This window comes from Trichomycterus rosablanca, chromosome 5 (genome assembly GCF_030014385.1).
Source record: "Trichomycterus rosablanca isolate fTriRos1 chromosome 5, fTriRos1.hap1, whole genome shotgun sequence".
Classification (NCBI taxonomy): domain Eukaryota; kingdom Metazoa; phylum Chordata; class Actinopteri; order Siluriformes; family Trichomycteridae; genus Trichomycterus; species Trichomycterus rosablanca.
In genome coordinates this window covers 18,951,170-19,023,258 of record NC_085992.1, presented here as the reverse complement: position 1 = coordinate 19,023,258, position 72,089 = coordinate 18,951,170, and the positions used below count along the sequence as shown (strand labels likewise).

At 40.2% G+C, this 72,089-nt stretch overlaps 2 protein-coding genes, 1 long non-coding RNA gene and 1 pseudogene across 4 annotated transcripts; 1 reads left to right on the top strand and 3 right to left on the bottom strand.

Annotated features, from left to right (window-relative positions):
* Nucleotides 1-8,008: 8,008 nt before the first annotated feature.
* LOC134314375 (cystatin-like) lies at nt 8,009-9,086 on the bottom strand (annotated as a pseudogene).
* A 14,882-nt stretch (nt 9,087-23,968) lies between these two features.
* Nucleotides 23,969-26,879, bottom strand: LOC134314374 (uncharacterized). 2 transcript variants are annotated; one of them, XR_010012376.1, is made up of 4 exons: nt 26,652-26,879; nt 25,225-25,419; nt 25,068-25,136; nt 23,969-24,905 (listed from the first exon to the last, which is right to left on the bottom strand). It is a non-coding gene; the product is annotated as an uncharacterized LOC134314374 (long non-coding RNA). The 2 variants fall into 2 exon arrangements; XR_010012375.1 differs by lacking the exon at nt 26,652-26,879 and having other exon boundaries at nt 25,225-26,184.
* Nucleotides 26,880-28,092: 1,213 nt separating this feature from the next.
* ephx5 (epoxide hydrolase 5) lies at nt 28,093-45,980 on the top strand. Its single transcript, XM_062995785.1, has 9 exons — nt 28,093-28,194; nt 34,514-34,724; nt 35,604-35,784; nt 37,129-37,338; nt 39,311-39,440; nt 39,561-39,775; nt 41,815-41,923; nt 42,911-43,036; nt 45,707-45,980. The coding sequence occupies exons 1-9, from the start codon at nt 28,172-28,174 to the stop codon at nt 45,915-45,917; spliced, it is 1,416 nt and encodes a 471-aa protein (XP_062851855.1). The 5' UTR covers nt 28,093-28,171; the 3' UTR covers nt 45,918-45,980.
* Nucleotides 45,981-47,652: 1,672 nt separating this feature from the next.
* On the bottom strand, nt 47,653-56,751 carry mad2l1bp (MAD2L1 binding protein). Its single transcript, XM_062994959.1, has 3 exons — nt 56,403-56,751; nt 50,338-50,597; nt 47,653-48,567 (listed from the first exon to the last, which is right to left on the bottom strand). Exons 1-3 carry the CDS (start codon nt 56,746-56,748, stop codon nt 48,037-48,039), a joined length of 1,137 nt encoding a protein of 378 aa, XP_062851029.1. The 5' UTR covers nt 56,749-56,751; the 3' UTR covers nt 47,653-48,036.
* Between the last annotated feature and the right edge of the window lie 15,338 nt (nt 56,752-72,089).

Here is a 72,089-nt window from a genome sequence, read left to right as displayed (position 1 = left end):
GTTCCTAGCCTTAAATTCATCTGGGACCCCCCTTGGGACCCCTATACCATCAATCCACACGGTCTTGTCGAAGGATCCGCCAGGTTTGACCTCTCGGGTGTCTCTTCGATGGCTGTGGTGATTGGTCAGGACGTCCGCGGTATCCTCCACTCCGTGCTGCTTGTAAATTCTGAAAGGCATAATCAGAAAGACCAACGCACACTCCCCAGACCAATTCCCATGCAACCTTCGCCGGATTCTCATATCTCCACACAACCATACTAAATCCGCCCTACTGAATTTTTGTGCATTCAGCTGGCTGCCTGTATAATTCCCATCACTATCCAGGATAATGGTTTCCTTACACCATCCTTCTGAAAAATGTCCCCTGTTTATCGGTCCTGGTTTGTTGCTCCTGAAACAGGTGTAATTGCCTTTATAGGCTTTGATGTTAGTTGGGGTTGGTTCCTGAGTTAATGGGTGGGACATGGATAAGTTCTCACACCCTACTGGCTCAATCTCATTGAACAATGAGAGTAGGCATGTCCAATTTCCTGAAATTACTGGATGAGTGGCCAAATTAGGTTTTGCAGCTGCGCATACAAAACAATCTTTAACATCTATGCTCTTTACTGTAAATCTGACCCATTCTAACCACATATTAGGCTCCTCATACCCAGTTTACACCGCTAACTGATCGCGCCAGGCCATTATTTCCGTTGTCGCTATGGCAACCGGCTGTGACTTCTGACTACTTTCCCCTAATTCCTCTATCTTGCCAGTTATGTTGTTCGTAACTATGGTTGTCTTTGGTTTTACACACACTATGCCCAATGGGTCCTCGCCTTGTACATCTACTCCTAAGGTAAAATAGTAATTAAGTTGGGGACCCCACCCATAGCTTGACAGCTTGGGTAGGGTTAGAAGAACTGTCTTTCCTCGCAACTGAAGTTTTGTGTCGAGATAGGCTTGGGGCTTGTCGTCCAAACCTAATGCATGCCCCCTTGATGAACGGACCGTCGGGTCATAATGAAATTTATAATTTGGGTTCGAATGAGTGAACACTGATCCCCAAGTGGGACAGTAGGGTTCTGGTGAGGGATAGGAGGCGCAGCCATAAATATGATGACCCCTCCACCTATTTTCTTCACCACAATCCACTACTCTGCACACATCAAACAACACATTGGTGGATCGGTTGTAATCTATCTCAATCTCGAAGCACTTGGTGGGGATTCTATGGTTTTGCTCAAGGGATCTTTTTGATCTCGACCCTGGAGCAGTTATATTCGCAAAGTCGCACAATTCGAAAAGTCCCAGCAGGTGACACAGTTCTCTGAAAGTTAACCACCTCATGGTTATTACTGGGCCACTCCCGTACCTAAGGCCAAATCTCAATTTGCGTTATACTCACCACCTTTGTTTGCCTACCACTTTTCCCCTTTCTCTTACTAGTCTGACCCGCCTTAAGCAGAATTAAGAATTACCCTCAAGGATGGGTGCCTGCAGATCCTGTCCAGTCCTTGCGAGGGTTCTGGTCGGAGGTTCAGCACAGACGCAGTGGCTCAGAACCCTTTTACCAGCTGACAGCTTCAGTGCCTTAGTTACAGCAGTGATTTCTGCCAGCTGGGCGGAAGCTGGTTGTGGTATGATTCCATCCTCTAAGGTCTCAAACTGTCCCTGTTTTTCACTTACCACAGCATATGAGGCTACCAACCCCTCGTTGCTCTTGTAGCAGCATCCATCACAGTACAGGTCCATGTCTCTTTCTTCTAGAGGTTCGGTGCTCAATTCCTCCCTAACCCTTAGCGCTTTGCTAGCTACTAATTCACAGATGTGTAACTCATCTTTGTCTACTCTACCAGGAAGTGTGCTGGTCATATTAACAGTTTTTGCAGGTGCAAAGGTGATGCTTGGCTGAAGCAGGGTGTCACTAATCTTTGAACGCCTAGCATTAGATAGTGTAAACGCAGCTGAGATCAAGAATGCTACCACTCCATGCGATGTGTTGATTACCAAAGGATGACACATAACAATGTGGGCTGTTTTATCCACTGCTGTGGCTAATGCTGCCAAATGTTTAGTACATTGTGGTTGTCCCTGTACTACAGGATCCAATTTTGAGCTATGGTATTGGAGAATTTGTCTTTCCCCATTCCTCCCCCCTCTCTGAAAAAGAACAGCATTTACAATGCCCTCTTTTTTAGAGACATCCAGATAAAAAGGTTTAGTGTAGTCAGGGGACTGCAAATGCTCTGCGAGTGCGAGTGCTTGTTTTACTTCTACAAAACTGGCTTCCAGGTTGGTATTCCACTCAATTAGAGCAGTGAGGTTACGTTGACCCAATCTGGTCACTTCAGACCTCAGTGGTGAGGTTAGGCCTGTGTAATTTGGGATGTAATTTCTACTATAGTCTGTCAGACCTAAAAAAGATAACATCTGGCTGACTGTTTTAGGTTTAGGGAAGGCTCGGATAGTTTGTACAGCTTTCAAAGTCAATGTGTGTCCCTTTGGAGAAATGCAACGACCTAAGAAGGTAACAACGGGTCGGCAAACCTGTAATTTGGATTTGTTGACTTTATATCCTGATTGTGCTAGCCTACAAAGGACCGTCTGTGTGTCTGTCAGGCAGGTGCGTGAGTCAGTGCAGGCAATGAGTAGGTCGTCTACATACTGGATTAGTGCTGTGTCAGTGTCCAGCAATTGGTCAGTCAGCAGCTGGGAAAGATCTTGTTTCAGACACTTGTTAAAAATACCGGGACTATCCTTATAACCTTGTAATAATCTAGTATAGGTGTATTATTGTCCCTGATATGAGAAAGCAAAAATATTTGCCAAATGCGATAGTACTAATATACAGAAAAAAGCATTAGCTAAGTCAATAACTGTTAAGAACTTGTGCTTAAAAATCAAGGTCTGTAGTGATCTGTAGAAATCCTAAACGAGTATATTTTCAGTGACAGTCACCTGATTAATCAGTCTCAAGTCATGCACCATCCTGTATTCATCCTTGTCCGACTTTTTAACTAAAAGTATAAATATATTTCAATTTAATTGAATTGGGACTAAAACCCCGATATCCAATAGGCCCTGTATTATAGAGGCAATACCAGTCTCGGCCTCAGCAAAGAGTGAGTATTATCTTCTATACACGACCTCCGCATCAGGTTTCAGAGAAATAGGGGCGACATGATATTTTACATGCCCCACGTCTATCTTGAAGATAGTCCATAAAGAAGTAGAAACAGTCCTTAGCATCTGATCAACCAAATAGTAATCTGTGTGTTCTCGTCCATAATAACGTGGAAGGGAAACCTGCTCATAATGTACATTGTCCACACACTTACAGTCAATTTTCCAATACTTGCTGTTCTAAGTTCGTGACAGATATGGAAAGTCCGTCGATGCATATATCAGGATCTGTGCAAGACATACCATAGGACCAAGGGATCTAGCTTCAAAACCTTTAGCCAACAGCAAGGAGACATGTAATGCCTGCGAGGTGTCTGGATCCATTCTGAAATACTCTATCTGCTCCTGATTTAGCTGCACCGCTGCCTCTACTCCCTCTGGTCCTAAGAAAATAGTTGCACTACATAATCGATTATTTAATCCCTCCATATTTTGTTTCCATAGATCATCGTAAAGATCATCCGGGTCTCTGATATAGTACAAGGTACAATAATATAAATCCTGGGGCGAAATCAAGCAGACTTGTGCCATCAACCAAGATTTCCACATATTAAATACATATATTAAATTAGATGGGGTACCTTGTTTGTCAGGTGCGATCAGTCTAGCCCAATAGATATCGCAGAACTGAGATTTTAGCTCAGTAATAGGCTGCATTACACAAATTCTGGCCTCTAAAAGAGGCTCCTGGCCTAATAAAACTAACTTTGTACCTTATAAGGTACAATAGACAGTGGCCGATAACTTGCACAATACATCTCTACTCAACAGACAAATAGAACAATTTAAAGAATATTAAAAAAATAAGTTAGTCGTAGCTTTCCAATTTCCAGAACCATTAGAGTAGTAAAATATTAGGTTTACGCTGTTCCCGAGTATCCAACAGTGGTGATTGTGTTTGAGGTAAGCGAAGAAATCCAATTAAGCTTACCAGTGATGACCGAAGCTATAGCTCCAGTGTCAATCAAAAAATCAAACTGCTCACCACCTATACCACAGGTTACAATTAATTTAAAAAAAAAATATCACGACCTGTGGAGGACACTGGACAGCATCAGTAAGGGCCTCCGGAATTTCCAGGGCCCTAAGACTGATAGACAGATACTAAAGTTTAATTTAGAACTTCGAGTTGTGTTTATAGTGCGGGTCCCTATGTAAACTACAGTTACGATATCCCCGCAGACTGACTAAAGTAGAGACAATATTTTGCCCAGTGGTTTAATTCACCACAGTTAAAGCATCCTGCCCTATCTAATCGTCTAAGCTAAAGGTGTGGCCTACATAGACCTCCCTTTCGTCTATTATATAAAGTTACCCACTGCTATACAGAAAAGTTAAAATAATATTATAGCTGATACTAATACTAATATTAAACAGGGACAGGTTGTTATATATACTGCTGTGGCATCTACAATATCAACAGCTGGACGAAAGTTACGATTTAAACCAGTTATTCATTATTATTAATAAATACCTCACTTACTACCAATTACTTCTTTTTACCCTTAGTATCCTTTTCTGCCAGTTCTAACTTAACCAGGCGTTGTTACATATATTATAAAAAATCCGCCTGGTCTGACTCCTTTTTATTATATTTGATGATGCAATGAACCACAATGACTGTCCACTCGTCCTCTAGTTTATTCAGCAGTCCCACTACATCATCTAGTTTGTCCTATATAGCAGTTAAAAATACTTTGACAACTTGCGTCTTAAATAATAACGAGTTTACTGAATTATGATCATGTCGCTCTCCCGTGCACTGTCTCCAGGTCTTCTGAGCTCACCTCAAAAATTCACCTCCCTCTTCACCCTTATTCATAGTCATACCATCTAACGCCTGTAGGTTCTGTTGTGTGGGATACATGCTGCGTAACGCATCCCAAACATCTCCTCTATGGCGTGAAAAAGGGGTACGAGAAGACAATGCGGTAGTTCCTAGCTGCGTTTCTATTCGCCCAAAGGGTTCCTTGTAATCCATTATCAGCATTATGGCTCTAAGATCACCCATACATAAATTGTACTCAGAGATGGGGAGTCGCAGATAATGTCAGTCACTCGTGATGTCACTTTAGCTCCGCCCCTTGAGGGTCGTCCAGGGCCCCCAGTGGGATTCCTCCAATTCACTACCAACTACAGAGGGGAGCACATACAGTATTTCTAAAGTTTATCATCAACACTACAATGGAGGCCTTAAACTTTTGGATCACGTAGACATGTGTTCCTAACTTCACAACCCCCACACATACACACATCTCAACAATACATGCACCAACACACCCAGCAAATCTCTTATCACAATCAACAAGCACTGTGTTACTCTCAAATAATTTTAATCTTATTCACTATAACAACCCTGATTAAGGAGATTTTCCTTAATTACTTGTGAAAATGTTTTACTCTTTTCAGTTGTGAGGGATAATACTTTTCACAAATGGATGAATTCTACTCTAAGTGCCCCCCTTCCTAGTTTAAGAATTAAAACCTATTGTTCAAATACAATTCACCAGGGCTTGTAAGTCAATGGATTCTTTCAGACGCTACCCACATTAAAACACACTTAATAAGGTACCATAACAAATACTTCATCTTAACTCACAGTTTGCGCAAAATTATCTGCAACAACTTACACACCCCAGGCACACACAAAGACAAGATGGCCGACAAACCAAAGATAACAAAGCACACTGCACACACAAAGACAAGATGGCCGACAAACCAAAGATAATAAAGCACACTGCACACACAAAGACAAGATGGCCGACAAACCAAAGATAATAAAGCACACTGCACACACATAGACAAGATGGCCGACAAACCAAAGATAATAAAGCACACTGCACACACAAAGACAAGATGGCCGACAAACCAAAGATAATAAAGCACACTGCACACACAAAGACAAGATGGCTGACAAACCAAAGATAACAAAGCACACTGCACACACACGGTTTCACCCGCGGTTCGCAGACAAATATACACAGAAATTTACTGACAAACAAAACTCCTGATGTACTATTTTCGAACCGAATTTAGAATTTAGAATAATCAAATTACTCGAGCCCCGCTACCAAAACAGACAGGCTCGTTAAAATTTAGAACAATCAAATTAATCAAACCCCGCTACCAAAACAGACAGGCTCGTTAAAATTTTAAACAATCAAATTAATCGAGCCCCGCTACCAAAACAGACAGGCTCGTTAAAATTTAGAACAATCAAATTACTCGAGCCCCGCTACCAAAACAGACAGGCTCGTTAAAATTTAGAACAATCAAATTAATCGAGCCCCGCTACCAAAACAGACAGGCTCGTTAAAATTTAGAACAATCAAATTACTCGAGCCCCGCTACCAAAACAGACAGGCTCGTCTTTCGCTCCAATGGTGTCCGCGAGCTCCGACCCAGCTGAACACAATGGCGCCCTGTACAGTTTATTTAGACCGGTCTGGTTCAAACTCAGCAATCAGGAAACATACATTTTAGCTCCAGCATATATTCACAGTTTTAAACTATCTAATGATACTTTAGTAATTTAATCAGACACTTACGGATTCTGAGATTCAATTTCACACTCACTACGCTAAATAATAAGTGCAGCTAATCTATACAGAGAACGTCTGTTTACCTTGTGTAGGCGCGCCTTGTACTGAGTACAAAAGATTCCCAGAATCCAGGTCTTAGCTCAGTCAGCTGAATCAATTTGATGCTATTTCAGGCCTCTTCGAACCATCCTCTGCTACCATCTGTTACGACGAATCTTTTTGTCGAGAAGCCTTGAAGAAGCAGTCGGAGAATCCAGGAAGTACTCTTCAAAAACACTTTATTAAATGTAAGAAATGATCTGTGAATATATGTCAGAGCTAAGCCGATCGGCGCTCCTTTTCTCCTGCAATCCAGATGATCGCCAGCCAAAAAAGAACAGAGCCCCTTGCGTCTGAGCGCGCGGTTTTTTAAACTAAGCTAGGCTCCTCCTCCTTTACTGCTGGTGGAGCCAATGAAATGTGCTAAAAAAGCCCAGGGCTCCGCCCCTCCCCCCCTACGGCAGACATCTGGAGGGTCCCTAACAAGGGATCATGGTAGGCGCCATTTTGAGTGCACCTACCAGACAAAGAGCCACGTGGGGAAATGCCGTACAACTTCTCACATTGAATTTATGTTTAATAATGATGTTATGTTCCAAAAATCCTAACACTACTTACTTTACTTCTGTGCTACTTTGGATAAAAGTGATTCCAAATTTAAAAAATGCAATTGCAAAAGAACAGGCTACATTTTATTTAGCTAATGTGCTTCTTTAGTTCAATGATAATGGTTGACAAATTAGTATAACTGAGATCGTTTGGTGTGTGCACTAAACTCTTTTGGACATTCTACCAGTCTGTTGTTGCTAGTGCTATATTCTATGCTGTTGTGTGCTGGACAAACTGATTAAGAAGGCTGGCTCTGTTGTAGGAGTGAAGCTGGGTACTCTGGAGGAAGTTGCAAAAAAACAGACTGTCAACAAGCTGCTTGACATTATGGACAATGATACAGCAGTGCTGTGCTAAACAGCGCCGGGTGAGATCTTTTCTTCCCACTACAGTAAGACTTTACAATTATTGCAGGAACACTGCTGATCTCCTGCCGTCTAAACGGTGTTGAGGTGTTTTTTTTTGTGCTATATCTTTTTTCCCTTTTAGTGCAATAATACCTATGCTGCTGCCGTCTTGTCTTTTGCATATGTCTTAATATGTTTACCATTGTTGATAATGTCGGTCTTCTCTTGTGTAATATGTAAAGCCCTGTCTTATCTTACAGATAATTCTAGTTTAAATATTGAACAAATGCAAACACTCAGTTTTAACAATTTTAATAGTTTATTAAACTGTCATTTAAAATACAGCTGCTAGAAACACTCACATCACATTCATGCAGATTAAAAAAATAGGTAAAAAGGTAAAGGTAAAAAGGCGTTTATTTATTCCCTGGAACGGACCATTAAATCTGTGCTTCTCAAAATCTAGCAGGAATTCTCAACCAGCTGCATGTTGTGTAACCAAGGCTGACTCCATACGGCAAGTGTGCATTCATGGGGCTGGTGAAAAATCACACAAAGGCAATATAATTAATTAACATTAAAAAACATATATGTACATTTATATCATGTAAATCAGTGTTTCACCTAGTAGGTCATTACAGAATGTATAAGATAATTGTGTTGTCTTGAGTTAAGAACCACTGATGTAAATAATAAATAAACTAAATAAGAAACATGGGACTTTGTGTAACTCACTTGAGCTTTAGCTGCATCCACATTGCTGGCACATGAGTCCTCAGTTTCACCTTTTTTGCAGGAAGTTCTAACCATCTCAACAGTAAAGATGTACTTCATACCAGAAACAACCTGTGCCAGAGAACAGTTTAAAACATTGTAACATTAGGTCACAAATTTTTCAGAACGGCAACAAGTTTGTGTGTTAGAGGAGGCTATAAGAATTACTAACACATTGTTTAGAAACTCAGAACATGCCATTGTGTTCTTGAACACATTTACAGTGATATGATGGAAACATATAAAACACGTTAGTTGAAAACAGTTCAAGCTATGCTGTTGTTGTGATCATGTGTTTAAGTTGACTATGCTAAACTGCTTACCTGCTCTTGGGCCTTGATCACTTTCAATACACGACTCAGGTACTCATCTTGGTTGACTTTGTTGTACTGCAAATTTCAAGGCATCCTGACATCTTGACTGTTGATGTCTGCATTTTGTGGAGCGCCGACGAGACCAGCGGATGACATGGCCACAGAGACCACCAAGAGAGCAGCAACAACCCTACAAAACATGATTTTAAGCTTTGTTTTTAGATTTTAGCTACAGGAAACACACTGGACCATGGAAAAGGCAGGTAAACTGCAGATATATATACACTGGTCAGACTGTGGAGGGCAGTGCCTCTATTGTGAAACAAAGATTAAAGATTAGGATTAATGGACTGAGGACAAAAAGGAAGAAAAGAACTGCAGATTAAGCATTACTGTTAAGTGCTTATGATAAGCTGTAATATATTGCAGGATCTGGATATGTGAACACTTGTTTAGTGATGCAATTACAGCCCCACTTTATAAAACTGTTGATGCAAATAAAGTACATTTTTAAACTCATTCAGTTACTGTAGCATAAGAATTTAGTGAATGTAGAATGTAGTGAACACTGAGTGTAGAATATTCACATTGTTCACACCATGCTCTATATTTAAAAGCACTGTAAGCTGATTTTCTGTGGTGCAATACTCACAGATTAGAAGTTGCAAAGGATATACTGCTTACTGTTACATGCTGTACCTTCCCCACCCTACTAAATATTTAATATGGTAAGAGGTATAATATCTGTCATATTCTTGAGAAAGTGTTGATGTGGTATTCTTTACAATAGACAGAAAAAAACAGAACATTTATCAATCATGATTAAAAAACCTTACATTAAGATTTTACCAAATACAGCAGTTATGTTGATTACGTAATACATATTTGAGTAATTTTACCAGTGACCAAATAAAAGTGGTACACACTGACAATAACTTTCTCAGCTTTTACTTCAACAGTGGTTGATGGCACTACTGTAACCTGAATCAGGGTGATGGGATTAATACACTGCTGCTATCTTTTAATAGATCTGACAAAAACCAAGCTTAACAAGCCTTAACAAACAAATATACAAATCTTATTCAAATGTGACACTAGTAACATTAAAAACTTAAATGCTAAATAAAAGTTTTTGAACAATGCAAAATTTGTCTCAGCTTACAGTGATCTGGTTATTGCATGTGTTACTGCATGTGTCCACTGAATTACTCTGAGGAAACATACTGTATATGGACACAGGAAAAACATGCAAACTCCACAAAGAAAGGATCCTGGCTGGGAAATCAAACTCAGTTCATTTTTCTTTAACATGTAATCTTAATTTATTTTTAAAAACAAAGTTATTCTGCACTCATTTTACCCTGCACAATTGCTCCCAAAGTTAGTGTTATTTGATGAGTTCAACAAATTTAATTGTTAAGCAAAATTAGTCAAGTGAACACAGCTAGTCTTGGTTTCAAACAGTTTTGTAGAATATTGATGTTATCCTAATAAAAAAAATCCTAATGCCCAAAAGAACTGATCTGTAGACCGCTAGGATTGGTCAGTGGATACTTTCCAACCCCTTAAGATAATGTTATTGTAGCAACAGTCAAACAGAAGCAGAGATAATGGGGTGGTGTGGAAGAATTAGTTGCATTAGGGCATAAACCATTGGCTACTGCTGAGGAAATGCAGAATTTCATCTATGGAAATTATTGAGAAAAAGCAAGGTTATCTGTTTATGAGTTGAAGCCTAAGAGTAACTGGGTTGTCCAGGACAGGCGTGTGTATGGGGTGATGCATCGCAATTCAAATAAACACTTTCATATCTTTTTGGTTTTGCTCCAGTGCAAAGCAAGGACACACTTATTAAAATAATACAATATTTAAACACTTTTGGGAGCAAATGCTGAGTTATTTTGATGTCAAATCCTTAAATATTTTTTTGCCATAGCTGTACATGTATGTCCCTAGTCCCTTATAAGTCACTTGAACTGTATGCAGTCACTATAAACGCGCGGGTCCCAGTTTATCATGTGGTGGCCTACAGTGACACCCAGTGGTTATAAAGTACATTAACTACACATTAATGTATTTTTACATGCATATTTTTAGACAGGTTTGTGTGCATATTTTGGAAGTCTTGAGGCACAGATAGTAAAAAAGTTAACTACACTACCAACTCGCAATAATGCTGGAGCCCAACATGTTTGCATTTGTGAGTAGTTAAAATATGACAGGTTTCTAGTAAAGTTTCTAACGTGACTAGCTGGAGAAATGAATAAGCCGTGGTTATGTGGTTTTGAGGGTGTTTTCTCAGACTTGTGATAAACTGTAGTATCGTTTTCTTCAGATATTTCCACCTACTGGTGTTAGGAACAAGTAAACATTAACAGGTAACCAGAGGCAATTTAACCTGCCTGTGGGCCCAGGGGCTACGGCTGGTTGTGGGCCCCCACGTATAGTTTTCATTATATCAGTACACAACGCAAGACAACAGAGTTCAGTGTCGTAACTAGGAGCTCATGGGCCCCAGTGCAAAAAATATATATATATACAATATACATATATATACAATATACAGTATATACAGTGCCTTGCAAAAGTATTCAGCCCCCTTGAACTTTTCAACCTTTTGCCACATTTCAGGCTTCAAACATAACGATATGAAATTGTAATTTTTTGTGAAGAATCAACAACAAGTGGGACACAATCGTGAAGTGGAACGAAATTTATTGGATATTTTAAACTTTTTTTAGAAATAAAAACTGAAAAGTGGGGCGTGCAATATTATTCAGCCCCCTTGCGTTAATACTTTGTAGCGCCACCTTTTGCTGCGATTACAGCTGCAAGTCACTTGGGGTATGTCTCTATCAGTTTTGCACATCGAGAGACAGAAATTTTTGCCCATTCTTCCTTGCAAAACAGCTCGAGCTCAGTGAGGTTGGATGGAGAGCGTTTGTGAACAGCAGTTTTCAGCTCTTTCCACAGATTCTCGATGGGATTCAGGTCTGGACTTTGACTTGGCCATTCTAACACCTGGATACGTTTATTTGTGAACCATTCCATTGTAGATTTTGCTTTATGTTTTGGATCATTGTCTTGTTGGAAGATAAATCTCCGTCCCAGTCTCAGGTCTTTTGCAGACTGCAACAGGTTTTCTTCCAGAATGGTCCTGTATTTGGCTCCATCCATCTTCCCATCAATTTTAACCATCTTCCCTGTCCCTGCTGAAGAAAAGCAGGCCCAAACCATGATGCTGCCACCACCATGTTTGACAGTGGGGATGGTGTGTTCAGGGTGATGAGCTGTGTTGCTTTTACGCCAAACATAACGTTTTGCATTGTGGCCAAAAAGTTCGATTTTGGTTTCATCTGACCAGAGCACCTTCTTCCACATGTTTGGTGTGTCTCCCAGGTGACTTTTTATAGATATCTTTGAGAAATGGCTTTCTTCTTGCCACTCTTCCATAAAGGCCAGATTTGTGCAGTGTACGACTGATTGTTGTCCTATGGACAGAGTCTCCCACCTCAGCTGTAGATCTCTGCAGTTCATTCAGAGTGATCATGGGCCTCTTGGCTGCATCTCTGATCAGTCTTCTCCTTGTTTGAGCTGAAAGTTTAGAGGGACGGCCGGGTCTTGGTAGATTTGCAGTGGTCTGATACTCCTTCCATTTCAATATGATCGCTTGCACAGTGCTCCTTGAGATGTTTAAAGCTTGGAAAATCTTTCTGTATCCAAATCCGGCTTTAAACTTCTCCACAACAGTATCTCGGACCTGCCTGGTGTGTTCCTTGGTCTTCATGATGCTCTCTGCGCTTTAAACAGAACTCTGAGACTGTCACAGAGCAGGTGCATTTATACGGAGACTTGATTACACACAGGTGGATTCTATTTATCACCATCAGTCATTTAGGTCAACATTGGATCATTCAGAGATCCTCACTGAACTTCTGGAGTGAGTTTGCTGCACTGAAAGTAAAGGGGCTGAATAATATTGCACGCCCCACTTTTTAGTTTTTTATTTCTAAAAAAAGTTTAAAATATCCAATACATTTCGTTCTACTTCACGATTGTGTCCCACTTGTTGTTGATTCTTCACAAAAAATTACAATTTCATATCGTTATGTTTGAAGCCTGAAATGTGGCAAAAGGTTGAAAAGTTCAAGGGGGCTGAATACTTTTGCAAGGCACTGTATATATACATACATTCCTTGCTGTGCACCAGGGCTGCAACTAACGATTATTTTAGTAGTCGACTAATCTGACGATTATTTTTTCGATTAGTCGACTAGTCAGCGATTATTTATGTCATACCCTCCATCTCTGGCTTAACATAAAACCCTGTTATGTTATTTAAGTTCCAATATCAAATTAAAATAATGACCCATGAAACATGAATATGAAACTTAAGCTTGATAGTTTAATTAAATATATTTGAAACATTAATACACAATCACAATAAAAAAAATTCAATGAAATAAGAAAGCTTTGGACAGCATTAGAAACTGTTATGTTTCAGAAGTTATCACTCTGGAAGTCAAAAACATATATAACATGTGTTAGGGTACCTGCGGCGTCTGGTGAACGCACCACCAGCTCCCAGCGTCGCAGGTGTTACAGAGCACAGAACAGCAAAGCTTTAAATAGGAGGCTGCCTAATTAGTGCAACGACCTGCAGCTGCACTCGCGCTATTTAAGTGAGCCTCGCATAGCTGTAGGCGTCGCACCTTCTCTCTTGTTTTCACACGCATGGCTGTGCAGTCGCACCCCTTTTTTCAGGGTCAGTTCGGTATCCCCGGGCATTACTAGAATGGTCGGGTGTGTATGTTGAAAGACAGAGGTAAATAGGGTTTTCTTTTCCAGGTAGGGAAAGATCGGTGCGACCCCGCGCAGTCCTCGCGCTGCTGTTCTGTTCCTCGCTTTTGCCAGATCTCCTCTGTATCCGTTAGCTGGTGGCTAACGTTAGCCTAGCCGCCGGTACAGCGAAGAGATCTTATCCGCTAAATTAGGCGGACCCTTCAGTGCCAGCTTAGCCTAGTGGGCTAAGCGTTTGTTGGTGGCGCTGTCAGCGTCGGTTCGGATCCGTGCAGTAACCTTTTTGTGTTCTCTATTTTTCCCCTTAGCAGATCGGTTTCCTCCCAGCTCAGCGGTGCGAAGCTGGTGACAGCGCTGGTCCGAGAAACTCCGAAACTCTTGCCGGTTTCGGTTTTGGTTTCTCTTCTCCGTGTTTTGGGACCGTTTGTTCTCTGCGCCTTTTAAGCGCGAGACTTCCCCCTTTTCTCCAGCTAGTAGATAGCTCTGTGAGTACACGAACGCCTTGCACGCCGGGGATCCGGGTTCGTGACTCGCGGTATTGTGTTTATTTATATATTTTTCATTTTTGTCTTTTTCAGTTGCCTGCGGCGCCTGCGGCTTCAATCGGGGTTCTCCCGATTTGTTTTTTGTTATCCTTTTCCAATTTTGTGTTTTATAAAATATATATTGTTTATAACAAATAAATATATATATTTCTCTGCATTCTTGGGTCCTCCGCTTCTCCTTATAACAGTAAGGTGCGACCAATCATGGACCCAGCAGAGATCCCCCCTGTATCCGACGTCCTACGTCACCAGGGGATAACGTTAGGGAGACACGAGCTGGCTCTCAATGAGCTGGCTCAGCGTTTGTCTGAGATCGCCCAGCTGCTGCCTACGCTGGGCGCCAGTTCAAACAGCCAGACCCAGGCCCCTGTTCATTCTGGGGCATCAGCCGGGGTAGAGACCCCCATCCCACCCCCTGAACATTTTTCAGGGGAGGCAAAGAAATGCCGGGGGTTTCCTCCTGCAATGTTCCCTGACATTCGAATTGCAACCCTCTAGATTTCCATCTGAGCGCTCCAAAGTTGCGTTCATAATCTCACTCCTCACAGGTAAAGCCCTAGAGTGGGCCACTGCCCTCTGGGAGCAGAGTGCACCCGAGTGTTCTTCAGAGCGCGCCTTCACGGAGGCTCTTAAGGACACTTTTTTCCACCCTACGGGTGGAAGAGAGGCGGGCCCTCGGTTACTCGAGCTGTCCCAAGGGGGGCGCTCGGTAGCTGACTTTGTAATAGAGTTTCGCACTCTAGCGGCTGAATGTGGGTGGGATGAGGGCGCATTAATTGCAATTTTCCATCACGGGCTGGGGGAAAAAATTAAGGACGAGTTGGCCACTCGTGAGCTCCCCACTTCGCTTAAGGCCTTTTACCTCCTTGCAACCACCATTGACACCAGGCTCCGACAGCGGGCTCGGGAGCGAGGGTTGCATCCACCCTTTGGTCGGTTCCAGGGCGCACCCCGACCGCCGTTGCGGGACCAGGACCCTGAACCCATGCAATTGGGATCAGCTAGGGCGGCCACACCACCATCTCCCGACTCCGCCCTGAGGGCCCGTGCTCGGTTAAACGAGTAGGCCACTCTCAAGGCAGGGAGTCGAGGGTGAGCCGATCCAACATCCCTGATCATGGTTTGTTTCTTACCGTGTCATTGCATTGGGGTTCGGGGAACGTGGAGCTCAAGGTTTGTATTGATTCGGGCGCGGTCGAAAGTTTCATCGATCGCTGCCTGGTGCGCAGTTTGGGGATTGAGCTCCGACGGCTACGAGTACCCATCACGGTTCACGCTGTGGACGACCGAGCGGTGGCCGGTAGTCCCATCACCCACCAGACGCCTCCTCTTACAATGCGTCTGGGGAACCACGAGGAGCGGATCACCTTCTTGGTGACTCAGGTCCCTCAGCTCCAGGTGGTTCTAGGGCACTCGTGGCTTAGGAGGCACAATCCCCAAATTGACTGGGTAACTGGGTCAATCTTTGCCTGGGGAACGCGGTGCCAGGATGCATGCTTGTTGCCAGCTAGCCTCTCGCCGGCATCGCCATCGCCTGACGCGATAGCCCCTGATCTGGCCCGGGTACCACCTGTTTACCATGATCTTCATGAGGTTTTTAGCAAGTCCCGGGCGTGGGACTTGCCCCCCCACAGACCCTTTGATTGTGCTATAAATCTGCTCCCCGGTACATCTTCTCCTAGGGGGCGTCTTTTCTCCCTGTCGGGACCCGAGAAGACCGCCATGGAGGAGTACGTTAGGGAAGCGCTCCAACAGGGCTTCATTCGTCCTTCGTCCTCCCCAGCTGGGGCTGGGTTCTTCTTTGTTGGGAAGAAGGACGGGACCTTGCGCCCTTGCATTGACTATCGGGGTCTGAACGCCATAACGATCAAGGATCGGTATCCGCTGCCGCTGATGGCCACGGCTTTCGAAGCCCTTCAGCGAGCTTCCATTTTTTCGAAGCTTGATTTACGCAGCGCGTATAACCTGATTCGGATCAGGCGAGGGGATGAATGGAAGACTGCGTTCATTACGCCCACGGGACACTATGAATATCTAGTGATGCCCTTTGGGTTAATGAATGCCCCTGCAGTCTTCCAACGCTTCATCAATGAGGCTCTGCGAGAGGCCCTTGATAGATACGTCTACGTTTATCTAGACGATATCCTAATTTTTAGCCGGTCCATCGAGGAACACGTGAGGCACGTCCGCCGGATTCTCCAGCTTCTGCTCGACCACCATTTGTTTGTCAAGCTGGAGAAGTCCGTTTTCCATGCCCCAACTATTTCATTTTTGGGGTTTATTGTTTCTCAGGGCGCCCTCCGAATGGATCCGGCTAAAATCAAATCAGTGGAGGATTGGCCAACTCCCTGTTCCGTACGCCAGGTGCAAAGGTTTTTGGGCTTTGCAAACTTTTTCAGGCGTTTCGTACGGAACTTTAGTACGGTCGCCGCTCCTTTAACGGTCCTTACTGGGAAGGGTCCGTTTAAATGGACGGTGCAAGCCCAACAAGCCTTCAAAAGGCTGAAAGCTCTCCTTACCACTGCTCCCGTGTTGCAGTTGCCCGATCCAGAGGAACCTTTCATTGTAGAAGTGGACGCCTCTGATGTCGGGGTTGGGGCAGTGCTTTCCCAGAGAGTGGGCCCAGAAAAGAAGCTCCACCCTTGCGCCTTCTTTTCGCACCGTTTAACTCCTGCCGAGCGTAACTACCCGGTAGGAGACAAGGAGCTTCTGGCCATCAAGCTAGCGCTGGATGAGTGGCGACATTGGCTTGAGGGGGCGAAACATCCCTTCCTTGTCTGGACAGACCATAAAAATCTGTCGTTTATCCAGCAAGCGAAGAGGATGAATTCTCGTCAGGCTCACTGGTCCCTTTTTTTTGGTCGTTTCCAGTTCACTCTGTCTTATAGACCAGGGTCGAAAAACGGTAAGCCGGATGCCTTATCCAGGCAGTGGGAGCCGACCAGACCTGAAACCGAGCCTGATCCCATCATCCCTGCGAGTCAGATTGCTGCCCCGGTCACATGGGGCATATTCAAGGTTGTCCGGGACGCTCAGGTTGTGGAGCCCGACCCAGGTGGAGGTCCGCCTGACCGACTGTTTGTTCCAACAACAGTTCGCCGGCAGGTGTTTGAATGGGCCCATGCGTCCCCATTTGCGGCTCACCCAGGAGTCTTTAAGACCCTGGTGTTGCTACGCCGAAGGTTTTGGTGGCCGGGGATGGAGAGTCAGGTGAAGGACTTTGTCCGCACCTGCGCTGTCTGTGCTACAAATAAAAGCACTAGAGAGCGTCCACGGGGACTACTCCATCCATTGCCAGTGCCCTCCAGACCATGGTCCCATCTGGCACTGGATTTTGTGACAGGTTTGCCAAGATCCAGGGGATTCACGGTAGTACTGGTGATTGTTGACCGGTTCACCAAGTCTTGCCTCTTTGTTCCGCTGCCCAAGCTCCCGTCTGCCATGACTACCGCTCAGGCGATACTGCAACATGTGGTGAGAGCACATGGGGTCCCATCCGACATTGTGTCGGATCGGGGCCCGCAGTTTGTGAGTCAGTGCTGGCGAGCCTTCTGTCAACTCCTCGGGGCGACGGCTAGTTTATCCTCAGGATACCATCCTGAGTCCAACGGGCAGTCAGAGCGGGTCATTCAAGACCTAGGCAAGATGCTTCGGTGCTTAACTGCAGGGAATCCAGCCACTTGGGCGGATAAACTGTTGTGGGCTGAATTTGCCCACAATACCCTGCACCACGCCGCACTTGGTATGTCACCGTTTGAGGCACAGTTTGGATACCCGCCTCCGCTGTTTCCTGATCAGGAACAAGAGGTTGCGGTCCCAACTGTGCAGCAACATATCCATCGCTGCCGTGCCGCCTGGCGGAAAGCAAGAGAGGCTCTTCTGGCCTCCCAGCGCACCATGAAGCGCAATGCTGACCGCAGACGGCAGCCGGCTCTTACGTTCCGGCCGGGCCAACGAGTCCTCCTGTCGACGAGGGATCTCCCCGTCAAAGGTACCCCTCATAAGCTGGCGCCGAGGTATATTGGCCCGTTCAAGGTGGTAAGACGGATAAACCCGGTGACATATGGGTTGGAGCTACCTCCCAGGATGAAGGCGCATCCAACCTTCCACGTCTCCCAACTTCGCCCATTTGCGTGCGAGGGAGCTATACTTCCTCCCCAACCTCCCGCCCCTCGTATCATCCAGGGTGCCCCTGCATTCACGGTGCGCCGCCTCCTGGATAGCAGGAGAGTGCAGGGTAGCACCCAATACCTGGTGGATTGGGAGGGTTTTGGCCCCGAGGAACGTTCGTGGGTACCGGCTCGTCATATCCTGGACCCGGAACTGATCCGCGAGTTCCGACGGAACCAGGCAGCGGATCTTGGGACCTCAGGAGCTGTCCCTAGAGGAGGGGGTTCTGTTAGGGTACCTGCGGCGTCTGGTGAACGCACCACCAGCTCCCAGCGTCGCAGGTGTTACAGAGCACAGAACAGCAAAGCTTTAAATAGGAGGCTGCCTAATTAGTGCAACGACCTGCAGCTGCACTCGCGCTATTTAAGTGAGCCTCGCATAGCTGTAGGCGTCGCACCTTCTCTCTTGTTTTCACACGCATGGCTGTGCAGTCGCACCCCTTTTTTCAGGGTCAGTTCGGTATCCCCGGGCATAACTAGAATGGTCGGGTGTGTATGTTGAAAGACAGAGGTAAATAGGGTTTTCTTTTCCAGGTAGGGAAAGATCGGTGCGACCCCGCGCAGTCCTCGCGCTGCTGTTCTGTTCCTCGCTTTTGCCAGATCTCCTCTGTATCCGTTAGCTGGTGGCTAACGTTAGCCTAGCCGCGGGTACAGCGAAGAGATCTTATCCGCTAAATTAGGCGGACCCTTCAGTGCCAGCTTAGCCTAGTGGGCTAAGCGTTTGTTGGTGGCGCTGTCAGCGTCGGTTCGGATCCGCGCAGTAACCTTTTTGTGTTCTCTATTTTTCCCCTTAGCAGATCGGTTTCCTCCCAGCTCAGCGGTGCGAAGCTGGTGACAGCGCTGGTCCGAGAAACTCCGAAACTCTTGCCGGTTTCGGTTTTGGTTTCTCTTCTCCGTGTTTTGGGACCGTTTGTTCTCTGCGCCTTTTAAGCGCGAGACTTCCCCCGTTTCTCCAGCTAGTAGATAGCTCTGTGAGTACACGAACGCCTCGCACGCCGGCGATCCGGGTTCGTGACTCGCGGTATTGTGTTTATTTATATATTTTTCATTTTTGTCTTTTTCAGTTGCCTGCGGCGCCTGCGGCTTCAATCGGGGTTCTCCCGATTTGTTTTTTGTTATCCTTTTCCAATTTTGTGTTTTATAAAATATATATTGTTTATAACAAATAAATATATATATTTCTCTGCATTCTTGGGTCCTCCGCTTCTCCTTATAACATGTGGTTGAGAAACATGTGAATGCTGTCTGTGAAGATCTCAGCCATCTGAGGGGTGCATGAACCTCTTCTCTTCTCATCCACACTCCATTGCTTAGTGCTATTAATAGAAAGCACAAAAGAGAAAGCTGTATTAATGATCACAAACTGAAGGCTATGTATCATAGTTTATTACAAATAGTGTACTGGCTATGCCAACTAAACCATAACTGAATTATCTGCTGAGCTAACTAGGTTTATTATTTAGAATGAATGCTCTCATTAACGAGAGCAAAAAATATGGAAGACGAGACGGGGTAACGTTAGGCTATGTTAAGTTATATAACGTTACTCATACAAATGACTGATTAACTATTGCACTTAATGAGTTAGCTAGCAAACAAACCTGAAAAATAGCGATCTCTTAGATAGTTTTCTGACAAGTACTCTAGCATTAACAAACATTAACTACGTTGGTTAAAGCACAAAGCGGTGTAAAAACTTACCGTAATAATGCTGGTCATCACGGCTGCAAGGCGTTTCACCGGAGTGCTGGCGTGAAACCACAACTCTGCTTTGTAGTATCTGCGTTCAGCTCGTTTCTTTGGGTTATTTTGGCTGAAATACTTTAGAAAGTTTCAGTCTCTTTATCTTTGCCTCTCTGTCTTCATAAACTCCTCGCTGCGCCATGGAAGCGATGCTGCGCCCCCTGCAGTCCCTTTAGTGTATTGCATCAATAACGACTAGTCGACAATGAAATTCCACGTCGACAAATTTTTATAGTCGATGTTATCGATTAGGTCGACTAATCGTTGCAGCCCTACTGTGCACTCACTGTGTATTGTGATTACATGTATTCTGATATTTCATTGTCTTTTAGTTATTTTTATATTTTACTTAACGAAAATATTGTCGTGTTTTCATTTTCGCTATCATGTTTTCACTTTACCGCTAGCATTAGCCACTTGCTACTGTAGAGGGTCGGCTTACCTAGCCGCTGTCCGGTATGGATGCATGGGTCTTTTGCTGTGTGGTGGTGGAGGTGTGGGAATAAAGGCACACGACAGGGTAAAGTCACTTTAACTGTTTAGTCAGGACTTCAGTGAGCGTTACAACTAGGGCTGTCGCGGTGACAGAATTTCCCCTTGCGGTGTTCAGCCTGTCTCAATATCGCGGTATGCGGTTATATCGCCATTTTTTTTTTTTTTTTTTTATTACTTAATTTATCTGGATTTTAGAGCTATATAAACAAGCTTTATTGTTAGGCTATGATTCGGTATATTATTGCTTTATAATGACAAAGATAGGACAGCTTTAAGACCAATGAAATGCGTGTTTATTGTTAAATACAGAACAGAGCAGGGATGCGTGTCTTTTCTCTATAAAAAAAAGGTTTAAATAAGCTTCTAGCTTAGGCTAGATATACACTGTGAAACAAAAAAAAAGTGTTTAGGCTAAATATTTTAAATGCACATCTAATCAAAATATGGTAAAAAAATAGAATAAAGAATAAAGTCTGTAAGAGTTTAAACCTGCGTTATCATGCGCGCTAGACGAACCAACATGTTCACCTGATGTGTTTTAGAGAGGATCTGAGTGGGGTAGTGATGTTCCCCTCGGCACTAAAACCCTCTCTGATGGTGCTCGTTGCATTAATACACTGTAGATGTACTGTACCTGCATGCGACTTTAGAGATCAGAGAAAGTCTAGCCTGGTTATCGCGCCACTATTAACCATCTATTTAGTAGGTATAATTAATATAACAATATATACTACATTTCAAGTTATTATTCGTTTCAATAAATTTTTATTCAACGAAAAAATGCATTTAAATAATTCCAGCAAGCCAGCAAGAGAGAATCTGCAGGCTGCAATGCCATATTAACCGTCAATTAAGTGTTTTAGTACGCCAAGGCTGTTTAAATGTCGTCTAAATTACAAGTATATTATTGAGTGTGAACTCAATTTAATCATTAATAAACTTGCCTATAATTCCTGTTGCGATTGTTTACATTTTAAAACACAAAGCCTGACACTCAGCAGCAACGCATGAGAACAGGTTGCGGGAAAATGTGAATTTATTTAACATTTATTACGCACGAATGTAAGCGTATAAAACAAGATGGACCCTGCAACAATAAAAAAAAAGAGAAGAAAGAAAGAAAAAACGTGAATATCGCGGTGTTGCGGTTGCTTGGCATGCCCTGCGGTTGGCTGGTCTATACCGCGATATTTCAAAATTGCGGTTAGCGCGACAGCCCTAGTTACAACACTTTAGACTGCCTAGCTCCAGAACCCGAACTTCAATGCTGGGACCATAAGGCGAGTCTCATATACAAAACTAACTGCAGAACAACCGAACGCACCTGTATAAACCTGCTGCTGCATTCTGATTGGCTGAGATGAATGTCACTCACATACTAGCTCTAACGCAGAGCTAGTTTAATCTTTATTTTTCTACATCTGATTTTATTCTAATTTCCTTTTTGTGCGTCTGTTTTATTATTATCTAAAATTTAATATTTTTCCTAAAGTTATTTAGTTTTGTATAATTATATAAACATCTTTCCAATGCTTTAGCAATACTGTAACTTCTTCAACAGTCATGCTAATAAAGCTCTTTGAATTGAATTGAATTGAATTGAAAAAAAATAGAGAGAACAGAGTGGCGACACTCCCATAGGGAACCGTTGTAACGGGGGCGGGACATTTTTTTTGCGCAGCTTCCGGGTTGTGGAGTTCTGAAAAGTTCCAAACATCCCATAGAGCCACATTAATTTCCACTACTTAGCAAACGTTTTCAGCTGTTTGTTGCTTTGTTTAAAAAAAAAATAATGTCAGTTAAGCTAAATTAATGACACATGAGTCTTTTCACCTAAAATGAGTTGATTAATCAAGAGTCGTTACAAAAATGATAATAAAACATTAGTCATAATAAATCATGCTACTTTTACTTTCATATTTAAGTACATTTGAAGGTAAATACTTTAGTACTTTTACCCAAGTGGAGGTAAAGAGTATTTTTACTTTTACTACTACTTTTACTGGAGTAATATTTTACCTTGGATATCTCTACTTTAACTCAACTACATGGTTTGTGTACCTTGTCCACCACTTAGACAAAATGAACTTGTGCATATTCATAATGAATTTATTAATGTATTACATGTAGGAATCAATTATTAATCACTCATGAAATAAGAGATGAATTAATGCTATTTCATGTACCTGCACTATAATGTTAAAGGTACGGTAGTGTGTTTATGAATCTGTTCATTCAGTGCAGGTAAACCTTGAATCCAGACACATGGCTTAGTGTTTAGCCAAAATTATTATTATTATGAATCCTCAGGAAAGTGAAGGGAGATTAGTCTCTTTAATCTCTGTACTGTATATTGTCTCTACTACTTAATGATATCGCATTATGTAATGTATGCTAATATAATGTACTGTGTGTTAACAAGAACGACCTATTAACAAGTCATTATAAACATCAATCTTCCACTTCATATACCAGACTGACATTAAAGCAGATGCAGTAAATGTAAAGGCAGTTGAAAATACCCAGAAATTGTAAAATTTTTTATTATTTACCGTTTAATATTTCATTCACTGCTGCCTGTCCCATATGAGAACACGACAGCGCCGGGTTTGTTTGGAACTATTGGAGGGTTACATGAACCACGTGACCGCGTGGCGGCGAGATCAAGGAGTGTCGCAACACTACTGCTGCGTCCGGAATGGACTACTTGCACTCAAGGCTATGACGCATTTCCGTTTTCAAATAGTGCGGCTTGATCGTTTCCGGTAGTATTGTTTACATTCATCGGCATATGCAAAACCTTCGTGAGATTAAAATGAGTGTCCGGTGTAAAGTTTTTATATCGGAACGTTTTCAGAAACAGCTCAAGAAATATTCAGAGCACTCTTGTGTTCCTCTTTGCTCGGCGTCGGCGAAGTTTAATGGAAGTTTTCATAGCTTCCCAGCTATGAACTCAGGAGGCAGTGGCTAATAAACATCCGTCGGGACCACTTTACTATTTCGCCTTATACGAAGGTCTGTAGCAGACATTTCTTACCAGACCACTTGGTTGAACCAAAAATTCCAGATAATCGGAGAAGATTGACGAAGGGTGCAGTACCATTGCTTTTTTTAATGGAACAGCTACAGCCCTCAGGCTCCACGGCTAATTAATTTCCCTTTCCCATACAATAAACATTAGCCAGTTATTTACAGTGGCATGCCTGTTGTCAAACTATCAAAACAAAGCACTAGTTAAGGTATGGGTTAAATAAAAATAAAGCAGTAGTTATCAACTCCAGTCCTAGGGACCCCATGCCCTCTGTAATTTATACTGTTGTATTTCTCAACACTTTAAATTCAGCTCCTGATTTAATTAAGCAAACATGTAAATAATTTGCATTACACACCGGTTCTTTACATAAAAAACACAATGCACTGTTTCACAAAAACACAAACAATCTTTTATTAAGTAAACATATGATTTAATTTTGTTTGTTTATTAGGATTTTAATATCATGTTTTACACTTCACAAGTTCACAAGTTATATTGAAAAGTTACAGACAATTTTATATCTCCAGTTCACCTCACTTGCACGTCTTTGGACTGTGGGAGGAAACCGGAGCACCCGGAGGAAACCCACACAGACACGGGGAGAACATGCAAACTCCACACAGAAAGGACCCGGACCGCCCCGCCTGGGGATCGAACCCAGGACCTTCTTGCTGTGAGGCGACAGTGCTACCCACCGTGCCGCCCTATAATTTAATAAGTATACAGAATATTCAATATTTACATTTTCTCATTTCTGTCCACAAATTATGTATTTATTAAACTGTAAAAGAGCATATTTTAGACACACCAGGTTCTGTAAATATTTTGTATACTTTTTGTACATTAAAACATTAAGTCTAAACAAATTCTGTTTCCAATATTTATTATTTTTTATTATTTATTATTATTATTTATTAATTATTTGTTACTCTAGGCTTGCGGAGCAGATGCCACTCAGCCCAAGAACTCTGCTCCCGAGTTGACACCTCAATTTTGTGAGCCATATCAAAAAGCTCCTGTTCAGTGCACACAAAAGCACAGGTGGGTGCATCAAGGTGGTGGTCTTTCAGAGGCAGAAGTGGGGTTGATGGAACATCAGGATGCAGCGTGATGTGTCGTGATGGTAAAACAGGCTGCTGATATGACAGAACATTGCCCTCCTGCACCATACCAAATGCACACTGCACAGCTGGCTTGTTGAGTTCCATGCCCATGGTGGTCACCAGCGGCTTGTCTTCAAGGCTGAATTTTTCATAAGCCTCTGCCACTCTAAACATGCATGGATCCGGTAAAGGGCCCACCATGCCCCTGTAGAGTCCACTCCTACAAATTTAAGTACAGACAATACCCCAAACTATAAGCATTCAGGTTAATAATAAATTAAAGTTAATTATAACTATTTATACATTTCAGGTGTGGTAGAGCAGGTAAATTGTACAACTGCAGGTCTAATGAGCAGATTTGTAAAGTAATTAATCACCTTACCTAACTACTCCTTGAGACTTTTGATTTGGCACAGGTGATCATGTTGTTGATTGGTCCTGGCTTTACACCCTAATAAGAGAGACAAACGTTGCTGCAATGTAGTTCAGACAGTGCATTAAATTAGAATGCTTATCAAGTGTGATTATTATAAACTTACAATTGTCCGAGGTTTGTGCCAGCGCTGTTCAGTTTCAGTACAGCTGTGCACAGGAGGAACTACTGGCACACTGAGCTGAGAGAAATGTGCAGTTTGAAAAAGCAAAGCCACTATGTGGTTGCATAGGGCAGTGCCTGCAACACATGAACTGCATGTGTGTGTCAGCACAACAGGAGATGAATCACGTAGCCCGATCTGTAAGGGGGTAAGCAAATTAGTAATGACTTTGTTTAATTCATGGGTTCCTATACCAGTGCTGGTGATCCCACATCACATTTTTTGTTTTAACTTATCTAAAACCTGATTGAACTAATTAACAAATTAAGTTCCTCGTGGGTGAGGCTGAGTAAAGTGTTTTAAAATGGAGAGAAAAAAAATTTGTATGGCATAAGCACCCCAAGAATGGAACCTGGAACCTCTTATTTATTTTATAGCAATAGGTTTTGGATATAGAACCTAGAACATCAAAGAACAGTGAAGACTGATTTGAACATCTGAACTTTAGAGCAAAAAGAGATCCCAACCCAGTCATTAAACCCTATGTGTTGCATATTTTTCCACCAGATTCAGCTCATTACCTAAGTAAAGGCTGGTCATGTGGGGGAAACACAAAAAATTGCTAAGTATGGCGTTCATAAGACTGACTTTAGGAATCCTGGATTGCCAATATGTTCATTGCTAGAACAGTGTCTCTTAATGCTACTTCTGGTAACTCTAGGTTAGGTATATTGAAAACTTGGTACGTTGAATCATGGAATATTTAAAACTGTATGGAGTGGTCAGGAACATGACTGAGAAACACTGCCATAGAGGGTCAAACTCAGCTCCTGGATGCCAACAGCTTTTTCCCATTTTAGAACAAGACAGTTATATAAGAAGTGAACATTAAATGAAGTTAATGCTAAACTCTGCAGTGCTGTGGACACAGGAGTGAAGTCTGAAACCCCTGGTTTAGCCCTACTCTTCCTCCCTACTCGTAAACTGTGCGCTGACTCGTTCTTCTTCATGGATCTGTAGCACAAGGCTCTCACACTGGCCTCCCCTGACAGCCTGTCCCTATTCGACACTAAATAAAAATAACATACAAATTAATTGTACAGTTTGTACATTAGAGAGCTAGTTACCTCATCGTTAGTAAACAAATTAGCAACGTTTTCATGCTGTTAAGCTGTGTTAGCAATACTGACCATTACAGCATAACAGGGTGAAAAAAAGACATAAAACGTAATAATTTTAATGGAAAACATGCCTAGAAGTAAATATCATGAACAACAGCCAAGTTGCAGTTTCAACATAATACTTCCACTTGTCAACAGGACAAACTAACCCAGCTAACACTAATGTAGTTACCCTTGCTAACGCTAGCTAAGTAGCTTCTTTCTGTACTTCGCGGGCTAACCTAAAATATAAGATAAGCGTTTCCTTACCTTCGTAGTTGTGGATGTATGACGAGGCATACAGTTTAAAGCCCTTCTCCAGCTTGCTAGAGGAGGCTTTACTGCTCTTCTTACATATCCGATGAATGTCGTTAATGTTCATTTTTGGAAGCTCTTGCAAACACCGACTGAAAAATACCGCCATGAAATGCCGGAAATGCCAAACCGGAAACGCTGGAGCAGCACTAAAGAAAATGCGGAAGTAGTTGTGCAAGTAGTCCATTGCATACTTCCATACTCAATAGTACGCGAAATGAGTACGCGAGAGCGGTTAGTATGTCCGAATACAAAGAGGTACGCGAGAAGTACCCGGATGACCTACTTATTGGGCAGCCATGTTTGAGTATGCAAGCGATGCACACTTGCGGTCCGTTAATGTATCCCATAATGCAACTGGAGCTGCGTAGGCGTTCGAAGCGTAATAAGAAACAAGAAAGATAGCGGTCCTCTGTTTACAAGTGTAAGTAAGATAAATAAAATAAAACATTTTAAAGACGAATTAATAACAAAAACACGATAAATATCCAAAAGTTTGGCGAGTGGGGTTTGTATTGAGTCTGTAACCATGGTGATATTACGTCATCACGTCCCACGTCATCACTTGACGTTGGAAAGATGGCGGATGTAGTGCGTAGCAGTGTTGTGTGCATACTGCATACTTCTGTACTGGAAGTATGTACTTTTTTACCTGCAGAGTAGTGCATACTTCCTCCAATCTAGTACATACTCTCTAAGTATGCGATTCCGGACGCAGCCGTAGGCTCTGCTCAAACGTTCAAGTTGCTTAACTGAAACCACCGATCAGAATTACAGCAGCTCGTTAGAGTTTATCTGGCCAATCAACAGTCAGAAATATGAATAACGTGTAAATGATATACAAAATAATTGTTTTGTAAGCTTCCCTATTCTTATTAACCAAAATAACTAACATAATTTATAAAATATAAAACAGCCAATCCGGGGCCCTCAATTATTCGGGGCCCCTGGTAAGCCCGTGCAATAAATCGCCCCTGCAGGTAACCCGTTGTGCAGAGTTGTGCACTTAAGTTTAAAGTAACGGCATGGTCTAAATTTTCAGGAGTTTTGTTTGTTTTTAACTGGGGGTCAGTTGTGAATCTAAACTTTGAGTCAAATAAATCAGTTCGCAAAGGTTGATTCATTGTAACTACTGTTCAAAAGAATCGAATCATCTAAATGATTCCTTGAAACGTTTTCGTATGTATGTTCGTAAAAAGGTTTGATTTGTCAGATATTTGTTTGGATGTTGGCATTTTGGGCATAAATAAATCTATTAGACACAAACCATAAGAGTCCTACAGTAAATAACAAAAAACAAAGGGCTATTATATAACCCGAACACCGGACTTTGTCCTGTGTGTTCACTCGGGAGCCAACTCCCAGTCTAAACCTCACTTGAACTCTCTTGCGTCCTTCATGCTGAGTTTAATAAACGAATCCTAGATTCTTTTTCAAACACAAACCAGCAGCAACGGTGGTAACTGTCAGATATAATGCAGACCATCAGCTGTATTCAGTAAGTAAAAGACTATTTTATATATGAATTTAAGCGGGGTTTGTCAGAAAACACGGTAAATCTTCTGATTATTATTAGCGTATTTAGCGTGTTTGTGCATTTTAATGCCATTGGCCAAATTAGCGTCACTGACTGACAGGAAGTCAGTTAGAAAAGACGTTTATGGAATCTGCATCTGGTAAAATGTGACTTAGCTTTAATAAATGCACACAAAACATGTCTAAATTGTTAGACAAAACACAATTTTTTTTACTATTATAATTCATTTAAGACACAAATCATGCACGTAATTCCCAAACACTGCCAGGTTTGATTTACACTGTGACCATTAGTTTATGATTACATAGTTTGTGTGGGAACTCTACCCCACAAAGTTGGAAAAAAAGTAAAAAGGGTTAAGGTAAAACGTTAAAAAAATATATTAATATACATTAATATACAAAAATACAGTTGTGAGCAAAAGTCTTACACAATTTGTAAACCTTTTTACATTTATTTTGTAAGTTTTTATTTACAAGTCATATAATCAGAATAACAATTTGAGTAAAAGTTTAATTTTTTACTTGAAATTCACTTGAATTTTAAACCCTCTTTACATATAAAGTGTAAAAGGATAAAGTTATACAACCTCAAATCAGAAAATTTGGGACAGTATGGGAAATGCAAATAAAATAAAGATAGTGTTCCTTACATTTACTTTAACTTTTATTTGATTGCAGACAGTTTGAACTCAAGATATTTCATGTTTTATCTGCTCAACTTCATTTCATTTATTAATAAACACCCATTCCTGCATTTTAGACCCTGCATCACATTCCAAAAAGAGTTGGGATGGGGCACTTTAGGGCTAGTAATGAGATGAAAAAAATAAACAATGATGTGATTCCAAACAGTTGATTGTAATCACGCTTTGGTACAAAAGAAGCATATAGGAAAGACTGAGTCTTTGATGAGCAAAGATGATCAGAGGATCGGTCAACAAATGCGTGAGAAAATTATTGAAATGTTTGAAAACAATGTACCTCAAAGAAAGATTGCATCAAGAAAGATTGCATTGCATCAAGAATAGCCACTAAACAATAGCTGATATAACCACATGGGCGAGGGATTACTTTGGCATGCACATATGCCACAAAACTTTACTGTGCAAAACAGAAGTTTTATGTGAACCATGTCCAGAACCATATCCTGCCTGCAGTCCTGATCTGTCCCCAGTAGAGAATGTGTGGAGACTTTTGAAACAAAAAATGAGACAGCAACTGTTGCACATCTTAACGCGTGTTTGCAGGAAGAATGGGACAAAATAAAACCTGAAACACTAAATCGCTTAGTATCCTTTGTGCCAAAATGTCTTTTAGGTGTGGTGAAAAGGAATGGCAACATTACAAAGTGGTAAATGCTTTACTGTCCCAACTTTTTTTGGAATGTGTTGCAGGCCTGAAATGCAGGAATGGATGTTTATTAATAAATGAAATGAAGTTGAGTAGACAAAATATGAAATACTGTATATCAGGTTCATCCTGTCTGCAATTAAATAAAAGTCAAAGTAAATGTAAGAAACTCTTTTTTATTGTTAGCATTTTCCATGCTGTCCCAACTTTTTCTGATTTGTGGTTGTACTTTAATATCATGTTGGTTTCACAAATATAGACATACTTAATCCCCTGGCACATCAGCATCAATTTGCTCAAACGGCTTTGCAAACTCTACATATTTTGACTTTATTTTTGAACTGTAATATAAGAAACGTTTAACAGTGGCCCTAAAATGCAGTTGTATCACACAGTGAACTAGGCTGGGTATTTTCTGATGGGGGTTGGTGCAGATGGTTCAAAGAATAATTGTCAAGGTTTGCTACTGATATTTTGTATGGCAATATTTATACTAGTTGAACGATGGCTGTAAGTATATTAATTTAAACAAGCTGTCAATGAGTTGAGAAAATCCACCTGCTCAAAGTTGTCTGAGCGTGTTCTTTAATGAAAAGGATATGGCTCAAGGACATCTGACTTTATGTCTTATTCATGGTCAGTTTTACAAATGTGCCTGCTGAAGAAATTCTTAAAAGAATGTGCTGATTCTTCTATTTGCAGTAAAAAAAAAACATTGCATTTAATTCCAGAAAATTGCGGATTGGAAGCATGTTCCCAAGTGGTTTCAAACTATTGGCCCCCTACTGTACGTTCTACTCCCAAGGCTCTAGAACTCCACTGAAGCACAGTGAGAGCCATTATCTCTAAATAGGGATGAATTTGAAACTATAAAGTATCAGCCTAGAGTTGGCCGGCCTACTGACATTTTCCAAGGGCTCAGGCCTAATAAAATTTAAACTATGATCCCATAAATAAACTGCTGTGATACAGCTAATGCCTTTAGCATCAATTTAATTGTTTAGTGTTCATGACTCAATATCAAATGTATAACATCATGTAAGCAGTGCAAAACCTGCACCCTTGAGCAAAGAATACAGTAATATGGTCTGACAAGTAAACTTTCAGTATATTCCTTACAACTATGCAGGTTGGTGAATACCTTTAAACTAGTGCTGAGCGGTATGACGGTACATTCGGTATACTGGCTTTGATTCCTCGTAAGGTATGGACTTTTCATATACCGCCATACTGTAGCACAACAGCTGTAAGCTTCATTTGGCAGCAAATCATATAAAATTGTTGCTGCTGAAAGCGCTATGGAGCGTTGTGCAGATTAGATACAGCTCACTTGTTAACCAGGTAGCGTTACCATAACAGTGTTAACAGATGAGAGAGGTTTTCTCAATATGGTGGAAAAAAATAAACAAAAACAGCAGAAATGAGCCATGTCTGCAGTTTAGAAGTTTTATTTTGTTCAGACACAGATTAAACCACTATATAGTGTACAGTTTGTCGGGTCACGGTTGTTGCAAAAAAGCAAACGGTTCAGCGACGTTACTACCGAGGCTAAAATACTTAGTTAATTGCTATTAGGGGTGGGTTTATAAAATCGATTTTTCGATTCGAATCGATCTTTATTTGAACGATCCGATATCGATTTATATAAACGCGAGATCGATCTTTTAAATACGCCCCTTTTTACGGTGCACATGGAAATCTGTTACCCCTTTAATTTCACGTGACCAGCCAGTGTTTTTTCATGCAACGAGATCTGACCTGCACATCAGTTTAGCATGGCAGAAGCTCAAGTTATGACCACTACACAACTTTTTGCACTGATTTTCGCTCGGCGACGGGTCGGTGCTGGATTCGGGAGGAACTCGGTGTTCGCTCTGCGATCAAAACTCGGCTCTCAATCAATGTGAGAAACAGTGAGGGGAAACACAGGGGAGAGGTTGTAAACAGGTGGTGGAGCGCAATATAGTTTCTATCAGAATACATCAGCACACGCAAGTTTTACAGTATTTCTGACCTGATCGTTCTCTACAAAACAAAATATTTATTAACCTCCAACTCACTATAGAACAAGCCATGCTGCTCGTGTTGCCAAATCCACTCAGATTCATTTATTTCATCAGCGCACAAACTTTGATCTCTCGCTACTTGTTGATGTGCATGTTTGGACGTGGTATCATTAAACCTTTCATCACTTCTCACGTGTGTTTTCGTGACAAAACGTAGTTTTGGAGACCAGAGAAGCTCGCCTGTGATTCCCCCTGGTGATAGATGGTGTAGTGTAAAACCCCCCATCGCCGATCAGTCGTGTAGTGTGAACATTACAGCGACCAGGTGTTAATCAGAGTGTCGTGTAAACTTGGCATAAGCTGTTCAACAGCCAGGTGTATGTTTACATTACATTTACAATGTTGTAGTGTGTCAGACATATAAAATAATAATAAAAAATGAATGTTACTGTTTTCTGTTTTGGATTAATTATTTATGTAAACAAAATACACAAATATTTTTAATAATGAGTGTTCTTTGTACAATTATCACATTCGTTCTCTGAACATCTGTACATATTTAAACAAAACCTGTTAATGTAACTCAAATATGCCTTAATGTGTTGAATCGAAATTGAATCGAAAATCAAATCGAAGATCGAATCGAATCAGGACCTTGTGAATCGGAATCGAATCGATCCAGGAAATTAGTGGCGATACCCAGCCCTAATTGCTATATTGACGTTATACCAACAACACTGAAGCAAGCTGGAAGCGTAGATATATAAAGTCGTCCACATTTCTACAACAGACCTGTGATCAAGTGGAGTATAACGGTGCACTTTATCATTGGTGACTGGGAGACTGCAAAAGGCGTTTTATTTGTTGAAGGGAGAGCTAATGGTAATTGTATAATACTTAAATATTATATAAATAATAAACATTGTATATATAGTACCTGTTTCATGCGTACTGATTCCATCATATATTGTGTCATTTTGTAGGGCCAAACAAAGCTTATAGTACTCAAAACCTTTATGTACATGGTAAAATGCAAATGTTTTATATTCTATGTCTTTATGACAGTAAAATTAGCCACAGACATATAAATTTTTGGTCATACCGCCCAGCCCTATTTTAAACCCACAATATCTGCTACCAGCTGTTAAGTATAGTAGGATTCATAATGGTTTGGGTTGGGGATGTCCCGATCCGATCTCAAAGATCGGAATCGGGGCCGATTAAGGCATCTTTTAACTGATCGGTATCGGCTTTACTAAAGCCGATCCTAACCCTGATCCTTTGTTTTACGTCAGCATGTCCGCTGTGTGGAAATACTTTAAATTGGAAAGTGAAACAAGTTCAACAGTGAAGTGTCTGCAATGCAAGCGTTTCACGAGGTGGTAGGAGCAGAGCTGTAGAATTTTACTATTTATATGGTGTGTGAGTCAAGGATCACTCCGGTTTACAAAACATTAACTTTTAATCCGAGTATGAAAACTTCAGGACCATAACATACAGCTTTTACGAGTTTACGTGTTACAAGACTGAACGACATCTCAGTATCAAGCACTCTGATTGGCTTAGTTATGTAACCGAGCATCGTAGTGATGCACTCGCTTAATAAAGAAATAAAATACACGGTATATTCGCAAATTGTCGGCAGCATAACACTTTATTAACTTCTTCTGTTACGGTACCGAATAGCGGACAGCTAGAGTCATCGCGTTAGCCAAGCACGCTATTCCATGCACTATGGAAGCCCCAAAGGGTCAAAACACACTTCATTTTGAGTGTTCTAGTGTTACTACTACAATGCTGCACTAAGTTTGTTTACTTTTATTTTGTAAAAATAAAAAAACATTAAGCAATAGCTTGGATGCAGGCAATTTTTTCCTACAGCACTGCAGAGCTATTCAGTTGTTAAACATATACACTGGATTAATTTGAATAACTGTAATGTACTTGAAGTGGGCACTGTGTGAACAGTATTATCTAGTTCTTATCTAGACTATATCTTGAAAATACAAGTATCGGTTTGAGACTCGGCATCGGATCGGGAACAAAAAAACGTGATCGGGACATCCCTAGTTTTGGTGGCCACCTGATGGGGTCATGGCATCCAGTGATTGTTTACATGGTCTTATAGCAATAAAGACAATTTTACAGGACCAGGAACACCAAATGGTGCAGGCACTCTTCCTTGATTACGTTCCTAAACATATTTTGGAAATGTTTCAAGAGTTCCTTGATAATCACTAGGATAAGCTCAAGCTCCTTCTATGACTTTCCCAATCAGTAGATTTAAACATCATTGAACCCTAATAGGAAGATTTGTATAGCAGACTTAGATTTTATTCCTCAAAAAACTACAATCTTTTTCTTGATGGATAGTTCAATATTCCACAACAGACCATTTAAAACATAAATCATTACAGAAAATAGCTAATAATTCTGCTCACTATTAGGTCCTAAATAATAATGTTGTTCAGCTATTGTTTTTTTATTTATCTACTTCATGCAGTTAATTTAGCCTACATGACTGTATATTCAAAGAGAAGTACAGTTTCAATGCAGATAATAAAGAAAATTTTAATTATGTTTTACAATAATTCTGTACAGGTTACTAAAACAAGAATATCACTGCCATTATCACCTCCTCAGAAAATTTGGTTTCACAGTTTTAATCCAATTCATACAAAATTAAATGATGAGAATCACACAAGATTATATTTTTTTCATGCCTTGTGTTTGTAATTTGGATCCGTGCCGTCTTCACCATTTTGCTCAACTTGCTTGATACAAATGTTGTCCAAAGTATTCTTTTTCTTTTCCTAAATCATTTCTTTTTCAAGGATGCACATTAATACACTGTCTCAGTGCTGGCATTTTTGTACTTCATTCTGATACATATATTTCTTCTCTATTTTTTCTGTATTGCAGACAGGCCATTTCTGGTCTCGATCAGCACACGCTGAAAGTCTGTGCAGTCTCCTCTGTTGGAATTGGAAGTCTTTTATGCTACCTAGCATGGAGAAAAACACCTAAAAAGATTCCAGTTGGAGATGGTTGGTGGACAGTAGGAGAGAAGCCCCTAGTAGAGGATACAACAATACGTCCTTTTGTTGTGGAGAACTCGGAACAAATGCTACAGGTAGAAGTAACCTGTAATCAAAAAAGATTTTATTGATTTTTATTTTTCTGTTCATTTTTCTCCTAATCTAGTCGCATCCAGATACCCAATTTGTACTATCATTTCTACTGTTGCAGAATTTCACTCATGTCACACTGATAGTAGTGTAGTCCATTTGTTTCTCTACATACCTTTTTAGCCTGCTTTCACCCTGTTCTTCAATGGTCAGGACCCCCACAGGACCACCACAGAGCAGGTATTATTTAGGTGGTGGATCATTCTCAGCTCTGCAGTGACACTGACATGATGGTGGTGTGCTAGTGTGTGTTGTGCTGGTATGAGTGGATCAGACACAGCAGTGCTGCTGAAGTTTTTAAATACCGTGTCCACTCACTGTCCACTCTATTAGACACTCCTACCTAGTTGGTCCATCTTGTAGATGTAAAGTCAGAGACGATCGCTCATCTATTGCTGCTGTTTGAGTTGGTCATCTTCTAGACCTTCATCAGTGGTCACAGGATGCTGCCCATGGAGCGCTGCTGGCTGGATATTTTTGGTTGGTGTACTATTCTCAGTCCAGCAGCGACAGTGAGGTGTTTAAAAACTCCATCAGCGCTGCTGTGTCTGATCCACTCATACCAGCACAACACACACTAACACACCACCACCATGTCAGTGTCACTGCAGTGCTGAGAATGACCCACCACCCAAATAATACCTGCTCTGTAGTGGTCCTGTGGGGGTCCTGACCATTGAAGAACAGGGTAAAAGCAGGCTAAGCAGTTGTGGGGTTTGAACCAGCAACCTTCTGCTTACTAGTTCAGTATCTTAACCACTAGGCTACAACTCCCCTGTAGTGAGGTTATGAGTACCACATTAATTGCTTGCTTTTGTCTTCAGGATCTGTACCACCGCATTGACCAGACCAGATACACTGAAAGTCTGGAGGATTCCAGATTTCACTATGGCTTCAACTCAGCTTATCTCAAAAAGGTAGCCCTATACTGGAGGCATGAATTTAAATGGGAGAAACAGGTTAAGGTGCTCAATAAATACCCTCACTTCAAAACTAACATTGAGGGTAAGTACATACATTCTGCATGAAGTTTTGCATTAACAGAAATTAGTAGGTATTGATTTCAATGATTGGAAGAAATTCTTATACAGTGTTACACACTCAGTGCCTTAGCTACCATATGTTCCAAAAACGCACAAAAATATGCAAACTTGACCATGGCTTGTTGGACGTCCAATTTCAAAACCGCTGGTACCCTGATGCAGTAAGTGTGAACACAAGTATGAACACAATACACACCAAAGACATCTAAATGAACCAAACATGACACACTGCGAGAACAGAGTGCATTGAAAACAATTATTATTATGAAGGTAAATGTCCAGCGAAGGAATATTCTGTTCCCAGTTGGTAAAAATGCCAGCAGGAGTACACAACCCTTACATGTACATTAACCCCAGTGTGGTGCATTGTCTTGACTGTAAACAAGCACATTTAGTAAATAATAATGTGTACTGAGATGGTAAACATAGCTGTACTGACTTTTCGAGGCGCAACACAGAACACAGAGAGAGGTGATCCTGTGCCACGGAACACACTTCTCCAGAGATTGTGGGAACCACAAAGGGAACAAAATGCATATAATGTTCAAGCATAGTAAACAGTAAACATTCTCAGTGTACTGCATTATAGAAAACTCTGATACGTTACATGACTACTGGCTCGCAAAATATGTCATACTTTTTTGGGTTTTGGTTTGTGAGTGTGAATGCTAAGCAAACCAGGACTAAAATGTAACAATGTATTATTTTCTTGATTGATACAGACCAAGGAAACTGAACTACAAGTATAAATGCAGCTATAGTCAACAAAGCATGTGTGAGGTCAGGCATTCATATTAGATAAGACCTGGTTTGCAATCAGGGTTTCAGTCCTTCCCCCAAAATGTTTTGGCATGAGATTAGGGCTCTGTACATGACACAGCTGTTCCTCCACACCAAACTCGTTCGTCTGTGTCTTTATTGACCTTGCTTTGTCACAAAGTTGGAAACATAATATTTGTTTTATTAAACTGGCTTTAAACACCTGTTAGCAATGAGTGTGGCTGAAGCACCTGAACTGGAGACGTTGTAATTTAGTTATAAACCAGTAAATTCCCTCTTTCCTTTATCACGAATACAAGCACTTGAGGCTATAGTAATTGTATCACTATCAGGTTTTAATCACAAAAATGTCTTAGAAGAATGTATGAGATACTTTTGGAAAGAAATTAAATAATTAAATACATATAGGAGATTTAGATCCTGTAAATGTAGACTAAAAGAATCATTTTACTGTATTGTATTTTTAAATATGTATCAAAGAAGTGAAAGTGAGTTACTCCTTTTATATTTGTTTTTACCATCTTAGGTTTGGATGTGCATTTTATTCATGTGAAGCCCACCCCGCGTGCTGGGCAGAAGGTCCTTCCTCTTATGATGGTACATGGCTGGCCTGGTTCCTTCTTTGAGTTCTACAAGATCCTACCCCTACTCACAGAGACTGAGGATGACATTGTCTTTGAGGTCATCTGTCCCTCCATCCCAGGCTACGGTTACTCTGAAGCCCCTCAGAAACAGGGTAAAGCATCCTATATTCCACCAAATTCTCTGCTTTTCATTAACATAAGAACTTTTTCTTTTCCACATGATGTTTTTTTTTGGTATTTGAAGTTTATGGAGTAAGAAAGTTATTAAATACAAAGGTTAACATGTTTTTAAAAATTGAAGTCACAATTCCCAATTTTCCTAACAATCTAGTCATATCCAAATACCGATTGCATTATGCTTCTTCTCTACTGATGTTGATCTCCATCCTGGTTGAGGAGAGCGAGACTGACACATACCCCCCTCCGACACGTGTGCAGTAGCCGACTGCATCTTTTCACCTGCACGAGGCGAGTTCATATGCGGGTCAGCTTTGTGTACGGTGAGCCACACCCTGATCAGCGCATTATCCCTCGTCCCTGTGTAGATGCCATCAATCAGCCAGCAGAGGTCGTAATTGCATCAGTTATGAGGTCCCGTCCGGCACCCCTCTCCTGAATGAACAACAAGCCAATCGTTGTCCATGTAGGCACCCAGTCTGCCGGATGGCAGAGCTGAGTTTCGTACGGACGAGTTTGAAATGTCAGCTTTGGTGTGCTAGCGTGTTTTACCACTGCGCCACCTGAGTGCAACCACACTTGAATGATTTAAGGTTCATTCAGTGGTTAGAAGCCAAGCTACAAAAACCTTGGAACAATGTGTTTACTCCCTGCTCTTCCACAACACTGGCAATTAAACACAGTAGTCAGCTGTTTTGTTTCAAAACTTCAGAGCCCTATTGAGCATGTCTAAAATGTAACTGATTGGAGGAGTGTACCTTGACAATCCAAAACATTAGGACAACCTGCATGATATGCTGCCCTTTGACACATGCACTGCATACAACTGCTGTGGTATCTGGTACCAGGACATTACTAGCTGATCTTTTAACCTCTGTACATTACAAGGTTGATTATCCTACAATGCGTCCTGGGCCATCTCATCCACTGTGTCCACATGGTCTTGGAGAAAACAAGATTCCTCGGACCAATTGACCTCCTTTCATTGATAATGGCCAAATCGTTATAGCTGAGTTAAAGTATTTATATTAGACCATGGAGCAAAGTCCCTCAGGTCTTTATGCTGATCAGATCTGCTGCACTTAACACGTGAATCTGATAATTTTAACACCCCCTTTCATGGATATCATCAGGGCTGGCTGCTTTTCTGCTGTTTACCCATCTCGGAGCTTTCCTCACGTCATTCTCTGATATGGAGAGATGATGAGATGCTACTAATGTTATTGGTATTAGTGCTAGTTCTGCTTACCTTGATATGTGCATAAGAGGTGTTTAAGTCTTCAACCAATGAAGGATCAATATCAATTAAAGTTTGCGTTTGTCTGCAATAATCAGTAATCCTCCAGAGGCCGTGCCAGATGCTTCTGCTCTTGCGGTCGCACAAAGCCTCTACTTTGTCCCTGCACTGCCTCTTAGCTGCCTTCACGTTTATACGATGCCCTTTTGTATAGTGTCATGTTGCCAGACTTTAGTCCTTTATGGTGCGCAGCAGTACGTTTTTTTATAGTCACAGGATTGTACCGTCAACCCACTGTTTCTGATTGGGAAAAACCCTCTATGGAAGTAATGTCATCAGTCACTTTGGATATTAGGCTCATAATCACTTACGTAAACTCACATATCCCAGTCATCTAATATGGTCTCCAGTGATCAAACAATGCACACATTGTTAACAGCTCATTTTCTAGCTGTATCTCTAACCACATCATATGTGCCACATACTGTGTAACTATACAATTTAAAGTACATTAATTAGACATACTTTTTTTAATAAAGTAGTAACTGCAATTGTTACTGTGAGTTCTCCCTTCAGGAGTCAAGTATTGGTTTAAACAATTTATTAAAAATTCTCACCCACCTTTGAGTCAAAATAACTCGACGAATGCTTCAGAATTGGCCTGGAAAATATAATGTACAGTTTTCACTACATTGTATTAATTATTACAGGATTTATTACTGTGGATGCTGCTCGTATTTTCCATAAGCTGATGGAGAGACTGGGCTTCAGTGAGTATTACCTGCAAGGGGGAGACTGGGGAGCTTTCATCACAGTCAACATGGCCCAGATGAAACCTGAGTAAAGCACATTACACATCACACACTTTTTATGAGTGTTTTATTATAACAGTTTTCACCTTGAGATTTCAGATGTTCACTATTTTAAGATGGAATGCTTATACATGTTCTTTTAAACCAGGTGTGTGACAGGGTTGCATGTGAACATGATCACCGCCAGGGCAGGCAGCACTGTAACCATCCTGTCGCTCACCATTGGCCGTTACCTGCCTTTCCTGGTGGGCTTCACCAGAGAAGATGTGCGCCGCATGTTTCCCTACATGCAAAAGAATGTGTACGAACTGTTAAAAGAAAGCGGTTACATGCACATCCAAGCCACCAAACCAGATACTGCAGGTACAAAAATGGCATTGTACTTCTAGAAAGCGGTTACATGCACATTGTACTTCTAGTTAGGATTATATTTAGATATTTACTGCCTGTAAAGCAACACTTAAAAAACTTAAAAGCAATGCTCACAGAAACAGGGACTGCATTTTAAAGTGCTTGCAATTGTCATGTTTTTTATTGCATAACTTTATTTTCCTCCCAAGTTAGCGCAGTCATTTTTGTCTTCCGCTGCTGAAAGATACCAGACTGCATCCAAGGAGAGCACATCGCTGTACTCGCCTCTTCCGAAACGTGCACAGCCCTCCTCTTCTCGCCCCTGCATTTGCACAGGCGTCTTTTCCGACAATCATGGTCCTTACACAGCGTATGAAGACCCACCCACCCACACATAGTCCGGCCCCCACCCTGCAGATACGGTGGCCAATTAGTATCTGCTGCAGACACTGCCAATTATGCCCGCCAAATGGCGCCCAGCCACCCGGTGGCAACACCGAGTTTCGAACCGAGGAGTTCAGACCAGCTGGGTGCCTTATTTATTTATTTTAATATTTATTTATTTAATTTATATATTTCATATATATTATATTTATTATAATATTTAATTTATTTATTTTTAATATTTAATTATATATATATTAGGGCTGTCGAATTTAACGCGATAATAACGCATTAACGCGATTTCAATTTAACGCGATTAAAAATAATAGTGCCGTTAACGCAAATTCTAGTTAATGTTGAGACTTGACTGGTAGAACTACAACGCTCGGTTACATTATGTTAACATTATGTTAAAACAAACGTTTTAATGTCGGACTTGCCACCGTTTTTCATTTGCGGTTTGTTAGCATAATGTAACCGAGCGTTGTAGTGATGCACTTATAAAGAAATAAATACACGCTATATTCACAAGTTGTCGGGAGCAGAACACTTTTATTAACTTATTCTGTTAAGGTACCAAATACCGGAAAGCTGAGTCAAGCACGTTAGTCCATGAACTATGGAAGCCCCAAAGGGTCAAAACACACTCACTTCGTGTAGAAACGGCCATCAAACCATTGTCACAATACAACCACAGAAAAGTCTGATACAATAACTACGCCTTATCCCACCTAAAGCACCGCTGATCTACAATGTTTGCTGATGGAGAAATTCTAAACTACAATCTGACATTTACTGCCTAGTATGTGAGTGAATAAAACTCCCTTACAGTTTTCTCTTGTCCCAGCAGTTTTTAACATCAGTACATTTAGCATAAAATGTGTTCACCATTTTAATTGTAACATTTCACATAAAAATCCTTGTTTTCTATAACATTTACACAGATTTTTTTTAATGCGATTAATCGCGATTAACTATATGAAATTCTGAGACCTAATATATATATATATATACTTAAATTTCCTGTGCACTCCTTGTTGGTTGCGTGACACCCTTACTAGCCATGAAGGACCACAAGCTTGCAGGCACACCGTCAGCGCATGTGAAGCTGCCTCTCTTTTTTTATACCAACAGGGCAAGTGTTTAAGGTACTGGACTAGTAATCAGAAGAATGCTGGTGTAATCCCCACTATTGTCAGATTTGCCGCTGTTTGAACCCTAATCGAGGCCCTTAACCCTCAGTTGCTTGCACAGTATTTAGATAAAAGCGTTCACTAAATGCCAAAAATGTAAATGTAAATACTGACAGATTATATTTTCAGCTTAAACAGATACAGAGGACCATGCTACTCTCTCTGTATTCTTCCTCCGCTTGTACTGGCACCTTGTTCAGACATAAGAAGTCTCTGTTGCAAATGCAAGGAGGTGTTTTCTTATACCCCCTTAACTTAATCAAGACAGACCATTTTTCATGTTGAGTGTCTGGCCAGACTGTGCCACCGACTCAGGACTTGGGATGGTAGGCTAGCATGGAAACTTGCTGAGTCACCGAACACTCATGTTTAAATTTGTTAAGAGTTAAAGCTACGAATGTAGCAGTAAAGGAGTTGGTAATTGTCACAATTCTACATTAGCATGCTAATATTTTGTTTTGAAATCTTCTACAGGCTGTGCAGTAAATAACTCCCCAGTTGGTCTTGCTGCCTATATTTTGGAGAAGTTCAGCACCTGGGTAGATTTCAAGAACAGGGACCTACAGGACGGAGGATTAGAGAGGTAATACAATAACCAGAAATTAGTAAGTAAAAAGTTTGCAGGACCCCCACAGAGTAGGTATTATTTGGGTGGTATCATTCTCAGCACTGCAGTGACACTGACATGGTGGTGGTGTGTTAGTGTGTGTTGTGCTGGTATGAGTGGGTAAGACACAGAAGCACTGATGGAGTTTTTAAACACCTCACTGTCACTGCTGGACTGAGAATAGTCCACCAACCAAAAATATCCAGCTAACAGCGCCCCGTCGGCAGCGTCCTGTGACCACTGATGAAGGTCTAGAAGATGACCAAACAGCAGCTATAGATGAGCGATCGTCTCTGACTTTACATCTACAAGGTGGACCAACTAGGTAGGAGTGTCTAATAGAGTGGACAGTGAGTGGACACGTTATTTAAAAACTCCAGCAGCACTGCTGTGTCTGATCCACTCATACCAGCACAACACACACCAACACATCACCAATGTGGAGTGTTAGCTGATAAAATGGACAGTGAATGTAGAAACAAGAAGGTGATTTTAATGTTATGGCTGATCGGTGCAGGCAAAAAGTATATGGACACCCCTTCTTATTATTGGACTTGGGTGTTTTAGCCACACCCATTGCTAACAAGTTTATACAATTACTTATATAAAATAACTTGTGCTTCCAACATTGCAAAAACTGTTTGGACAAGTTCCAGTATTGCTAATGTAAGGTCCATAATAAAATGGTTTGACGAATCTGGTGTAGTGGAACTCCAGTGGCCTGACCCCAACCCTTCTAAACACCTTTGGGAAGAATTGACCTGTGACTGCAACATTTTTAACTAAATTGGCTCAGATTCCCAGATTTACTTCCAAATGTTGTGCAAAGCCTTTCCAGAAAAGTGGAGTCCGTCATAGCCGCAGAGTCAACATACTTTTGGGCATTGTACTGTAGTATAAATTATGTTTATGGAGCTGCTGTTTCTGTTATACACATTTATGTTTTTCTATGTTCTACTATAGTACGTTCAGCCTGGATGATCTCCTCACCAACATCATGATCTACTGGACCACAGGCTCAATCACCTCATCAATGCGCTTCTACAAGGAGAATATGGGCAAAAACTTTCACAGCAGAGTAGATAACATGTGAGTTCAAATATTCCCACACCACACTGCATTATTAGCTTACATGGTGGGCAGATGGCTGAATAGCCTAGCCATTGGGAGATGCACTTATCAGTGATAGTCCCAAGCCTGGTTAAAATAAGGAGGTTGAGTCAGGAAAGCAGTCCAGGATTAAACTGTGCCAAATCTGGTATGCGCGCCAGAGTGCCACCACTGTGGCAAATACAAGAGCAGCCAAAAGAGGGAAAAAACAACTATTTTTATGTAATGCATAACCTAGGCTTGAGTACTTGCAACAAGACATTAATTTTGTCCAAATTATCAGATTAATGCACGCAGGACAAGCAACAGTTGGGTGGCACAGTGGCTAAGTGGGTAGCACTGTCGCCTCACAGCAAGAAGGTCCTGGGTTCGATCCCCAGGTGGGGTGATCTGGGTCCTTTCTGTGTGGAGTTAGCATGTTCTCCCCCGTGTCTGCATGGGTTTTCTCCGGGTGCTCCGGTTTCCTCCCACAGTCCAAAGACATGCAAGTGAGGTGAATTGGATATTCAAAATTGTCTATGACTGTGTTTGATATAACCTTGAGATGTGATGAATCTTGTGTAATGAGTAACTACCGTTCCTGTCAATGTAACCAAAAGTGTAAAACATGACGTTAAAGTCCTAATAAACAAACAGCAACAGTTATTTAAAAGGTCATGTACAACCTCCTCTGGTTCTAGTGTTATAGTCTGAATTACATGCTTGACTAATCCACTCCTTAAAAAAGGTCCACTTTAAAAAATAAATAAGAAAGGCAATATGGTCATCGCAAAAAATACAAGATGAACTAAGAAACAGTGCAGCCACATAACCTGACGTGTGTAACCACATGTAATACGCCCACACGTAATATGTGCCCACTGAGGTCATAATTTGATGGTCACCAACGTTGGTGCAACAGGCTGTGTAATATTTATTTATTCAATTAATTGAATTATAACATCAAGTTTTACACACTTCGGTTACATTAATGACAGAAACGGTAGTTAGTCATTACACAAGATTCATCAGTTAACAAGTTTAATGTCAAACATGACAAAAGCTTAATGTCAAACTACCTGGGGATCGAACTCAGAGCATTTTTGCTGTGAGGCGACAGTGCTACCCACTGAGCCACTGTGCCACCCTGCTGTGTACTTTATAGCTTGTCCATGGTGGGTAGAAGTAGGGCTGTCGTGGTAACCGCAATTTTGCAATACCGCGGTATAGACCAGCCAACCGCAGGGCATGCCAAGCAACCGTCACAACCGCGATGTTCACGTTTTTTCTTTCTTTTTTTTTTTTTGTGTTGCAGGGTCTATCTTGTTTTACGCTTACATTCGGGCGTAATACATGTTAAATAAATTCATAATGAAAATGAGCTAAGAGTGTCATTTTCCCACCACCTGTTCGCATCCGTTGCTGCTGAGTGTCAGGCTTTGTGTTTTAAGATGGAAACAATGGCAACAGTAATTATAGGCAAGTTTATTAATGATCAAATTGAGTTCACACTCAATAATATACTTGTAATTAAGACTATATTCAAACAGCCTTGGCGAACTAAAACACTTAATGACAGTTAATATGGCATTGCAGCCTGCAAATATTCTCTTGCTGGCTTGCTGGAATGATCTAAATGTATTTTTTCGTTGAATAAAAATGTATTGAAACAAATAATAACTTAAAATGTAGTATATATTGTTATATTAATTATACCTACTAAATAGATGGTTAATAGTGGCGCGACAACCAGGCTAGACTTTCTCTGATCTCTAAAGTCGCATGTAAGTACATGTGTATTTGTGCAACGAGGACACCATCAGAGAGATTTTAGTGCTGCCGGGAACATCGCTACCCCACTCAGATCCTCTCTGAAACCACATAAGGTGAACGTGTTGGTTTTTCTAGCGCGCAACAAGGACATGATAACGCAGGTTTAAGGTCTTATAGACTTTTTTCTTTATTCTAAACGAAAGGTTTCGTTTTATTTGCTTTTTTTTTTTATTTTTTTTTATTTCACAGTGTATATCTAGCCTAGGCTAGAAGCTAAATTTAAACCTTTTTTTTTAAAGAGAAAAGCTGTGCATTCTTATTGCGCATCCTTGCTCTTCTTTGGTCTGTATTTAACAATAAACACGCATTTGATTTGTCTTAAAGCTGTCTCATCTTTGTCATTTCAAAAGCAATAATATACCGAATTATAGCCTAACAATAAAGCTTGTTTATATAGCTCTAAAATGCAGATAAATTAACTAATAAAAAAATAAAAAAATTTCGGTAATACCGTATATCGAGGTGTTGAGCCACGCTAAATCCCAAAAGGGGAAATTCTTTCACCGCGACAGCCCTAGGTAGAAGTCAGGGAGAAGGTTCCCCTAACTAAATAGCCCTCCATCGGTTTCACTAAGTAGGAACAAGATGGGCTCCCACCCCGGGAGTAATGGTATTTGGTGTCAAGGTTAGCATTTCCCGCCGTAGCCATGTTGGCCAACAATGTTCGCTCGAGGATGGTGTGTGCACCTTCAAAGCTGTCATGTCCCTTAAATGGTGAGACATTTTGCATTTGGTTATATAGTTGAAGAATAGTTAAGAGATGCCTTTTTTGGTAAATTTTTGCCTTATGTTGCACAAATAAATGAAACCTGACTGATGCCTTTATCTTGTATGCAGAACAAAGGTGTATGTGCCTACTGGACTGGCAGCATTTCCACATGAACTCATGCACTGTCCATGGACCTGGGCTCGAGCAAGGTTCACAGATATTCGCTCCTATACCTACATGCCCAGAGGGGGGCACTTTGCAGCTTTCGAAGAGCCTGAACTGCTTGCCCAAGACTTGAAGCAGTTTGTGAAGAAAGTGGAAAACAAGAAGGCCAGATAAACTAACAACACACTTGCTTTATGTAATCACTTCATCAGTCTTTAAAATAAATATACAAAACAACTATATGTTTTTTTGTACATACTTACCTGCCTAGATACACCTGCCTAGTACATACCAATTTTTTATAAGCTACATCTACCATCAAGATAAAGTTGGGATATTCAATTACTGACTGGCATGTTGCTCTGTACACTTATTCCAACCCCATTTATCATTTGAAAGGAATCCCCACCGACCAGAAGTTGTTTGGATGGTGGACCATTCTCAGCACTGCAGTGACAGCAATGTATTGTGTGTTGCTGACAATGTGCTGTAATCAGCAAGCCTCCACTGAGACTACAGGAAGATTAACACCCACTGTGTGTTTCTAACTGTACACCTACAACTACTTCTAACCAGGTATGTTAGGTATGTAAGTTTAAACTGTATTTAAAAATCTCACCTGATACACTCAGACCAAAACAACACACACTGCCATGTAATAATTACCATGTTACGAGTTATTGCAGTGCTGAGAATGCTCCACCACCCAAACATCATCTTGTCTGTGGGGGTCCTTTTTAATATATAAATGGGGTCTGGGTGTCTGACAAAGCAACTGTTGGGCTTTTATATGATATAAAATAATCAATGTACTTACCAGATAGGTGTGTCTAATTAAGTGCTCAGTAAGAGCATGTTGTATTTCAATATACACTTATCAAGCATAACATTAAAACCACCTCCTTGTTTCTACACTCACTGTCCATTTTATTAGCTCCACTTACCATATAGAAGCACTTTGTAGTTCTACAATTACTGACTGTAGTCCATTTGTTTCTCTGCATACTTTTTAGCCTGCTTTCACCCTGTTCTTTAATGGTCAGGACCCCCATAGGATCACAACAGAGCAGGTATTATTTAGGTGGTGGATCATTCTCAGCACTGCAGTGACAATGACATGGTGGTGGTGTGTTAGTGTGTGTTGTGCTGGTATGAGTGGATCAGACACAGAAGCACTGATGGAGTTTTTAAACACCTCACTGTCACTGCTGGACTGAGACGATCGCTCATCTATTGCTGCTGTTTGAGTTGGTCATCTTCTAGACCTTCATCAGCGGTCACAGGACGCTGCCTACGAGGAGCTGTTGGCTGGATATGTTTGGTTGGTGGACTATTCGCAGTCCAGCAGTGACAGTGAGGTGTTTAAAAACTCCATCAGCATTGCTGTGTCTTATCCACTCATACCAGCACAACACACACTAACACACCACCACCATGTCAGTGTTACTGCAGTGCTGAGAATGATCCACCACCTAAATAATACCTACTCTCGAAGTACAGCATGAAAGGGGGCTAACAAAGCATGCAGAGAAACAGATGGACTACAGTCAGTAATTAGAACTGAATAGAACTACAAAGTGCTTCTATATGGTAAGTGGAGCTGATAAAATGGACAGTGAGTGTAGGAGCTTACATTACACAGTTTAATCACGCAATGTTTTACCAGTGCTTTTTCCGGGTCAGGGTTGCAGTGGGTCTTGTTCTCTGGAATCACAGGGTGCAATGCAGTAACACACCCCAGACAGGGCACCAATCTATTATGGGGCCTCAGCCCCAATCCTGCTGGAGATTCGAACCCTGTAATCCAGCAGTAGTGGACTAGTGCAATTTACTGCTGTGCCTCCCGAGTGCCTAAATTCATACTTTACAGTATAATATAATCATATTTACACAGTTTTTTTATAGGATTTTGTCATGAAACAAATTTTAATGAAGGCAAAGACCATGTATAAAAGAGGTTTAAAAATTCAAACATCTGTATTAAAATAATTTAGACTTACACAAGTCTTACACATAATTCTTCAATGGAGAGATAAGGAACCCGTTGAAATTGCATTTTTGTTGCAATAAAGACATACATTGATCTTAATAAAATGTAACTAAAATGAAGTAGAAACACATACACACATACCCACAATAATAATAACTGCTTAGCAATTATCTGAGGTGAATTAATGACATTTCATTAAAAAAGTAATGAAACCTACAAAACTGACTCATTGTTTGAGATATGCATCCCTAAATATGAATTTTGGTGTAATTAATAAATCCCTAAAATCCCTGAGCGCTAATGTCATTTACAGAAACCCTTAATAGTCACAGGTGCTTGAAACCATATATAATCCTCCCAGTCTCTGGTGTGCCCACTTTCTGGGCTACTTACAGAAGCATGGCTGGCTAATGTTATCACCTGCCTTTTCACCCTTGTGGGAACTCGGAAGTCAACTTTCGGCTTGAACCATTCCACACTACAGTCCCGATGCCCGAAAGCCATGACTGTGGTTGCCATAAGGCGGACCGGTTTGACATCAGAAAGCAAATCTGCTACAAAGAGGGTGCGGAAGAGTTGCCTCAAACACACAGAAGTCCTCAAATTCTTGTCACCTCCTCCTACTTCCAAAGCCTCCATGTTGATCTCGTATAACTCAGTGGGAAGAACGATAGAACCACCCAGGATGAACAGCACTCTGGGAACGTAGCTGAGGGAAAAAAAAGCCTCCAGGTTGCTCAGCACTTCATCCACTTCTCGCAGTGTGCGCTGACACCTCTGCCAATTCGAGTCTCCTGTTGTCTTGGTGGGTTTTCTGACTGCTGCCTCTTCTGGCTTTGGGAACAAATGTAAATAGTAATTTAATTAAGTGCAAGTGAGCAAACTTTTTAATGTGTACATACACTGCCTGGCCTAAAAAAAAGATCACATACTTTAATATTTCGTTGGACCACCTTTAGCTGTGATTACGGCACGCATTCGTTGTGACATCGTTTCCACAAGCTTCTGCAATGTCACAACATTTATTTCTGTCCAGAGTTGCATTAATTTTTCCCCCAAGATCTTGTATTGACGATGGGAGATTTGGACCACTGCGCAAAGTCTTCTCCGGCACATCCCAAAGATTCTCTATGGGGTTCAGGTCTGAACTCTGTGGTGGCCAATCCATGTGTGAAAATGATGTCTCCTGCTCCCTGAACCACTCTTTTACAGTTTAAGCCTAGCATTGAATCCTGGCATTGTCATCTTGGAATATGCCTGTGCCATCAGGGAAGAAAAAATCCACTGATGGAATAACCTGGTCGTTCAGTATATTCAGGTAGTCAGCTGACCTCATTCTTTGGGCACGTAACGTTGCTGAACCTAGACCTGACCAACTGCAGCAACCCCAGATCATAGCACTGCCCCCACAGGCTTGTATACGGTAGGCACTAGGCATGATGGGTGCATCGCTTCAGCCGCCTCTCTTCTTACCCTGATGCGCCCATCACTCTGGAACAGGGTAAATCTGGACTCATCAGACCACATGACCTTCTTCCATTGCTCCAGAGTCCAATCTTTATGCTCCCTAGCAAATTGAAGCCGTTTTTGCCGGTTAGCCTCACTGACAAGTGGTTTACTTAGCTGTTTAGTCCCAATCCCTTGAGTTCCCTTCGCATTGTGCATGTGGAAATGCTCTTACTTTCACTATTAAACATCCCTGAGTTCTACTGTAGTTTTTCTATCATTTGATTTCACCAAACGTTTAAGTGATCGCCGATCACAATCATTTAAGATTTTTTTTCCGACCACATTCCTTCCTCGAAGACGGTTTCCCCACGGTCCTTCCACTTTTTAATAATGCGTTGGACAGTTCTTAACCCGATTTTAGTAGTTTCAGCAATCTCCTTAGATGTTTTCTCTGCTTTTCATGCCAATAATTTGACCCTTCTGAAACAGATGAACATCTTTTCCACGACCACAGGATGTGTCTTTCGACATGGTTGTTTACCAAATGAGAAGCTACTCACTACTGCATCAGTTAGGGTTAAATAACTTGTTGCCAGCTGACCATTTTCATCAACAGCGAGTCGCGGTGAGTCTGGTTACATTTACATTTTCAGCATTTAGCAGACGCCTTTATCCAAAGCGACTTACATTACAGTTACAGTGTACAGTCTGAGCAATTGAGGGTTAAGGGCCTTGCTCAAGGGCCCAACAGCAGCAACCTGGTAGTGGTGGGGCTTGAACCAGCAACCCTCTGATCACTGGTCCAGTACCTTAACCCTACATGTACATGGTTACATTGGAAAACACTCTGCACAAGGCAGAAATACTCTGCACAAGGCAGAAATACCCTGCACAGGGCGCCAGACCATCACAGGGGTTTGAATGGATACTTCATAATTAATTTCAGAGGCTGTTGAGGAAATTCCTCATAACTGATGCAATTACAACCTCTGCTGGCTGATCGATGTGTCTGAACAGAGACGGGGGATAACAGATCAGTGCGTGACTCTCTGTACGCAATCCAGATTTCTATTTAAAATATATATAAAAAGTTATTTTTAATGTTATTCAATAAACTCATGCATTAAAAATGATCTTTTCTGAGCAGACTCTCACCTGTTTGGATGCGTACTGCTGTTTCTGGAAGAACACCATTTGGTCGTAGGTCATAGGAAGCTGTTGTCTTTGATAGAGTATGCATTTAAGGAGCTCACAAACAAATCTGCAGCAGCCATCCTGCATCACGCTGCCGGGAAACACCACGTCTACACGACCCTCCTCTCTGGCTTTCCTCTCAAGCTCCTCATGGTCATTATCGCAGACAGGCTGCTGTACTGACACCTGCCCACAATCAGACTGCCACGACCCGACCATATCTGTTCCAAAAAAGCAATAAAAAAATGCATTCAGCACAATACATTGTTATTTATTAATAAAAATCTAATGCAACCCTTCTTAAACGTAATTTTTGCCCAATTTATGCAATTTTTTGTCTTCATTAACTGCTTTATCCTGGTCATGGTTACAGCGGGTTCACCGGGGAACACTGAGCGCAAGGCAAGGAACACCCTGGACAGGGCACCTATCCGCTGCAAGGCTGATGTAAAATGTATGTGTTGACTGCTGTGCAGTGTTGTGTATATTTTAATCAAAATATTTATCATCATCATCATCAAGACAACAAGACTGCTGGGTTAAATCTCACACTAAATGAGACACTGTAACAAATACTATTACATCCTTACATGCCTGATGATTGAATATTGTCAATGTGATTTTATGTGGCTATAATAACTCAATACTTACAAGTTCAATACTCACACTACACTGTATTGTTTGCTGCTTGTCAGCACAAACCTTTGAAATCACAGCTTATACTTTCATTGGTGAGTACATTAGGGCTGCCACTAATGACTATTTTTCTATCAATTAGTCTATAGACTATTTTATCGATTAGTCGATTAATCTAGGGCTGCTGCTACTATCGATTATTTTTGTAATCGAGTATTCTCTCGATTATTTCAGTGATTAATCGAGTAATCAGATAAGAAATACTTTTGCCTTAATAAAGAGCAAAAATAAATACATATAAGATTAAATAAGATGCGTCTCTTAAAACAAACATTTTTATTCCTTGCATACAGGACAGTTTAAAGAGAACATTTTGGAAATGCAAAAACAAATACATCAAAAATAAATCAAATAACTTTAAAAATGTAAACAGGCAACCTAAAACTAAGGCATAAATAATAATAAACAATAATACATAAACATAAGCCTCTAATTTGTGAAACTTTCAGAACTAAAAGTTTCAGCTACAGCTCACGCATAACATAAAGCTTTAATATTTTGTTGGGAGGCTTTGTGGCGTTTGTAAGAGGTTCTGTCAGGATTGTATCTCCTAGATGAGGTAGATTTGGTGTTTGTGTGTGTGTACATGTGTGTTCACCTAAGCCTTCGAAAAAGCCTGTGGTGGTTACAATGAAGAAAAGTCAGAGTATCAACTAGTGATCCAGCCGATTAATCGGGCCGATTTTTGGCATTTTTTTAGATAATCGGCATCGGCCGATATTTAAACATTGCCTCCGTCAGCTCAGTGACTGTATACAGTCATTGGTCTGGCTGTTGTTAGAGCGCCCCGTGTGTCCATTTTGCCACTCTCCAGGCAGACATCAGTGAATGCACAAGAACGAGAATTTTTAGTGAGATTGGGACCATTTATGAGAAGAAAAGGAACAGGCTCACTGGAGAAAATGCAGAGAAACTTTGTTTCCTGCATTACAACTTGCTGCTTTTAGACTGGGACTACTAAAAAAGAGAGGCTGAGAAAACATTCAGTGAGGATATTGCCATTTTATTTCAAGACTGGAAACTGTTTCCTACAATTTGCTGCTCTTGACTTGGACAGGGTTTACAACCTTTTTTTTCCCAAATATTTTACTTTAACTTCATTATTTTTTATTCACAAATATTTTTGTTAATATTTTATTTATATTTTGATTACTTATCTAAATGCTCAAACACAATGCACACACAGTTTGGTGCTTAAATAATGGCTCCTTAAAAGAAGTTTTTCTATGTGCAACTGTCTTCACTAAGCATGTTTGTTCATTGTTTTTTTTTGTTAGGTTTTTTTTTTTTTTTTTTTAATTTAGTGCGTCCAATTTCATCCCATCTATCATCCTCTCATTAGTGCGGATTCCTGCTCCTGATTGGGGCTGAAGAGGCCGTTCCACGCCTCCTCCGAAACGTGCACAGCCAATCGACTGTCTTATCACCCACACTTGACGAGTGTAGCGTGGCAGAGTACTGTGCACGGAGGATCACACACTCCGCCGCACCCCCTCCCGTCTCCATACAGGCGCCACCAACCAGCCAGCAGAGGGCGCAACCGCCCCATTCCTGAGAGAGCATCCCCTACGGTCTCAAGTCCCGCCCCCCACCCGGACAACAGGCCAATCGTTGTCCATAGCCGCCCAGCCTCGACCGTGAAGGCAGAGCTGGATTCGAAACGACGCTCCTTCGAAATCCAGCCCTGGTTGCAGCGCGTGTCTTTTTACCGCTGCGCCACCTGAGCGGCATGTTTGTTCATTCTTAAAAACAAAAAGATTCTGCTATCTGCTTGTGTATGTTAAGTGCACTGAAACCTTTGAAATAATTTGTATTTTATTTAAAGTTTTTATTTTTTTTAATTAATTTTTTTAACGGCCAAAAGAGCAAACAAGAATATACAGTGATAAATAAATGTTTATTTAAGATCATTAATTCTGTTTTGTTGTATTATTATTATTATTATTATTGTATTTTTTAGTTGTAAAAAAAATGGTATTATCGGCTTTATATATCGGCCATCGGCCACTTCTTTCGTCTAAATATCGGTATCGGCATCGGCCATTAAAAAACCCATATCGGTCGATCACTAGTATCAACACGTCGCTCTGGTGGTGTGGATGTTGTTCTGACTTTTCAGGGGTTTTTTTGTTTGTTTTTTAAGCTTAAAATGATCTTAAACTTTCTGTGGTTTTCTCGTCTGTTCGCCCCTCGCTATTTTCTCTCTCTCTATTTTGCAGAACGCGCTATCAAATCTCGGCTGCGTCTGAAATCGCACTTTCATACTGAACAGTACGCAGGAGCAGCGAGCGTGAAAAGTACAACTGTACGTGAAAAGTACCCGGATTAAGTCCTGTTAAGTACTGTTTAAGTATGAGATTTTGGACGCAGCCCTCGGCTTCTTCACGTCACCTGTCCACAGCGTGAACGCGTTGTGCAAAAGTGCGAAACACCGTGAGCTGTATATAGTTGTATGGATTAAACGATGCCTCGATGCGAAAAATTTGCATTGATGATTTTTAGTAATCGAATTACTCGAGTAATTGTTTCAGCCCTAGATTAATTTAAACTATTAGTTTCCTCCAAAAAATTTTTTATTCAGAATCTCATGTATGCTTTTTTTATTTTAACAACAAACTGTACGGCATAATAATATAACACAAAACTAAATGTAATCAGGGTTTATGTCCATATTATAATTCTCAAGTTCTCCATATTAAACAAGTGCAGCACGTGTTTATGGCATTCTGTACACAAAGCAAAGTGCTTAAACTTATAGCAGAAATAAAATAGTTAGATGTAGCCACATCTCATTAAGTTCAACGTACAGTAACGACAGGATGAGCCCAGACTCTAACCTACACATTCACCCAAAACGTACTTCACATTCTAAGCGATGTAAACAAAGTGGTGAGTGTTTTGGCGCATTCACATGAGAAGCTTTTTGCACTTTGAGCGCCACGAAAACCGCAAAAATGTGCGGCGGTCTAACTGAACTCACTAAGAAATATGGTATTCCAAGATCTCCGTAGCGTAATGAAACAATATAGACGTGCAACATGGTGCTAGTGCTGCTGTGGTACCATCAAACTTTGCACAGTGTACAAACCACATTTTAGTTTTGTGCCAGTTTTAAGTATCACCAAACTTTTGATGATTTGGGAAAACTTTTCTTTGAAAGTTCTCTACAATCGGCCTCTGACTGCTGCAGACGACATTTTTTAAGACTGCGCTTAATGCCGCCAACCAGTGACTGGACCAAATACAACTCGGGTCATGTACGCAGCAAGTAGTGCTGAGGGCAATCATTGTAGAAATTAAAAGGGATCATTTAGAAACATCGTTTTAAACACGATGCATATTGACGTCGACGCATTTTTTAGCGTTGACATCATCGTCTAGGTCGACCAATCGTGGCAGCCCTAGAGTACATGCTTACATTTCAAATGACCTACACATTTATTAAAGCACTTAATTAACTAGCATGTCATATATTTAAGTAAATTTTTATTGAAACTAAAAACTGCTTTCATGATTTGTTAATTATGTTATTATTTGTTAACGGATTGCCATTCCTCTCATAACTCAAAATTTGATGCAATATATAATTTATTACTGACTGGGCAGAGAAGCATGTCTAAACCATCTGTAGTAATGAGCAAAAAGGAAACTTATTTATACAGTTAGATCAATGGTATAGTCAAGTGTGAATGGGCCTAGGAAATTCATTGTTTAGATGTGGATTTGCCTCAGACAGTAAGAGCTGACAAATGGTGAAGTGTAGCAATTACCAGCTCTGTACCTTTACAAATGGTAATATCCTGTCTGGCAATTGTACATTCTTGCTAATTAAGTCCTGAGTCTTACAAAAAGCATAGGCAAGATATTGCAAGTATGATCATAAAAGCTCAGTCCTTGTATGGATCATGACTCCATGAAAAGTGCATCAGAGAGCAATCCAACCATGTACAGCGGGCGGCACGATGGCTCAGTGGGTAGCACTGTTGCCTCACAGCAAGAAGGTCCTTTGGAAAGAGTTTGCATGTTCTCCACTTGTCTGCGTGGGTTTCCTACAGGTGCTCCGGTTTCCTCCCACAGTCCAAAGACGTGCAAGTGAGGTGAATTCTTCTTCTTCCTCGGCCTTTGTCCCGTTCGGTTGCGGGGTCGGCTCTCGACGGATCATGATCCGCATTGATTTGGCACAATTTTTACGCCGGATGCCCTTCCTGACACAACCCTCCCTATTTCATCCAGGCTTGGTACCGGCACTACAACGCACTGGTTTGTGCATCTAGCGGCTAGGTATCTATAGGACAATTCAGTGTTTCCAATTAGCCTGGCTGCATGTTTTTGGACTGTGGGAGGAAACCGGAGCACCCGGAGGAAACCCACACGGACACGGGGAGAACATGCAAACTCCGCACAGAAAGGACCCAGACCCGCCCCACCTGGGGATCAAACCCAGGACCTTCTTGCTGTGAGGCGACAGTGCTACCCACTAAGCCACCGTGCCGCCCTATGCAAGTGAGGTGAATTGGAGATACAAAATTGTCCATGACTGTTTGACATTAAACTTGTGAACTGATGAATCTTGTGTAACTAATAATTAACATTTCTATCATGAATGTAACCACAGTGTGTAAAACATGACAGGGCAGTTAAGGTAGCCTAGCGGTTAGGGTACTGAACTAGTAAGCAGAAGGTCCCCGGTTCAAACCCCACCACTGGCAGGTTGTCACTGTTGGGCCCCTGAGCAAGGCCCTTAACCCTCAGTTGCTTAAATTGTAACTCGCTTTGTATAAAAGCGTCTGCTAAATGCCTAAAATGTAATGTAAATGATGTTAAAATCCTAATAAATAAACCATGTACATCACATAATACTATCAATATATTTCAAGAATATTAAGAAACATTGTAAGGGGCAAGATATAGGGTGGCCAAAGCCCTGGTGAAACTGGACCTAGCACAACTCTGACCAGGATAAAGCAGTTAATGAGAATAAAATAGACATTTTTGTGTCAAAAACTTTTTTTTGACAAAATCAAAGGAGCAGACAAACCTTTGTATTCATGAACTGACCAAATGTTAATTTCTAACCTGTTAATCGAGAACAATAGCTTTACTTTAGGAAAGGTTGTCAGAAGTAATGTGTAGGTTATGTTGGCACCAAACCCATGTAAATGTATGCTATGTGATGGTGCCAAACCTACTCACAACCTACAAACTTGTATGCATTAACGTATATTGTAGGTAACACCAACTTGACATATAAATACAGACGGTTTGGTCATTAGTGGTGTTGCACGTTGTGTAAAAAGCTGTACCAGCTGTATAGATGAATTATAACTTACCAGTTTGGTGTTGGTTGTGTGCTGCTACAGTGCTATCCTGTGTTTCCACACCGTCCAGTGCTTCTGGTCTGATATCCGCTGCATGATGGTGAATCTGATCGTTCATTCCAGCATTAGAAGAAGCAGGGAGGTGAGCAGAGGCAGTATTACTGTTAGATCCGTCATTAGCAACAGCGGAAAACTCACACACTTGTTTTTGTCCAGCGCAGCGGTTTGCCTCAGCTTCCCGCTCACTCTGATCACTACATCGTGTCACATGGATTCTACTTTCACTACAACTATCGGGATTGTTAACAGTCATGATTTTACACGCAGCGCTGTTCGGCTGAAATCCCTCTTCATCCATGTCTCCTCCGGTTTGAATTGAATTTCCCCCGCTGATGCATCATGGGAAGCCAAGTCGCGAAATGTACACATCCGGGTACGTTACCCACGCTATACGCTGTGTTTATTTATATAGTACTACTTGTAATTCGGTTCCGCTGGTCCGGACCAACCAAGAAAATTATACAGTATTAAATTTTAGTCCTGGTTTGGTTACAGATCACACTCAAATTTGAATTTACAGTCGAACCAAAACCGAAAAGTGACGCGTATGACGTGTTGGAGTCGGTCGTTGATTCTGCATAGATGTTACCCAATCAATAAAACTACTGCTAAATTTAAAAAAGATATAAATACTGAATGTTCATCCTGTCACAAATATGAATAATCCTTTATTCACTTATTTTGGGATTGCTCATTTTGCCAAATTTTTTTTAAATTGATTTAAATAATTTCAGGGCTGGACTGGGAACAAAATCCAGCCCTGGACTTTGTTCTTGACCAGCCCACTACAAGCACATCTCGCCACACATACCACCCCCTCCCCCCATCCCACTTCAGTATAATAATAATAATAATTATTATATATATATATATATATATATATATATATATATATATATATATATATATATATAATACAAATTCTATATAATACAAATTCTACAATATTTCTTAAAATTTTGTTTCTTTAATGGTTTCATTGGATTTTCCCATCCTGTCTCATTAAATCGCAAGAAATAAAATCTTTAAAGCTTTAACACTGGTAAATATGCTTTTTTCGCACTTTTATTCACACGGGATTCACGTTTGTTCCAAATTAGCGCATTGCTCCGATGAGCAAAGAAATAAATCGCATGTGTAAATACTTTAATATGTTGACAAGGGAAATTAACCATGTGAGCTATGCACATGATCACTCTAAAAAATTTTCCTGAACAACTGCATTTTCCTTTCTGTATTATAGAGGACAAGATAGTGTTTACTTTTTCTGAGGCGCAGAGACTGATGGTACCGTCTCAAATTATATCCACCGCCCTATGTAGTGCACTATGTTGGACATGACATAATAGAACTTTCACAAAAATAGTCCTTAAAACGGCTGGTTTAAAGCCCCTGATATCCAACAGTAGCTTAGATAACTATTTATTAATCATTACTGACTGTTTAAAGAAATGTTTTGTACTGTTAGGAAGTACCCTAAGTAGGGCATAGACGACATTTGAGATGGGCCCACAGTCTCTTCTGAAACGGCGTTACTAACGAAGCAGAGGCACTGAACACTAACTTTTCCTTTTCTGCTCTTTGGCTATACTGTAGTTCCTCACTGCCAAACAGGTTGTCCAGTTTCCTGCACTTTTTGCATCTGCTTGCAGCTTCTTCTTTTTTTTTTTTTATCACGGGATTTTTCTGTATCTCCTTTACGCTCTTTCGACCATTTCTCCATCTCGCACTCATTTTTTGAACTGGTGGTTGTGATTACGGTTTATCCTGGGGGAGGGACATTTCTGTGATTGGCCAATGGACATGCAGTAAGGATGCTGTGGTGGGCCAATGTACACTTCAGGATTATTATTCAGGTACGGAGCCCCTAAGGTGACATCCTCTGAAAAAAAAATAACGCGTGGCCACGACTTAGTAACGCGTTCCCACGCCTTATTAACGCGTGGCCACGACTTACTTAACGCGTTCCCACGCCTTACTAACGCGTGGCCACGACTTAGTAACGCGTGGCCACGACTTACTTAACGCGTTCCCACGCCTTAGTAACGCGTGGCCACGACTTACTTAACGCGTTCCCACGCCTTAGTAACGCGTGGCCACGACTTACTTAACGCGTTCCCACGCCTTAATAACGCGTGGCCACGACTTAGTAAGGAGTGGGAATGAGATCGTGGCCACGACTTAAAAAGGTTGAAACAGTTGAATATTGTTTACTCTGTTTACTTTCTTGACTATCGTGTCAATAAACAGAATGGATGATTAAAGCATTGTACTTGCTTACTTTATATTTATTACATCTACAACAGTAGCGAACATTAACGTGTGTATAAACATTACTATGACAACCCGCATACGTCTGTGTGTGCGTAACAGTTCCGTACTGAAACATAAAACCATCACACGTTCCATACATTAACACATGTTGTTAGCCGTAGATTGTTTGTTTTGGAGCCTTGATGTAATATGCAGTCTCCCTCCTGGGTGTAACAGATGATCACACCACATTCAACTGTTTCCCCTAACAACATGTGTTAATGTATGGAACGTGTGATGGTTTTATGTTTCAGTACGGAACTGTTACGCACACACAGACGTATGCGAGTTGTCATAGTAATGTTTATACACACGTTAATGTTCGCTACTGTAGTAGATGTAATAAATATAAAGTAAGCAAGTACAATGCTTTAATCATCCATTCTGTTTATTGACACGATAGTCAAGAAAGTAAACAGAGTAAACAATATTCAACTGTTTCAACCTTTTTAAGTCGTGGCCACGATCTCATTCCCACTCCTTACTAAGTCGTGGCCACGCGTTATTAAGGCGTGGGAACGCGTTAAGTAAGTCGTGGCCACGCGTTATTAAGGCGTGGGAACGCGTTAAGTAAGTCGTGGCCACGCGTTATTAAGGCGTGGGAACGCGTTAAGTAAGTCGTGGCCACGCGTTATTAAGGCGTGGGAACGCGTTAAGTAAGTCGTGGCCACGCGTTATTAAGGCGTGGGAACGCGTTAAGTAAGTCGTGGCCACGCGTTATTAAGGCGTGGGAACGCGTTAAGTAAGTCGTGGCCACGCGTTACTAAGGCGTGGGAACGCGTTAAGTAAGTCGTGGCCACGCGTTACTAAGTCGTGGCCACGCGTTAGTAAGGCGTGGGAACGCGTTAAGTAAGTCGTGGCCACGCGTTAATAAGGCGTGGGAACGCGTTACTAAGTCGTGGCCACGCGTTATTTTTTTTTCAGAGGATGTCACCTTAGGGGCTCCGTATTCAGGAGTATTTAAAACAGAATTTATTTTTCACTCTCTCAGCGGCCCACATTAGTGATGGGAATTTCGGCTCCTTTTAGAGAGCCGGTTCTTTTGGCTCGGCTCACTAAAAAGAGCCGGCTCTTTCGGCTCCCAAGTGGCTCCTTAGATTTTTTTGTTGCTTAAATTAATTTATTACCAAATTACATGTAAAATGAATTACTAATGTAAAAAAACATTGTATCAAATGTTTATTATTTAAATTGCTTTATTTATATACTCAACATGGAACAGAGTGCTCCAACAATAAATTATAAAATACAAAAACAAAGACCCATCTCAATTAGACAAAAAGATCTGATTGTGTATATTATTTGTACGTTTGCATCTAAAGTGGGACAGCATGGTGGCTAAGTGGTTGGCACTGTCGCCTCACGGCAAGAAGGTCCTGGGTTTGATCCCCAGGTGAAGAGCCCGGGTCATTTCTGTGTGGAGTTTGCATGTCTTTCCCGTGTCCGCGTGGGTTTCCTCCGGGTGCTCCGGTTTCCTCCCACAGTCCAAAGACATGCAAATGAGGTGAATGTTCCTGTCATGAATGTAACCAAAGTGTAAAATGTGACGTTAAAATCCTAATAAACAAAACAAAATAAACAAGCATCTAGAGTGAAACAACAACACATCAACGAAGCGTCACTCAACAAAATATAAATGAAAATGTGCAAAACAGAAAGAAAATCCAGGTGAAAGCATCCAGGTGACAGTATTTGTAAGTATTTAGTGAAGATTGGCATTCAGAAAAACCAAGGAGCTCATCTTTGATAGCTTGGTCCTGTTTCTCCTTTCTGTTATGATCTGCCCTGTTAAAAAAGATTCTCTCTGAGGGGACAGATGTTGCTACAATACACAGTCTATGTGCCATCACATGTATAAGATGTGGGTAGACTGAACACTTGGTCTCCCAGTGAACACTTGGTTCAGTGGGTCTGAACTTCTTTGTAAAAGGGGCTTCTCGTGTCCAAACTTTACTATGTCTCCTCTCACTCATTTTCCTCACCTTTCTAGCGTGTAATGTCTGGCTGTGTAAAGCGCTGAGTTCTCTCTCTCTCTCTCTCCTGTTCGTGTGCACGCTGTCTGTGTGTGTGTGTAACCCCTCCCCTCCTGCTCAGTGTAATTACACAAACGCCACCACGTATCTTGACCAATCACGTGCGGTTTTGACAGAAAAACCCCGTCGGAAAAAAACTAATCGGCTCCCAGTCAGGAGTCGGATCCCGTCGTTCACTTTAAAGAGCCGGCTCTTAGCGACCCATCACTAGCCCACATACAGAGCGGCCCACCGGGAAAACTCCCGACCCTCCCGATGGCCAGTCCATCCCTAAATAATTGTATTAATAGAAAAATTCGCTATAACTTTTTAAATCCCTTTTTCTCCCCCTTTAGTGCGTCCAATTGCCCGATTACATCATGCTTCCTCTCCGCCTATGCCCGGTCTCTGCTCTGACCGAGGAGATCGAAGCTAACCCACACCCCCTCCGACACGTGGGCAGCAAGCCGTATGCATCTTATCACCCACACATTGACGAGTGCAGTGCAGCTCAGCGTTTTGTATGGAGAGACACACCCTAAGAGCACTCTTTCCTCATCTCTGTGTAGGCACCTCTAATCAGCCAGCAGAGGTCGTAATTGCACCAGTCTGACAGAGAAAGACCCATTTCCGGCTTAGTTCCGCCCATCTGAACAACAGGCCGATCGTTGTTCATGTGGCCGCTCAGCCGGCAACGCAGAGCTGAGATTCGATACGATGTATTCGAGATCCTAGCTCTGGTTGCAGCATGTGTTTATACGAAAATTAGCTATAACTTTTAATTTAAAACTGAATTTATTCTATTCGGAATAACTAAGTGACATATTGAATTCAGATGAGACTTATATTGTCAACCTTCTCTTAATATTATCCAAATATCACATTCAATGTTGTACATTTATGAATAATAGACCAAATTTCAACACTTTTAAGGCATCCTTTATATCGTACATCGTACATTAATACATAAAACTTCAATATCCCTTATGCCATGTTTACACTACATGACTTTCCAAGTTGTCAGGTCGCTGTACAGTTCACACTACACGACTGGATCTCTTGTAATCGGGATTCTTTCAAGTCGGTGTGTATTTCACACTACACGACTGATCGGTGATAGAGGGTTTCACACTACACCATCTACCACCAACTGGAATTGCAGGCGAGCTTCTCTGGTCTCACAAACTACGTTCTGTCATGAAAACAAACGCGAGAAGTGACGAAAGGTTTAACGATAGCACGTCCAAAAATGCAAAAATAAATGAATCTGAGTGGATTGGGCTACGTGGCCTGCAGGGATTGTTCTATAGTGAGTTGGAGGTTAATAAATATTTTTGCAATGCAGGGTTGATGTTATGTTTTGTAGAGAACGATAAGGTCAGAAATACTGTAAAACTTGTGTGTACCAATGTATTCTGATATAAACTATATTAGGCCCCTGCCCCACCTTTTTACAACTCCTCCCCTGTGTTTCCTCTCACCCCGTATCTTGCATTCTCACTAGATGTTCGACATTGCACTCATTGCCACTCGGACAACTCAGATTCAGATATCTGACATGCTAGAAATCTCGCTCGAATCGTGTTGTTGAGTAGTTCACACATAGCGATTGAGAGCCGAGTTTTGATCGCTGAGCGAACGCAGAGTTGCTTCCAAGCCGGCAAATCTAGCGCCGACCAGTCGCCGAGCGAAAATCAGGGCAAAAATCGTGTAGTGTGAACTAGGCATTAAGGTTTTTTTATAAAGCATTAAATGCTGTTATTTATAAACTCCTGCTTTAGCTAATTTTAATTTTAGTTTATTTCATTTCTATTAATTGTATTACCTCAAGCAATTTTTAGTTAATAATTGTCTAATTTTCATTGTGTACTTTACATCTTGGCTGTGATTGATGTATACTTTTGTAATATGTGTTGTTCAATAAAAAAAAAAAGTGTTAGTCGTTGTGTAACAGGCTTTTTGTAAATAATAACTGATACATTAGAAACCTTCTTGTCCAAAAAGGACTATTTCTCACATACCTAGAGATAATATAAAATGGCATTTAGTTTGGACTTTATCTTATAAATTAATAATAAAATTAATAATAAAATACGAGATGTCGTTTTTAAAATACTTCACAGATGTTACCCAGTTAATGCTAGATTAAGTTGATTCATTACCATCTCTGATAGGTGTGTCTTTTGTAACAGCTTTAGTGAGTCGATTAATCATTTATTCTTTGATTGTGTCTGTATACTTTTTCCTTTTGGGATTTGGAAAAAAAAACATATGGGTAAAAACATTCCAATTAAAAGCCAATATATTTTGTATATATTTGATAACCCTCTACATATATAAATTTAGATTTGAATACATATTTGCAAACAGTAGATTCCTTGAGCCCCTCTTTTACCAAGAAACGATGTAGATTGTTCACTGCTTTAAAGCACTTTAAATTTATACTGTATAAAGATAAAATTATAAAACTATGTAATACATAAGCTTCTTACTACTGCATTATATATTGGTACAGTAATAAATCATAAAATGTAGAAATAATAAAAATCTAAAAGTTTCCATTTTAATATAATAAAGGTTGTAGTAGTTATCTGGTCACTTGTACTACTTCTTCATCATAGAATAAAAGTCTACATTATACACAAAGGAATAAATCATACTCATAAATCACAGCATTCAACCTTATTGCTAGGCAAAATAAATATTTGTAAATAGTTCCCTTTTGCTTTTATTTTAAAGTTTTGAACTATCTGTGTTTTCTGTCCACTATTTCGACGGTGACCTGGGTGCTGCTGGCTCTCTGCTAATCCCAGACATGAAAACGAGAAAGCATTTTCTTTGGTTTTTGACTGGATTATTATGAACGTACAGTAGGACCACATATTCTGAGAACTGCAATAAATTTTTGTTTATGTTTCTTTACAGTAAAATGTGTTATTTAAATAATACACATAAGAAAATTTGCAACAGCGGACTCTGCAGTCACAGATTTCCGTGGTTCACAGATTTGAGTGTAACACCTGTAGGACACCATGGATTTTGAGCATAACATTTCTATTTTATTCAAATAAATGTAAAAAAATGTGTCAGAAATAATCATAAATGCTATTTTACATTCAAATGTTCAGAGCACAATGACAAACTCAGCAGCGTAAAGACAAAGACAATACAGAGCAACAAGGGATGCAGACCCCAAAGAAGGAAAAAATAACTTTGGAGTGTTAAAGGTGGAAAATGTACACTAAGTCAGGAGGGAAAAAGCAATCTGTGTGACTGGGCTAAATGACATGGGTGCAAGATGTAGAGGGGTGCTAATCAAAGACAGAAGAATAGAAAGCTTTAAGTAATATCTGAACCCCTCCACAAAGTCCTAATAATCAATATGCAGAGCAACCCAGATCTGAGTCTTTAAGGTCGGTTCTAAGGGGTTCCTTTCATTTAGATAAAATTGGGAAGCATATAGAGCTATTTGTATTATTTTATTTGTGTGTGTCTGTGTTATCACATGAAATAATCAGTAACACTATTGTTTGAGACACCCGTCTCTAAATTATACTAAATGTTTTATTACATGCAATATAATTATTGTTTGGCTAGTAAGCAGGTTAAACACAAAAATGACTTAATTGTATACTTATAATTCTTAGACTTTTTCTTTTCTTGGCAATGGCTTTACGGATCAATTATATTTTTAAAAGACATTATACATCTTTCACAAAATAACAAAACATGACATTTTTCAGGATAAAAATGTAGGTCATGTATAGGTCACTTTGCACTTTACTGGATGTGTTAGTGTGTGTTGTGCTGATATGAGTGGATTAGACACAGCAGCGCTGATGGAGTTTTTAAATACGGTGGCCTTGGGCAAAATTGTACATATAGCCCCTCAGAAAATTCCCAAAACGAAAATAACAAAAAGCCTATTTTTTATCAGCCATACCAGTTTATTTGATTTATATAAAGAAAATTAGTGTCAGAGTTAAATGCAAACACTACAGTGGAAAATGTGAAATGCAAAACACATAGTAACATACAGAATACCAACATGTGGAAAACGTGCCAAAATAAAAAAAAGCACATGATCCATTGCTTAGGGAAAACTTGTATGTTAAGTTGAGTTTAGTTTATTTATAAAGCACTCTTAAAACAACTTACGTTGACCAGAGTGCTGTACATTTATTTAAATATACACATAAAGCAAAAACAATTTCACAGACAAATAAAACAAACAAAAAAAATAATAAAAAAAATAAAAGGATGAGGTGCATGACAAAAAAGGAGAAAAGATGGATAAGACAGATGCAATGCTGACTAAAATGATGTAGAACAACAGCTTTTCTTACCCAAGGTGCTTAAACAACCTCTCACTATTCAAACGCACCTTAAAAATAGAAATCGAAGGTGCTTGGCGAACGGTGGGAGGTAAAGTGTTCCATAGTCTCAGAGCATAAACTGCAAACCCACAATCACCTTTGAGTTTCAGACGAGCCCTAGGAACAGCCAGTAAGTTCTGTGAGGATGAACTCTAACGAGCCATTGTCATTAGGTCTAAATTAAATTAAATTAGGTTTGAAGAATAAAAGAATGAAATGCTGAATCAGTGTCAAAATTGAATACAAATCAGCTTGAAATGCAATTAACTCTGTATTTTAACTCTGTATTAACTGTATTTTAGTTCCAACAGTAAAAAGTAATCACTATCCAATCACAATCCTCTGCAGAACGTATTTTTTATTATTATTCATTATTGACTGTGTTTCCATCGTCGGTATAAGACAGGCTTGCCGGTCACAGCTTCAGTGCTTTGTTGATAACCCACCAGTCAAGTCGATCACAGACCGCGGTCACGCCATCTGCACTTTAAAAAAGCTCGGTCGCGCTATCTGCACTTAAAGTTTTACTGCGCGTTTAAACAGTATTTTACGGTAGCCGAAGCGTTAATGAGAGTAGAGCTGCTGTTAACAGATTAATAAACATAATCTACCGTATTCTGATACACGAAATCCACTACATTAAACACAAGCATTTATTCTGTTATTAATGAAATACATTACATATGTTTTTACTGTGAGTAAAGTGTCTATTTGGTTGTATACAGACCGCTCTTTGAAGACTAATAAAATGAACAAATCTAATTGTTATCAAGTTCCACCCATACAGTCATGAAGAACACTTACTCTAGTACCCATGGTGTGATTTTGGGACATTTTTACTGTAGGAATTTGAAATAATGGCATGGCAAACTTTTGTAAAATGTCAATTCGGTTGAGTTTACACTATATTTAAAGTCCAATACCATTAACAAATCAAATTGTTATCAAGTGCCACCAATACAATCATGAAGAACACTTACTCTAGTACTCATGGTGTCATTTTGGGACATTTTTACTGTAGGAATTTGGAGTAATGTGATAACAAACTTGAGTAATGTGTCTATTTGGTTGAATACAGACCCCATTTTGAAGATCAATAAAATTAACAAATCAAATTGTTATCAAGTGCCACCTACACTGTCATAAAAAACACTTACTCTAGTACACATGGTGTTATTTTGGGACAATTTTACTGTATGAATTTGAAATAATGGCATGGCAAACTTATGTAAAGCATCAATTCAGTTCAGTTTACACCACATTTAAAGTCCAATAAAATTAACAAATCAAATTGTTATCAAGTGCCACCTACACTGTCATAAAAAACACTTACTCTAGTACACATGGTGTTATTTTGGGACAATTTTACTGTAGGAATTTGAAATAATGGCATGGCAAACTTATGTAAAGCGTCAATTCAGTTCAGTTTACACCACATTTAAAGTCCAATAAAATTAACAAATCAAATTGTTATCAAGTTCCACCCATACTGTCATAAAGAACACTTACTCTAGTACACATGGTGTTATTTTGGGACAATTTTACTGTAGGAATTTGGAATAATGGCATGGCAAACTTATGTAAAATCTAAATTTGGTTGTGTTTACATTTAAAGTCAAATAAAATTAACAAATCAAATTGTTATCAAGTGCCACCCATACTGTCATGAAGAACACTTTAGTACTCATGGTTTCATTTTGGGAGAATTTTACTGTAGAAATTTGGAGTAATGTCATAACAAACTTTTTTTTATTTATTTTTTTATAATTTTTTTAAATTTTTACCCCTTTTTCTCCCCTTTTTAGCGCATCCAATTGTTCAATTAGCATCGTGCTTCCTCTCTGTCTATGTCGAACCGTGCCCTGATGGAGGTGATTGAAGCTAACCCGTATCCCCTCCGAAACACGAGCAGCAGCCAGATGCATCTTTGCCACCCACACATTGACGAGTTTGGCGCCACCTAGCGTTGCATGCGGAGAGACACACCCTAAGGGCACCCTCTCCCATCTCTGTGTAAGCGCCTCCAATCAGCCGGCAGAGAACGCAATCGCATTCTGACAGAGAGAGACCCACATCCGGTTCTTTGTCCCACCCCCCACATGAGCAACCGGCCAATCGTTGCTCATATAGCCACTCAGCTTCGAACCAGTAAAGCAAGGCTGGATTCGATACCACACTTCTCAGAATCCAGCCCTGGTTGCAGCGCGTTTCTTTTTACCGCTGCGCCACCTGAGCGGCATGTCATAACAAACTTGAGTAAAGTGTCTATTTGGTAGTGTACAGACCACTTTTTGAAGATTAATAAAATTAACAAATCAAACTGTTATCAATTTCCACCCATACCGTCATAAAGAACACTTAGTCTAGTACTTATGGTGTGATTTGGGGACAATTTTACTGTAGGAATTTGAAATAATGGCATGGCAAACTTACGTAAAGCGTCAATTCAGTTCAGTTTACACCACATTTAAAGTACAATAAAATTAACAAATCAAATTGTTATCAAGTGCCACCTATACTGTCATGAAGAACACTTACTCTAGTACTCATGGTTTCATTTTGAAAGAATTTTACTGTAGAAATTTGGAGTAATGTCATAACAAACTTGAGTAAAGTGTCTATTTGGTAGTGTACAGACCACTTTTTGAAGATTAATAAAATTAACAAATCAAATTGTTATCAAGTGCCACCTATACTATCATGAAGAACACTTACTCTAGTACTCATGGTGTTATTTTGGGACATTTTTACTGTAGAAATTTGAAATAATGGCATGGCAAACTTATGTAAAATGTCAATTTGGTTCAGTTTACACCACATTTAAAGTACAATAAAATTAACAAATCAATATGTTATCAAGTGCCACCCATACTGTCATGAAGAACACTTACTCTAGTACTCATAGTGTGATTTTGGGACATTTTTACTGTAGAAATTTGGATTAATGTGGTGATATACTTGAGTAGTGTGTCTATTTGGTTGTGTACAGACCACTCTTTGAAGTATCAATAAAAATTAACAAATCAAATTGTTATCAAGTGCCACCTATACTGTCATGAAGAACACTTACTCTAGTACTCATGGTGTGATTTTGGGACAATTTTACTGTAGAAATTTGAAATAATGGCATGGCAAACTTATGTAAAGTGTCAATTCAGTTCAGTTTACACCACATTTAAAGTCCAATACAATTAACAAATCAAATTGTTATCAAGTTCCACCCATACTGTCATAAAGAACACTTACTCTAGTACTCATGGTGTGATTTTGGGACATTTTCACTGTAGAAACTTAAAATAATGGAATGGAAAACTTATGTAAAATGTCAATTCGGTTGTGTTTAGACAATTTTTAAAGTCCAATAAAATGTGCAAATTAAATTATTATTAAATGCAACCCATATAGCTATGAAGAACATATATTTTTGTACTCACCACGTTATTCTGGGACAATTTTACTGTAGAAATTTGCAGTAATGTGATGATAAACTTGTGTAAAGTGTTTATTCGGTTGTGTTAAGACCACATTTTGAAGTCCAATAAAATAATGTAATCAAATTGTTATCAAATGGCACTACTATGGTAATAAAGAGTAATTACTCTAGTACACAGGTTGTAATTGTGAGACAATTTAACTGTAGGAATTTGGAGTAATGGAATGGCAAACTTGTAAATGTCTATTCAGTTGTGCTAAGACCATTATTTGAAGATCAATACATTTAGCAAATCCACTCTAATCATGAAGAACACTTACTCTTGTACTATTATTATATTTATGAGACAATTTTACTGTAGGAATTTGGAGTAAAGTGTCTATTTGGTTGTGTTCAGACCACATTTTAAAGTCTAATAAAATAAGCAAATCAAATTGTTATTGAATTCCACCCCAATGACCATGAAGAACACTTAGTCTAGTACTCATGGTGTGATTTTGGGACAATTTAACTGTAGGAATTTAAAATAATGGAATGGCAAACTTATGTAATGTGTCTATTCGGTTGTTTTTAAACCACTTTTTGAAGATCAATAAAAAAAGAAAATCAAATGTTTATCAAATGCGACCTCTAGATTCATGAAGTACACTTAGTCCAGCACTTATATGTTTTGACTTTGGGATAATTTTACTGTAGAAATTTGATATAATGGGATGGCAAACTTGTAATTAGTAACTGACAATATTACATTAATCCTTGAATGTCAATGGCTTTTTTTTGTTACAAGAATAAATTATTTATTTATTATTTACACACATACTATTTTAAGTAATATATTATTAAAAGCATGTCGTATTAAAATTATTTCATTATTTGTTAATGCTTGATCACCATGTTCAGATAATTAACACTTTGGACCACTTATGCAAATTTGTGATGCCATTATCCAAATTTCAGCAGTAAAATTGTCTTAAAATCACAACATGAGTACTAGAGTAAGTGTTCTTGATGAATGTAAGTGTGGTATTTAATAACAATTTGATTTGCTTATTTTATTGATCTTACTAGAGTAAGTGCTCTTTATGATCATAGTGGTCTCATTTGATAACAGTTTGATTTGCTTTTAATTGGATTTCAGAAGGTGGTTTTAACAACACCGAATATACACTTTATGTGGATTTGCCATCCTGTCACTCTAAATTCCTACAGTAAATTGTCTCAATATCACAACATGAATACAAGAGTAAATGTTCTTTATGAATGTAATGGTGGCTTTTAATAATAATTTGATTTGCTTATTTAATTGTACTTCAAAATGTGGTGTTAACACAAACAGACACTTTACATAGGTTTGCCATCCGATTTCTCTACAATAAGTGTTCATCGTGGTTCTTTTGGTGTAATTTTACACTTTACATAAGTTTGCCATCACATTAAACAAGATTCCTACAATAAAATAGTCCCAAAAATTTTATTGATCTTCAAAAATTGGTCTGTACACAACCAAATAGACACTTTACTCAAGTTTGTTATTACATTACTCCAAATTCCTACAGTAAAATTGTCCCAAAATCACACCATGAGTACTAGAGTAAGTGTTCTTCATGACTGTATGGGTGGAACTTGATAACAATTTGATTTGTTAATTGTCTTGTACTTTAAATGTGGTGTAAACTGAACTGAATTGACACTTTACATAAGTTTGCCATGCCATTATTTCAAGTTCCTACAGTAAAAATTTCCCAAAATCACACCATGAGTACTAGAGTAAGTGTTCTTCATGACAGTATAGGTGGCACTTGAGAACAATTTGATTTGTTAATGTTATTGATCTTCAAGAAGTGTTTTGTACACAACCAAATAGACACTTTACTCAAGTTCATCACCACATTACTCCAAATTTCTACAGTAAAATTGTCCCAAAATCACACTATGAGTACTAGAGTAAGTGTTCTTCATGACTGTATAGGTGGCACTTGATAACAATTTGATTTGTTAATGTTATTGATCTTCAAAGAATGGTCTGTACACTACCAAATAGACACTTTCCTCAAGTTTGCAATGCCATTATTTCAAATTCCTAGAGTAAAATGTCCACAAATCACACCATGAGTACTAGAGTAAGTGTTCTTCATGACTGTATGAGTGGTACTTGATAACAATTTGATTTGTTTATTTTATTGGACTTTAAATGTAGTGTAAACACAACCAAATCAACAATTTTCTTAAGTTTGCCATGCCATTATTTTAAATTCCTACAGTAAAATTGTCCCAAAATCACACCATGGGTACTAGAGTAAGTGTACTTAATGGCAGTATGGGTGGAACTTGATAACAATTTGAATTGTTAATTTTATTGGACTTTAAATGTAGTGTAAACACAACCCAATTGACATTTTTCTTAAGTTTGACATCCCATTATTTTAAATTCCTACAGTAAAATTGTCCCAAAATGACGCCATGTGTACTAGAGTAAGTGTACTTAATGCCAGTATGGGTGGAATCTGATAACAATTTGATTTGTTGATTTTATTGATCCTCAAATAATAGTGTAATCACAACCGAATGGACATTTTACATGTTTTACATCCCATTATTTCAAATTCCTACAGTAAAATTGTCCCAAAATCACACCATGTGTACTTGAGTAAGTGTACTTAATGCCAGTATGGGTGAAACCTGATAACAATTTGATTTGTTTATTTTATTGATCTTCAAATAATGGTTTAATCACAACCGAATTGACATTTTACATAAGTTTGACATCCCATTATTTTAAATTCCTACAGTATAATTGTCCCAAAATCACACCATGTGTACTATAGTAAGTGTACTTAATGCCAGTATGGGTAAAACCTGATAACAATTTGATTTGTTGATTTTATTGATCTTTAAAGAGGGGTCTGTATTCAACCAAATAGACACTTTTCTCACAGTAAAAACATTTGTAATTTATTCCATTAATAACAGAATGAATGCTCTTGTTTAATGTAGTGGTTTTTGTGTATTATAATACAGTACATTATGTTTATTAAGCTATAAAAAGCAGGTTCAGTCTGTTCGACGCTTTGATTACCGTATAACACGGTTTAAACGCGCAGTAAAACTTTAAGTGCAGATAGCGCGACCAAGCTTTTTTAAAGTGCAGATGGCGTGACCGCGGTGATCACAGAGCTGCACAGCTAACGTTTACTAAGTAAAACCGTGCAAGTTTAGTCTGGAATTTAGAGGCATTATGGGAGGACACTACTGCTGTGTCAGAAACTGCAGAAGCCGATCGCACGATAGTCGCGGTAATAAAATAAACAACGGAATATCATTTTACAGATTTCCGACATGGAAGAAACATGAGGGGAACCAAGTCGCGGATCTTACAAAGCGCCGCAGGACGGCCTGGGTTTCAGCAGTACGACATAGCAATATTACAGTAGACAACATTCCAATATACATAAGAGTCTGCTCCCGTCATTTCCATTCCGGTAAGATTAGAAATGTTGCTGTTTGC

What these genes read in the sequence shown, in the direction of transcription:
- ephx5 (XM_062995785.1), top strand. Translation starts at nt 28,172, where the DNA reads ATGCAGACCATCAGCTGTATTCA. An exon ending in CTTCAAAACTAACATTGAGG is followed by an intron (nt 35,785 to 37,128) that starts GTAAGTACATAC and finishes TTACCATCTTAG; the next exon opens with GTTTGGATGTGCATTTTATT. An exon ending in ATGGCCCAGATGAAACCTGA is followed by an intron (nt 39,441 to 39,560) that starts GTAAAGCACATT and finishes CTTTTAAACCAG; the next exon opens with GTGTGTGACAGGGTTGCATG.
- mad2l1bp (XM_062994959.1), bottom strand. Translation starts at nt 56,748, where the DNA reads ATGGATGAAGAGGGATTTCAGCCGAACAGCGCTGCGTGTAAAATCATG. An exon ending in ACACAACCAACACCAAACTG is followed by an intron (nt 50,598 to 56,402) that starts GTAAGTTATAAT and finishes TTTTTGGAACAG; the next exon opens with ATATGGTCGGGTCGTGGCAG. An exon ending in AGCAGTACGCATCCAAACAG is followed by an intron (nt 48,568 to 50,337) that starts GTGAGAGTCTGC and finishes TTGTTCCCAAAG; the next exon opens with CCAGAAGAGGCAGCAGTCAG.